Below are 72,089 nucleotides of genomic sequence, written 5' to 3'. Positions count from 1 at the left end.
GGTTGTATTTTTCTAGGAATTTATCCATTTCTTCTAGGTTGTTGAATTTAGTGGCATAAAGTTTTTCATAGTATTCTACAATAATTCTTTGTATATCTATGATGTCCGTGGTGATTTCTCCTCTTTCATTTTGGATTTTGTTTATATGAGTTCTTTCTCTTTTTTCCTTGGTAAGTCTTGCCAAGGGTTTGTCAATTTTGTTGATCTTTTCAAAGAACCAGCTCCTTGTTCTATTAATTTTTTCTATAGTTTTTCTGTTCTCTAATTCATTTATTTCTGCTCTGATTTTTATTATCTCCTTTCTTCGGCTGGTTTTGGGTTGTCTTTGTTCTTCTTTTTCTAGTTCCTTAAGGTGGGAAGTTAAGTGGTTCACTTGGGCTCTCTCTTGTTTGTTCATATATGCCTGAAGCGATATGAACTTCCCCCTTATCACTGCTTTTGCTGCATCCCATAGATTTTGATATGTCGTATTGTCATTTTCATTAGTCTGTATATATCTTTTGATCTCTGCACTTATTTCTTCTTTGAACCATTCATTTTTTAAAAGTATGTTGTTTAGTTTCCACATTTTTGTGGGATTTTTTTCCTCTTTTTTGCAGTTGAATTCTAGTTTCAAGGCTTTATGATCAGAAAATATGCTTGGTACAACTTCAATTTTTCTGAATTTGCTGATGTTGTTTTTGTGGCCCAACATATGGTCAATTCTTAAGAATGATCCATGTACACTAGAGAAAAATGTATACTCAGTCACTTTGGGATGAAATGTCCTGTAGATGTATATCATATCCAGGTGCTCTAGTGTTTTGTTTAAGGCCACTATGTCTTTGTTGATTCTCTGTTTGGATGACCGATGTAGAGCCGTCAGCGGTGTATTGAGGTCTCCAAGTATGATTGTGTTTTTGTCAGTTTTTGTTTTAAGATCAATAAGTAGCTGTCTTATATATTTTGGTGCTCCTTGGTTTGGTGCATATATATTAAGAATTGTTATGTCTTCTTGATTCAGTGTCCCCTTAGCCATTATGAAATGGCCATTTTTGTCTCTGAGTACTTTTCCTGTCTTGTAGTCAGTATTATCCGATATGAGTATTGCTACACCTGCTTTTTTTTTGATGTTATTTGCTTGGAGTATTGTTTTCCAGCCTTTCACTTTGAATTTGTTTTTATCCTTGTTACTTAGATGAGTTTCCTGTAGGCAGCATACAGTTGGATTTTCTTTTTTAATCCATTCTCTACTCTGTGCCTTTTTATTGGTGAGTTTAATCCGTTTACATTTAGTGTAATTATTGATAGTTGTGAGTTCCCTATTGCCATTTTATATCTTGCTTTCTGTTAGTTTTGTGTCTTGTTTGATCCTTCTCTTTTGTTTTTCTATCTTTTGTTTTTATTTGGTTGTATTCCATACATCTTTCCTCTGTTGCTATCTTTTTTATCTCATGTGCTTCTGTGGTGGTTTTTTCAATGGTGGTTACCTTTGAGTAATGAAAAGGGTCCCTACCCTGTTCATTGTAGTGAACTATTTTGTGAGTAATTTTGCACTCCATCGTCCTTTGCTACTGTTAATCTCCATCTTCTCCCCCTCTTTCTTTTTGTTGTTGTCACAGTTTAAATTTGGTTTTATTGTGTTCTTCTTGGAGCTTTTACTTGTGGCTCTGTTTTTTTTTGTTCTTTGTATCTGATTGGAGAACCCCCTTTAGTAATTCCTGGAGTGGTGTTTTCTGATGATAAATTCCCTCATCTTTTCTGTATCTGTGAATGTTTTTATTTCTCCTTCGTATTTGAAGGATAGCTTTGATGGGTATAGTATTCGTGGCTGAAAGTTCCTCTCTTTCAGGACTTTAAATATTGGGGTCCACTCTCTTCTAGCTTGTAGAGTTTCTGCTGAGAAATCTGATGATAATGGGCCTTCCTTTATATGTTGTATTCTTCTTTTCCCTGGCTGCCTTGAGAATTTTTTCTTTGCTGTTGGTTTGTGTCAATTTTATTACGATATGCCTTGGAGTAGGTTTGTTGGGGTTAAGAAAACTTGGAGTTCTGTTTGCTTCTTGAACTTGAGGCTTTAGTTCTTTCCACAGGCTTGGGAAGTTCTCACCTATTATTTGTTTGAGTATGTTCTCCATTCCATTTTCTCTCTCTTCTCCCTCTGATATACCTATTATTCTTATGTTATTCTTTTTGATGGAGTCAGATAATTCTTGTAGGGCTATCTAATTTTTTTAAATTTTTGAGTCTCTTTCTTCTTCTCTCTGTTGTGCCTCAAGTTGCTTGTCTTCTATTTCACTAATCCTCTATTCTATCTGACCTGTTCTATTAACTAAGCTTGTTACTTCGTTTTTCAGCTCGTGAATTGAGTTTTTCATCTCTGTTTGATTTGTTTTTATAGTTTCAATTTCCTTGGACATATATTCTTTGTGTTCATTGAGTTGTTTTCTGAGCTCCCTAAATTGCCTTTCTGTGTTTTCTTGTATATCTCGGAGGATTTTTAGGATTTCTATCTTGAATTCTCTGTCATTTAGCTCCAAGGTTTCCAATATATTAAATTTTTTCTCCATAGATTTTTCCTCATCTAGCTGTGTTACCTCTCTTTCTTTTGTATCCATGATATTCGATTTTCTCTTCCTTAATGGCATCGGAGGGTGGTTTTGTTAATAGTATTAATGAGATTTAATAAAGAATAAAAAGGTAAAAAAAAATAAAAAATAAAAAATCGAAAAGAGTTGTTTTTTTTTAAAAAAAAAATTAATAATGAAATAAAGAAAAATAAAATAAAATAAAAATTTTTAAAAAAAGGAAATTATTCCCCCCCTCCTTTTATCCTCTCCTCTCCTCTCCCCTCTTTCTTGAGAAAATCTTGTGGTGGACTGTGAATTATAACAAACAATGCCTGTGATGGAGGGCCTGAATTGGGGAAAAGTAATAAAGGGGCAAAAAAAAAAAAAAAAAAAAAAAAAGAAAAAAAAAAAGGAAAAAAAAAGAAAAAAGAAAAAAAAAGAGCGTATGGACCCACAAAAAGCAAATAAGGAAAAAATTTGGGTCAAGAATAAAATGATTTGCTTTTAGGTGTTGGTTGTCTAAGAGTTATGATGAGAGGAATAAGAGGAAAATGAAAAAATGGGGGGACAAATTAAGAAATTACTATTGTATTTAGTGGAACAAGAACTAGATAATATGGAGAGCCAGGGATGGGAGCACTGCTAGTGAGTTAAAAAGGTGAAGTAAAAACCCTCCAAAATGCCACAAACATAGGTTTGAGTCCCAGATAAGATAATTTGTTTGTTATTGAGGTTTGAATGAGAGGAGATGTAAAGGAGAAAGGAAGAAACTAATATAGAGGGAGAAAAGAAAGAGAGAGAGAGAAAAAAAGAGGGAACCACTAAAAGAAGAAAAAAGAAAGGAGAGAGAGAGAGAGAGAGAGAGAGAGAGAGAGTTAAGGGTTTTGGAGTGCAACCCTCATAGAGAGAAAGGAAGAGAAGAGAAAAGATAATGGGAGATGTAACACTTATCGGTAGTGTAGTTCAAGGAGAGGAGAGAGTAAGACCGGTAGAGAGTTAATTGGCCAAATTGGAGGAGGAAAAAAAAGTATCAAGAATGAAGATAAGAGAAACAAATGAACAAATATAATAAAATGGGATAGGTTATAAAGTCTGCAGATTATTCTTGATTTTGAGAGGTTATCTTCTTGCTTTTTCTTTTCTCTTCCTCTTCCTGGTCGGTGACTCTGTACCCCGGGTTCTGCCCCTTTGTCACGCTCAGGTAGAGGTTTGCAGTTGATAAGTCTCTATGGCAATGTCATGTATTGTGCTTTAGTCTCGATGGCAGTCGAAGCTCATTAGCATTTATAGGCTCCGACAGTGAGAGAGTCTGTGTTCCTGGAGCCTTTCTCCTAGTCTTTCCTTCCTCAATTAGTAGCCTGATAATCCAGCTATGGGGTTGCTGCTGCCTCTGCCTGGATAGTAAGAGGCTCAAAGAGCTGGCAACTCCCCACTCTATTTCCACTCAGCACAGGGCTCTGGGTAAGGCTCAGTCAGTCAGAGCTGATAGCATAATCAGGCGGGCTTTCCACCCACTCAAAGACCTCTGGCTCTGCCACTCTGTCCGGTAACACAAGCGGGCACCCACTTCCGGGGCGCTTGGAGGAAACTCTCACTCACTGTCTGCGACCAGGATATCCGGCCAGCAGTCTCACGCTCTGAGTGAAACCCCCAACCGCAGGGAAAATTTGCAGCGTTGGAATTGAGTCTCTCTCCGTCCCCGTGCGTGGCTTTTGCAAGGCGCTGGGGCAGCTCGAGATTCCGCTTTGGCCCACACAAAGGCCCCTGACTCTGCCCCTCTGTGCGATAACACGGGCGCGCACTGCCGAGGCACTTGGAGGAATCGCTCACTCCTTATCTGCGCTCGCAAACCAGGATATGAGGCCGGCCGCGTTTCCCTCTGAGTGAAACACCCTCCAGCATGGAAAATCTCCACCGTTGGAATTAGTTCTCACTCCCTCCCGTGCGTGGCTTTCCCAGGGCGCTGGGGCTGCCCAGAGACTCTGCCCTTGGCCCACAGAAAGGCCTCTGACCCTGCCTCTCCATGGGGCAACACCCACTCTCGGGGCCTAGGAAGAAATTCTCGCCCACTAACTGCGCACCGACCAGGAGACCGGGTAAAATGGCCGCTCCGCTTGTCTTTCTTTGTTTGGGTTTGGCGCGAGTGTTAGCTTGTATTGCCCGGGTTGCCACAGGATCAGATTTTCCTCAGCTTGGATCTCCGTGCCACAGCCTGGTTCGGCCGTTTGTGCCGCGGCGGCCTGGATCTATTCACCCCCTTTGCCCGCCTCAGTTTCTATATTCACAGTTACCAGAGAAAGCCGCCCTGTTTAGGTTAGTGAGGAAGGCGGAGCATTTCTTACTCCCTATTTCCTTCGGGGTTTGGTTATATATTTAGCCAATTTTTCACTCAATCATACCTTTGGGTGTATTGCGAAGCATCTGGAAGCTCCAAGTATAGGTTTTTCTGTTTCTGGTTGAAGATCTTGTTGAGTTTTGGGGGAGATTTATCGGTATCGCTTCCTACCCCGCCATTACTCTGACGTCCTCAATGTTTTCTGTTTTGCACATTCATGTCTTAAATATCTTTCACATATCTAAATCATAAATAGTCTGCTGGTTTACTCTCAAAGCTTCATGATTTAAATCTTGAATGCATTTCAAATTGACTTTTATAAAATGTAAAGTAGAAATACGATATTATTATTTCATTTATATAGACATTTGTAGAACCACAGTTTAATGGGCCATAACCCATTGATGTGCATCGACTGTTTACATGCATTAAGCTTCCATAATCTTGTGGGCCTGTTTATAATTTATATCTCTCAGTTGTATTGATCTGTTTGTCTGCCTTTACACTAGTCCCACACTGTTATTGGTATTACCTCTTTATGATAAGTTGTGATAGCTGGTAAGACATGTTCTCACCTTGTTTTCCTTTAAAATTCTCTTAGTTGTTTTTATCTCTTTTCTCCTCTGTATAAACTTTGTAAGTTTGTGAAGGTGCACATAAAATTCTTTCAAGCACTTGATTGAAATGACAATGTATGTGTGAATTAATATTAGGAAAAAATGTCAGGGTTCTACAACTTGGTCTTGACTGCAGGGGAAATACATTTTCCTCTGCTTCTGTGTTTCTTTCTTGCAAAAGTACCTCACTTTGTGTAATTTGGGGCTCCATCTCCACATTTTATTGCCTTGGTTTCCAGAAAGATGGAGGAACATAGCTGACTGGCAGATCTGAAAACAACCTGGCACGCTCTGCCCTGCCCTTAGCCTCGGGATTAGCCAGCCTGCGGGAGCCCATGCTCCCCCGCATTCCAGACAGCCCCACACACACATTGTGCAAGAGGCCTGCCGCAGTCACTGCCACCAAAACTGGGTGAAGTAGCCTGTCTAGTCATAGAGCGTGCTGCTCAAGGTGTGGTCCACAGACCAACGTGTGGTCCACGGACTCTGTTTCCGCTGTATCATGAAATAACTATAGAAAATTAGGTTGAATTTTAAAACTACCATAGAAACTGGACAATGTTGAGACCCTTTTGTAGCTTTTTAGAAAATATTGGTCCAAAATAGATAGGAAATGTTAAAAAGAGAATGATCCTATACTGTAATGTTTTGATAAACACTTCCATAAAGGACTCCACATATCCATGAATTACTATTGCAGAAAAGAGTTACTTATTGATAGAAGGGGAAAAAGATAAAATGAGAATACAGAAATAAGTTGGGAAAAGATTATATAGATCTCAATAAGTGTGTCAAGATTTCAGATGTAATAATTAGTGTTTGGGCACATCAAAGTTTCTCATTAAATCTTAAGAGCATAAAAAAACACACAATTAAATACAAGTGTGTTTTATGCATTCCCTCATTGATATATTTATGAAATGCCTATCGAGTTGCACCCTTAGAATAAAGCTACTGATTCATGGCAATTTTTCTCAACTGTAGTTGAGATTATCTAAATTGCTGTCAAGGTTCAGCCTTTAAAATATATGTCAATTATGTCATAGAAAATATTCCCTGACCCCACTGTGGAACCAAATATTATGCTACTTCCAACTCCAGAATTAGTGAAATGATCACAATCTTAACTTTCTGTTTTTTTATGTACCTTTTCAGCTGATGCTTAGTCTAGGTTGGTCATGGAACAAATCAATGGCTCTCTGGTAACTGAATTTTTTTCTCCTGGGATTTGCTGGTCAACACAAATTTCAGCATATCCTCCTCATAGTATTTCTAGTGATCTATGTGACCACCATTGTGGGTAATACGGTGTGCCTATAAAGTCATGGTGCACTTTTGACCCGTCACAGGAAAGCAACAAAAGATGATAGAAATGTGAAATCTGCACCAAATAAAAGGAAAAGTTTCCCAGTTTCATACCTATTCAGTGCAGTTCGATGTGGGCTCACACACAGATTTTTTTAGGGCTCCTTAGGTAGCTATCCCGTATGGCCTCTACAGACTCGTCACTGACTGATGGCCTTCCAGAACGGGGTTTCTCCACCAAACTGCCAGTTTCCTTCAACTGCTTATCCTACCGAGTAATGTTATTCCTATGTGGTGGCGCTTCATTATAAACGCGCCGATATTCATGTTGCACTTTGGTCACGGATTCGAATTTAGCGAGCCACAGAGCACACTGAACTTTCCTCTGTACCGTCCACATCTCTACCTGCATGGCTGTGGGCTGCTCCGCTGTATACACGGTGTTACATCATTATCTGCGCATGCACACATGCTGCCACATCATCCTACAGAAACTGGGAGGGTTTTCCTTTCATTTGGTGCAGATTCACATTTCTATTGTCTTTTGTTGCTTTCCCGTGACCGGTCAAATGTGCACCATGACTTTACGGACACACTGTATTGGGATGATCTTACTCATCAGGATTGAATTTGGCCTTGACTCCCCTATGTACTTTTTTCTCCAACACTTGTCATTTGTTGTTCTCTGCTATTCCTCTGCTATCACTTCCAAGGATGCTGCAAAATTTTGTAGAAACAGAAAAATCCATCTCATTCATAGGATGTATGGTGCTATTACTAGTCTATGGTGCTTTTGAAACTACTGACTGCTATATTCTTGCTGGAATGGCAGCGGACAATTACATGACCATCTGTAACCCACTCCACTATCCAACAGTCATGACCCAGGCAGTATGCATTCAGTTCTTAGCTGGTTCCTATGTCTCAGGTTTCCTCAATGCCTCTGTAAATACAAGCTTTACTTTCTCACTGAACCTTTGCAAGTCTAATAAAATTATCTACTTTTTCTGTGATGCAACCCCAACTCTTGCCCTCTTGTGGTCCAACATTGATTTAAATGTCATGGTCCTAACGGTTTTTGTGGGGTTTAACTTGACATTCACTGGGTTGGTCGTCATCTTCTCCTACCTATATATTCTGGCTGCCATCCTGAAGTGATCTTCTGGTGCAGGGAGAAGAAAAGCCTTCTCTACGTGTGCCTCCCACCTGACAGCAATCACCATTGTCTATGGGACTCTCTCTTACATGTATCTGCACCACAGGACCAATGAGTCTCAAGAACAAGAAAAGATGGCTTCTGTGTTTTATGGCATTATGATCCCCATGACAAACCCTCTCATCTGCAGCCTGAGAAACCGAGAGGTGAAAGAAGCCCTGAAAGAGATTGGGAAGAGGGGCTTCTAGTTCAACCCTCAATTTCTAATTCTCTATGCGTGTAAACAACCAGACTGACAGTGCTAGTGTTTAAGAAATCAAAACAGAAAAGTTAAACAGCATGAGAAAGCCGCTCATTTTTAGTAATGTTGAGCTGCAAATTAAAGTTACAGTGAGATAAACCACTTTCTACCAATATATTTGGCAAAAACTTCAAAAGAATGCTAACACTTATTAATTGCTGTGATGGAAGGAAAATGATGCTCTCACATATTGTTAATGGGAAATTGTCAAAGGAGTTAGAATTGGTCATAGGTCTACTTAAACTAGAAAATCTTGATAGGGTAATGATATTTGCCATCTCAGTTTAATCATTTTGAGTTAAAATAAAATGAATGACACACTGAGGGACCTTTTTCAAGAGCTATGGAAAACCAGTATTAGGAACAAGACACGTGCACACTTGCACGCACACAGAAACTTGCATGCCAAGTGCCCAAGTATTTTGACCATGTTTAACTTAGACTGAAGCCCTCTCTTCTGAAGCTTTATTTATATGAAACACTTTACAGTGGGAAGGAAACAGAATGACCTGGGTTTGAATTCCCATCCCACCACTTCATGGAGATAAAGGATGTACTTTCTTTTGACTTCAGTTTTATCCTCCATAAAATGGGATCACAGAATTACTTAGAAGGTAATAATGGTTGTTGTAATTCTTTTGCAGCAGCAAAACTTTGTAAATAGAGTGAAATAAATCAGAGTAGATTCTTATTATGGATCAATACATACCAAAAAGAATGAGATATCTACTTGTACAGAAAGGTACTCATATCATACTGTCAAATGAGCAAAGCAAGCTGCTGACTGATATGAAAAATGTGGACTCTTTTAAAAATAAAACTTTCTTTCACTCCCTTACTTTCGTTCTCATTTCTTTATTTCACTAAACTTTTAAAAATTATCCTTGGACATAGGAGTGGGGAGAGGATGCCTTAAACTTATACAGTTCTTTATCTTTTATTTTAAAATAGCTTAATTGTTCTAAAAAGGAAGAGGAAGAAGTAAAGTTTGCTTTGTAATGATATGACAAATTGAGGCGATTTATATAAATTTCCCGGCGCAGGGCCAGGTGTTGAAAGGCACTCAGAATTGGTCATAATAACACATGCAAGCAATACATAAAGGCACATAACATGCATTCGTCTACCCATCCATCCTTCAGTCTGTCGAATGTCCGTCCATCCATCCATCCATCCATCCATCCATCCATCCATCCATCCATCCATCCATCCATGCATCCAATCTGTTTCAGTCATATGTTCGTTCATCTTTCCCAAGGCAATGCTCAGCCAATCTAGTTCCCTCACTCCATTTCCCTTGCATCACCAGGGGAAGCAGTGATGATTCCTGGTTGTGGGGTGGAACTCACTAGAACTCTGGCTCTGACCCTGATTGTTGCTCCCGCATTTCCTGTCTATATTGAAATGACTGTGTTTAAAAACTAGGACTGGCTTTGTTTTACTTACACCAGCGTTGGCTTCAGATTCTCTTTCTGCAACTGGTGCAGGCTGACTGCCCCCGAGTTCTCTGTGTGTGACTCTTTCTAATTGGGGAGTTTATCGCTGGGGCCTAAGGGATCAATACTTGCTCCTTTGAGAAGCTGAAGTTCCTAGGGATGATACAGAGTTGGAATAAACACTGTTCAGTCATTATTTTCTTCTGAAGAACATTTAAGCTTTATAGAGAGGATACATTTAATTTATGTTACTCTCATTAGGAACTGCGTGTGTGTGTGTTGCCGTCTTAAAGAACAACTCCTTTAAACTTCTTGTTTGTTTTGAATCAGGTTGAACATTGTTTTATAGGTCTAAGAATCTGTATTTAGGTCTAGGAAATTGACCTTGTCACCATAATCAGCAAAAAACATGACTCTCCAAAAAAGCAAAAAAGAAATATAAAACTAATCTAAATTTAAGGGCATATGGTCCTCATATGACATATAGAGTTACTACTAAGTAAGCATATTATATATTATCACTTTAACCATTGTTTATTTATTTAAAAAAATGTACTCTTGATTCTTTCTCTTTTTTCCATATATATATATATATATATATATATATATATATATATATAATCAGCCCTGAATAAGGACAGTTTGCTTACAGTAGCATCTTACACTTTCAGAATACTTCCAAAACACTCAGTGGACTTGATTTTTTAAGTTACTTGGCTATAAAGCTTTTATGGTTAAAGCTTTTATTTCAGCAGTGAAAGAAGAATTTAGATTGAGTCCATAGCTTTTAGATTAACCATCATACTTACAAAAGAACGTTATTGTTAAAAGGCTTATGAATTGACATTCAGTGTTACTTGCTGTCTGACCAGTATCTCAGGGGGGAATGTGTCCCACTGCTAGTGGAAGAAATCCCAGCTTACTCTGTCTTCAGAAGAGCCTCTTATTTTTCATTCACAACAATACTGGGGAAGTCAAGACTCTCACTTCTGTGATTTTCTTCGTCTTTCCCATATGCTGGTTGGTTTACAGTCTAACATGTGTACTATACTGGTAGACATCATGATCTCTGTCTAGGCAGGGAAAGGGATTCAGGAGGGTAGGGTGACAGTCACCTAGGTCCCCTTGATCAGGAAATCAAAAGCTCTCTTAAACCAGCGACTGCTACTCACTTCTCTTTGGCTAGCCCTATGTTATGTAGAGCAGCTGAAACGAGAGGGTGTGGCCGCACACTCCTCAGCTGCTTGGTTTCTGTGCATCTGCAGTAGAGAGCTTTGTCTGGACTATGAGTGGCAGGTATCTGATGTTATCTCTCTGCTTCTCTGACTCAGGAACATCTCAGAGGCTGTGGAAGATCTTGGCAACCCCAAACAATCTGAAAGGGGACTTGAATAACTGGCATAATGTCTTGTTCTTCAGAGGGACAATTCTATGAAACAGTCTACATAGTTTTTCAAGGTCCCCTGTTAGATAGAGTTCCTGGTTCCAGAGAATAAGTCAGCTAAGTTATTCTACTTGCCTTTCCTTTGCTTTTCTATATCTCTCCTTTCCAGCTCTCTGCTGCTTGGGACAGTCCCCTTTAGGAAGTTTAGCATACTGTATTATCTGAGGATGCAGTTTCCTCAAGACTGCTGTCACTTAAGTCACTAGTTTAAAGTTCACGGTTCCAGAGCCATTCTTCTCTGTATTAAGCTACAAATTAGAGCTCTCCACAATCACTCTCAGGTTTGATAATGTGCTGGAATGACTCAATGTTATGAAAAATGTTTGTGTCCCTCAAAATCCATCAGTTGGAATCTTAACTTCCAATGTGAAGGTATTAGGGTGGGGATTTGTGACGTAATTAAGTCATGATGGCGCAGTCTTAGAGAAGAGGCCCCGAGAGCTCTCTAGCCCCTTTCCTACCACGTGAGTGCACAATAAAGGCCAGCAGTCTGCAACATTGAAAAGGGCTCTCTCAGACCCAGCCATGCTGGCATCCTGATCTTAGACTTCTAACTTCCAGAAGTGTATGAAATAAATTTCTGCTGTTAATAAGCCAATCAGTCTATAGAAATTTGTAACAGAGCCTGAACTAACACATCAGAAAAGCACTATACCTTTGATTACAATTTTATTATAGCAAAATAAACAAACAGATAAACAAATAAATAAATCGGAGCCAGCCCGAAGAGCTCTACAGGGCAAAGTCTGTGAGGGTTTCCCTCATGAGCCACCCATTGTCCTCAGGATGCCGTACCCTCCGGTGTCAGTGTGTGATGACATGCACGGAGTAGTGCTACCCTGGGAAGCTCACTGGAACCTTTGGTATCCATGGTTTCTTCTATTTTAATTTTTTCTTTTTATTTATTGATTTTAGAAAGAAAGGAAAAGAGAGAGAAACAGTGAGAGGAGACACACACATTGATCTTCTATTCCACTTATTTATGCACTCATTGGTTGCTTTTTGTATGTACTCTGACTGGGGGTCAGGTTGGCATGTTGAAATGACGCTCTAATCACCTCAGCTACCCTGTCTGGGCCTTTTTTGAAACAATTTTTTCGATGTACAGTTTACATTTAATATTACTTTTCATTAGTTTCAATTGTATAGCATAGTGTTTAGACAATCATATACTTTACAAGGTGCTCCATCTTGATATTTCCAGTACCCACCTGGCACCATACATAGTTATTACTACATGTTAACTATATTCTCTATGCTGTACTTTATATCCCTGTGATGATTTTATAAAGACCATCTCCACAGTTTCCTTTGGAGCTCTGTGACACATTGCTCATGTTGCTGAACTTTAGTTCTCAACCTTCCTGGAGGTTTAGGTAATACCTTCAGTGTGCCGTTTTTTTCGGAGTTTGGAACTAACATGGCAGTGTTCTAAAGCCCCATCATAAACCACATTGTAAGAACACCCAATGGCCAGAGCTTCCAGGCAAACAGCCTTCTTATTAAGAAGGCTTTCCAGGAACTTGTAGGTCATGTCCCAGTAGTTGAAGACAAAGAGATAAATTCAGAATAAAGACGATAACTAATGTCAAAAATAAGTCATAAAATCCCATAAGAAATGAGAGTCTTTGCCTGACCAGTGATGGCACAATGGATAGAGTGTCGACCCAGAACCCTGAGGTCCCTAGTTGAAAACCCTGAGGTTGCTGGCTTAAGCATGTGGACTCTGGCTTGATTGTGGGATCATTGACATGATCCAAGGTTGCTGTCCTGAGCCCAATGTCTCTGGCTTAAGCAAGGGGTAACTGACTTTGCTTGAGTCCATTTGAGTCAGTCCAGGAACATACGAGAAGCAATCAATGACTAACTTCAGTGAAACAACGATGAGTTGATGCTAATCACTCTTCTCCTTTTCTCTTTTCCCCTTCCTGCTTCCCCTCTCTCTCCCAAAAATCACTTAAAAAATAAATGTCTTTAAGTTCTAGAGAATGTAACTAATAAGGGACTATTAAGTAAAAAGCATAATGGCCTGAGTCATAAAGTGCTTTTCAAATCAGTTTATTTTTTAAATATGGGTTTATGCAATAATGGGAAAAGAACATGTATGTAGTCTCTTTGTAAACAATTTAGGGAACTTGTGCCTGACCAGGCGGTGATGCAGTAGATAGAGCGTTGGACTGGGATGCAGAGGGCCCAGTTTCTAGACCCCAAAGTCGCCAGCTTGAGTATGGGGTCATTTGGTTTGAGCAAAAGCTCACCAGCTTGGACCCAAGGTTGCTTGTTCGAGCAAAGGGTTATTCGGTCTGCTGAAGGCCCACAGTCAAGGCACATATGAGAAGGCAATCAATAAACAACTAAGGTGTCGCAACGAAAAACTATTGATTGATCCTTCTCATCTCTCTTCATTCATGTCTGTCTGTCCCTATCTATCCCTCTCTCTGATGCTTTCTCTGTTTCTGTAAAAAACAAAAACAAATAAAAAACCCCCCAAAAAACAAAAAAACAATCGATGGAACTTGTTAACCTGAAATGATGAACTTCAGTTTTAAAATTAATTATATACAAAATTGGAGTTTTCTGGTTTTTAAGAATATAACTGAAATATTTGAAACAACTAAGTACTTTGTAAAATCCACACATACTTATTAATATTTAAAATAATTTCAATAAAGCTTTTCTTCCTGGGTAGGATAAGATAAATTTCTCAAACTATACTCAAAAGATAATTAGTCCCATTCAATGTTTCTATTTTCCTATATACTAAGAATTTTTCTGTTGAAAGAGGAAGCATTGCTTTAAGATGTGAATGTATTTCTAATTTTTGAAACACTGTACAATACTCAAACATCTCTCCTGGATGCCTTGTGCTGAATTTGAACAATTTGGGTCTAATCTAGAGGAACTTTTTCCCCATCACTTTTAGAGCTTCCTTTACTTCCTTATTCCTCAAGCTATAGATTAGGGGGTTCAACATGGGAATCACAATGCCATAACATATGGAAGCCCCTTTCATACTCTCCTGGAAATTATTAGAACGAGGCTGTAAGTACATGTATGATAAAGTTCCATAGAAAATAGTGACTGCTGTCAGGTGGGAGGCACATGTGGAGAAGGTTTTTTTCCTGCCTGTGGTAGAAGACATCTTTAGGATGGTGGACATGATATAGATGTAGGAAAAGATGACCACCAATACAGTGAACATCAAGTTAAATCCCACAAAGACAACAAGGAGCATAATATTGATGTCAGTGTTGGAGCATGAAAGAGCAAGAATTGGTGGAACGTCACAAAAGAAGTGGTTGATGGTATTGGACTTACAGAAGGACAGTGAAAATGTAAAACCTGTGTGCACAGAAGCATTTATGGAGCCCATGGCGTATGAACCAGCTACCAAGTAGATGCAGACTCTTCGGGACATGACAATAGGGTAGTGAAGTGGGTTACAAATGGCCACGTAACGGTCCACTGCCATAGCAGCCAGGAGGTAACAGTCACTGGTCGCAAACGTTGCATAAACCAATAATTGCATAACACAGCCCCTGAATGATATGGACATATTTTTTGTTATGAAGTTTTGCAGCATTTTGGGAGTGATAGCAGAGGTAGAGCAGATGTCAACGAAAGCCAGATGTTGTAGGAAGAAGTACATGGGTACTTGAAGTCTAGAATCCATCTTGATGAGCAGAATCATTCCGATGTTTCCCACCACAGAGGTCACATAGATGACTAGAAATACAGTGAAGAGGACATACCGAAACTTGTGTTGGACACCAAATCCTAGAAGAAAGAATTCAGTCACTTCAGTGCCATTTCCTTGTGTCATGGCTACCAAAAATCTAGAAAGGTCTTAGAAGACAAAGAAAAAAAAAAAAAAAGGAAATATTTATGACTCTTTCAAAGAAAAAAGCCTCTTATATTTTATGACACTTTTTTCAATTAGATTTTCAGGCCAAGAATTACAACAGGGTTCACTGATTTGCAAATAGTCCTTCTATTTTCTTGATAAGAAACCACTAAGTTAAAAATGATGTTATTCATTTTCTACATGAGGAAGATTTCATAGTGGACTGACTCTAATAAGGATCATTCTTAGAAACAGATTAAAACATGTTATCACCATATTAAACATGTATCCAGTTTTGTAAACCAGTATTAAAATATTACTTTGAATCCTTTTAACAACCTATAGTTTTTCTCAGTCATTTATCAGTTTAATCCTGGTCCAAACTTCTCAAATTTGTCCATGTGAAGATAAAGTAAAAGGAAAAGAAATAGAATTGGTTTATCTAGGTGAAGTATACATCAGTGTGTTATAATTTTAATTATTATGAAGGTTTTATATTTACAAATAAGAATCTAATGAAAACATAGGCTATACAGATGTTTTATACAAAAACAATGGAGAGAGTTTACCGTCAAGTGTTGTTCACTAAAGATGCTTCTAAAGACCGTTATTCAGAAAAGAGGAATATGCTCTTCGAAGAAAGTCTCAGAAGCAAAAAGAAATGATGAGTTTAGGAACTGGTAAACATATAGGATAATTGGAATAGATAAAGGTGGTATAAAATAATATTATCTATAGAGAAGGGATAAATTAAAAGTATCAGCTAATGTTAATGTTAATATATTAAATTGGGGGTTCATTAAGTTTATGGTTCTCTAAAATTCTTGTATTTTAGACTTGTACTTATATACATATATTTTCAATAATTACAAGAGATAAAAATTATTTTTTTAAGTTTAGCGGAGTAAATGATATTTTAAAGTTAATCAATCTAAATAAACACAGTAAGTGAGATGAAAGTAATAGAAAACATCAAGACAAATAGAAATCACCTGAGAAGGCACAAAGAAATTCACATAAATTAGTAAGAAAAATAAATATAAGTGGTGTAAACTTATCATTAAAATTCAAAGATTGTCAAATGGTATTGAATATATGTAAATCAAGCTATGTGATTATATAATAGACAAAAATGGAAAAGAAATTAAACAACTAACGATTAAATAAATGATGGTATAGAGAAGAATAGGATATTATAATTTAGCGAAAATAAATGTCAAGAGCTTCATTTCTTAACCCAAAACTTAGAAATGTAATGTTAAGGAAAAGAGCTTATTGACTAATTGATCACATTACATATAATACCAGAACTTCAATGGTATTGGTGATATTTTATATTCATAGCTATTTGTTGGTTGCACGTTTTCATTGTATATTTTGTATGGGTTTTTTTTGTCATTATTAATCGTTTTTGTAAATATTTTAGACTCCTTAGGTTGCTGTTAAGCAAAGATAGGTTACAGACATACCATCTCTCAGCAAGTCACATGCTGCCAGTTTTATTAAAACAAAGCCACGCCACCTTTATAAGACATTAAAGAAACAAAGATATTACTATTTTAGGGGTTAAAAGAAGTCAATTAAGTCCAAAGAAAAAAATTGAGCATCTCCGTTGTTGAAAACAATGTTCAGAGACTTAGGGTCTAAAATGATGAATTAGTTATACTCACTGTACTCAGGTTCAATTGTTATGGTAATTCTCTGTGACAAATGTCAGAATTAATAGTGTCCAAAAGGAGATACGAACCAAATGCTGTTTGACTTTACTTTGGAGAATAATCTCATGTTGTTAGAAGAACCTTGTTAGAGAAACCTTCTTTGAAACAAGTAACTTCAGAATTGGTTCTAGAAATGTGTTTAGGATTGCATAAAGTGAACATCTGAATGGCCAAGGAAGGCAGCTGCAAGCAGAGAAAGAACTTTAAGCAAGCTAATGGCAAGTGGCCATTGGGACTCACATTATATCCAATTAAGGAGTATTGCTCTAATCAGTAGAATTTTCTGTATTAAATCACCACAGACTTTTCTTGTACCTCTTTCAGAGATATTCTGTTCTTCCTCAGCTTTACTGAGATATAACATTATGTAAGTATAAGGTATGCAATGTGATAATTTGATACACAGATATATTGCAAAATATTTACCATAGTAAGGTTAGTTATACCATTCTTCACCTAAAAACGGTTACCATGTTGTTATGATGAGAACTTTTAAACTCTACTCTTGCAGTAACTTTGAAGTGTATACAGTACAGTACTGTTAACTGCAGTCATCATGCTGTACATTAGACCCCAGAATCTATCTATCTTATAACTGAAAGTTTGTACCCTTTGCCCAACATCTCCATTTCCTTCGCTGTCTGGCCCTTGGCCACCACTGTTCTACTCAAATTTGTTCTTTAATAAAGTAAATCTTGAGTCTGGACCTGACTTATCCTTTTCCCAGAATCTTAGCAGGTAAGTAGGATGAATAATTTCAGTCCCCAAACTTGTCCAGAGCATTGGCAATATCCGAGGCATTGTTACAGGTACTGATTGTCCCAAATGTTCCCACTCACCCTTCATAAGCTTCTGCTGCTCTTTCTGCCTTTGAGATTCTGGAGGGGGATTTTCTGGAGCCTGTAAAGAACCAAAGATAAAATTCCTGGTGTGTTTCTTCAACTTCCAGGCTTGGATTATCTTTCCAGATACTACAGCGAGTGTCTGCTTAGAAAATAATATACAAAGAGATACTCTTTAACAAATCCCTATTTGTGTTAAAATGTCCCTTTCTACTCTTCCTGCAAGGTGATATTTTGCTTTGGCTTACGAATGGGGGATTTATTTTTGAGGGCTGTGGGATTAAGATTTACTCCTGTGAGAATCTCAGACATTGGGGACTGGGTGGAGTGTATATAGTATTGAGTGTCCCATTTGAGACCATTAAAAAAATTTTTTTTTTCAAGTTTCTGTCCACTAGAGACTTTTTGTCTTGTTTACTTCCATGAACTTAGGGACCATATGTGCCAACCTGGGGCTGATCTTGGAGTTTGTAAACCTGGTTTTGCATACTGGATCTTCTACTTATTCTAAACCTCAGTTTTTTTTAATCTATAAAACAGGGCTAATGAACCAGATGTGGCTGCCTCAGTGGCGTTGGAAGAGCATATGTGCATGCATGTACTTGTCCTCTGACTCTTGGTTCAGGGAAGTGGGCATTGCTCCCTCTCCACCCTATGACTTAGATACTTTTCTCCTTCTTCCCATAGCCTATGGGCATATATCTCTCCTTTGTCCCTGTGTGCTAATTACTAATTTGAATCACTTGTTTGCTTTGGACAGTAAGCTCCTCGAAGGCAAGCACACTTATGTGTATTTGTATAGATCATGCCTAGCACATGTATCCAAATCTTTATGGAATAGATACATGATTATCTGTGAGTGAAAGGCATGAGCTCTGATAGAGAAGTCTACCCCTTCCATGTTATAGTGATGACTACTCAGAGCACAAAACCAACCTCAGTAATAGTAATAATATTTACTGAAGGTTTGCCATTTCAAGGCATTGGGCTAATAGGATTTACATGTATTGTCTTGTTTAATCCACACACAACCCTGTGACATAAGTACCATATGTACTCGTATTTTATAGATAAAGGCGCTGAGGCTCAGAGATGTGAAATGAGTCAGCCATGATGACGTGGGCAGAATAAGATGAACATGAAATTCAAATAAGTCCATTTAAATCCAGAATTTAAGATCTCAGTTATCAGGCTGAGCCAAACCCAAAGTTTGAAGAGAACCAAAATCTTCTGAGAAAACATATAAATTCAGTGAATCTACGTATGGCCAGCAGTAGCCACCGTCATGGCTATTCACATGCAGGTTTCCCATTGAATTTGGGCAGATGGTAAAGAAACAGTGGAGCCAAAAAATGGTGGGCCATTCCTTTTATTAAAGTCTCTCACTGGCCGAAGAGCAGACACACGGGGAAAACACTTCCCTCTGGTTCCACAACCAGGAAAATCTTCTCCGGTTCCTCCTAGAACCAAGGCCTCACCAGCCTCAGTGGAGCTCGCAAAAGCCCCTTAGCTCTGGTTCCCCATCTGCACACCTTCTCTCTCCCTGCCAACGTAGCTTCTCTTCAGCACTGCCTTCTCTCTGCTCTCCCTGCAAACGTGGCTTCTTTCTTCCTCTTCTGTGGTTGGAGCACAGAGCGCATTCCTAGCAGGTGTGGCTGATGCAATGCTGTGAGAATACTACAGCTCCCAGAAGCCTCCTGGGCATACCCAGGAAGGAAGCTCGCCTGCTATAAGGAAGTGACTTAGCACTAACCAAGCAGTTCCCTGATCTTTTCAACCATTGGCTATGAAGGACACGCTGTAACATCCTATTGGCTGAACCCATGTATATAAGCTTGTGTACTTCCTGAATAAAGTGGATCTGCATCACTGAACCTGGTCCCCGGAGTTGGGTCTTTGTGTCCCCGGCAGGGCTTGTCCACACTCTTCTCCTTCTCTCTTTTCAAAACTTTCTGGCATAAAAACCTCTCCTCCATCAAACATTAGAAAAACAATAGCCCTTCCCAAGCAGGAAGGTAATTTGTAATTTCACAGACCTACAGATACTTGGCGCTACCCAGCCCCCGTGCAAACTATAAGAAGAGCAAACATATAGATTATATTTTACCAACTTATTTGACCAACAATCTATGTTAAATGTTCTATGTGAAGGCAATATATAATCAATACCCATTATGTGATAGGCACTGTTCTAGACACTTGAGACACATGTAGGACATAGGGACATATGTATATGACCAGTGGAATTTACATCCTAGTGTGTGTGGAGAACAGACTGTAAACAAGAAAGTTACTAATAAGCAAGACAATTTCTGCTATAAGGAAAATAAAATACTACGACGTGAAGGTGCCTGAGAGGAGGCCACCTCAGTCAGGAGAATCTTCCTTGTACAGATGGTATAGTGAGGGGAAGGGTGGCAACTGGGGTGAGCTTGGCTTGTGTGTGTGTTCCCAGGACGAGAAAGCAGCCTGGAGCGACTGAGAGGAACGTGTTACACACTGGATCAGAGACCCAGCAAGGATCTTAATATATAGAGCCTTGGATTGTAGTAAGGAGTCATTTTAGCAGAAGTGGGGAAAATGACATTAGATCATTGCACTGGGCAGGTTGTTCTTGCTGCTGGTTGGAGTATAGATTACAAGAACAAGACTGGAAATCAGAAGCTCACATATGAGACTCTGTGGTTTCTTGATTGAGAGGTAATAGTGGCTTGAGGAGGGTAGTATAAGGGAAGTGGAGACAATGGAACTTTAATTGTACTATTTTAAGAAGGTAACCTTTAAGGAAATTGCTTTTGGCTCGAATGTAGGAAGTTAGAGAAAGAGAGAAATGAAGTTTGACTCCTAGATTTCTGTTCTGACCCATTGTGTGAATGGTGGTGTCATTTAACAGTGATAGAGCAGACTGAGGAGATTAAAATGAAGTGCAGATAAATCAGATAAGACATTACCAAAAAACATACAGAAGCAGTCCTCGATGTAATTGAAACATAAAATGGGTTTCAAAGGCTTTGTAAAGGACTTTGTCAAAACTGAAAAGGGCTGCAAACAGGGGTCTAAGGAGACAAAGGCTGGATTCCCGGGACCTCTTTAGAGAACTTCTCAATAGCTGAGTCGCGCAGTGAGCAACCCCACGGAGCCACCCCCCCCCCCCAGCAGCATGGGGCAGGTGGCGATGCAGGGAGCTTGCTGCAAAAGCCAACAGAAGCCAAGCCTCCAGAACTCCCATCCTTGCTGACCCCTTCCCTGCTCAAACTACCTGAAGGGGAGGCCAGCTGGAGTCCAACAGGTGGAGGTCAGCTGAGTCCCTGACATGCGGACATGAGCAGGTACCTCATAAGGAGACGAACAGCTTTGAGTCCCTGGTCTCCACATCCCTCCCTTTCAGATAGTCTGTAGTCTGTTACGGAGGCGGCATAAATGAGGTGAACTGATCCTTTTCATCTGAAACACCTACCTGTGTGTTACCACTCCATCCTGCCCCCCAAGGATGTGACGCTTACCTGGACACCTGACTCTGATTCCTTTCATTACCCCCTTCATGTCAGTTGACACTATGTTTGACCCTCAATTCCTAAAATATTTTTTGATAGGGGATCCAAATTGCTCTTGGGCAACCTTTTCAGTTGCTTGAGCAAAGGATTTCAAATTATAGGCCTTAACCATTGCATCCACTTAGACATTCCTTTTTTTTTGGTCCCCATGCTGAACAGAGGGCATCAGAGTGACCTCTGGCTTCTGGGCAGCAATTAGCAATAATTTTTGGAATGCTTGTCATGAGAAGAAAGATTATTTACTGTTTTTGTTGCTAGGTAGTGACATTTTGTGGCTTTGGTTGTTGCTCTTAATTGGGAGATTTTGTAGGCCACATTGAAATGGTAAAGCTCAAATCAGCCAAGGCCTTCGTGTGTAATTTTATTTTGGACAAGGTATTTGTCTTTTGTAAAGAAGCTGCTTTCTCAGTACATGGAACAGGACTTAAAAATGTATGGAAAAATGCCACCCAGGTCCCCCCATTTTGAGGCAGTGGGGAAGTGTGTCTGGGCGGAGGGGCTGGGTGTCAGGGGAATAGCCTTGTGGAGCTTAGAGAAGAAGGGAGCAGCTACTTACCAACTGACATGGTGGTGTCTTCATCTTTTAATAAGCAATACAGCTGAAATGGCTGTGTCTTATCTCTGCCTATAGGACTAGCAGTGAAATCTAGACATGTCCCTTGAGGTGAGGTAGACCAGAGTTTCCCAGCCATGTTCTGGGACATCCTGACATATTGGATATTGATTCCCTCATTTCTCAGTTCAGCTGCATGGAGCTTGGGCAGCCACAGTTCTGGGTGGGGCCTCTTGTGGAACGAGCATCTTGTTCCAGTTGCCCTTGCCTTTATGTTTCATACAAACGTTCTCATGTTATGTTTACGTCATTACAAAATAATTATTGATGGTAAGGAAGTATGAAATCCTTTCCTCTGTTTTTATAAAATGACAAACTTTCAAATATTAGCAATATTATGCTTTTAGAATATGGTGGCGACATGTTCAGCGCATATTTGTTAGCCTGGGTGTTGAGTTCCTTCTTGAGGTGAACCCGGCTCAACTTTGCAAATTGAACAAAGTCAAGTGAAATTAAATGGGTTTTGCTCTATAATGTCTTCTCTCTGTATCTGACTTGATTAGCCACTTTTCTAACCCTTCTCTCCCATTTTCTGCCTTATACATTCTCTTGTATTTTCTGCTAGAATTCAGTTAATCTTTTTTTTTTTTTTTTTCTGGCTCAATTTCTCCCCCCTGCCCCAACTCTACAGTGAAAACGCTTTTAAAATTCTCTGTCAAATCAAGTCCCTCCCTCTACTCTCTTTCTTGGTTAGCTCTCTGGAGAGAATGTCCAAGCTGGTATCCTTTTTCTTTATTTCCTTCCAAGGTCCAGAAGGGCATGTCCTCTAGTTACCTGTTTGGCATCTCCGCTTAAGTTTCCTTTCAATGCGATCAACTCAAGGTGTTTGAAAGCGATTCTTTGCTTTTTGCTCTACCTTCTACTCTCCTCCTTTGGTTCATGTCTCCACCGACACGACACACACCTTGGTTCCTTAGGTCTCTCCAGTGTTGAGTCACTTACCATGTTGCATGGATCCAGCCTTTACAATGTGTCTCTGTCTATTCCTCTCTATTTCATGTTTGTACCACCAGCTGAACTCAGGACCTTATGACCTCTCAGCCAGGTCATTGCAATAGTCACCTTGCTGGTCTCCTACGTCCGTGCCACTCACTTCTCCAAGCTTTCTTTTTTATGATTTCAAGAAGGTTCTTTCCAGATCCCGATTCCAAATTCCATCACGCTCCAGCTGAAAATTCTCTGTGGACTCACCTAGTTTATTAAACCCAATTTAACTTTCCAGGCTTGTCTCTACCATTGTTTTAGCTACTACTTAATTGTTCAGTAAAAGCATTTATTGAACATGCATTTCATGACAAGCAGCAGATTGGGGCTTGGTGATAAAATGGTGAGTGACAGCATCAGGGTCCTTGCCCTCATGGTGTTTGCAGTCTAGCGGTGGTGCAGGCAGAGATAAAGTGAATCAGTGAGCTTATAAAGGAGAGAGAATGAACCTGGTCGGTGAAATCTGGGAGGACTTCCCAGAGAAAACTGTGCTCCCCCCAATTATAGAAAATTGTTTTTGAATGCTGCTGAAAAGCCAAGGCAAAACACTCTCATGAAGAGATAAAGCTCAGCGAATGGGGAAAAGACTTGCTGCTTACTGTCACTTACACTCCCCGCTCTGCTCTTTGAGCAGAACCTTGTTTCTGCCTCGGGCCTTGCTTAGAAGAGCCTGCTTATCCGGATCCCAGGGCCGGCCCCTTCGCATTCTTCTCCTGTCACCTTTCCCTAACCCCATATCCAAGCCAGTCCCCTGCTTATTATTCTCTCTCACAACACCCTTTTATTTTCCTTATATGTAATCATCTTTTTTCCCCCCTATTTACTTGTTTATTGACTGTCTTCTCTAGTAGAATGTAAGCTCTTGTCTCTCTTATTCACAACACCAATGTTTGGCACATGGTAAGTGTTCAGTAAATGTTACCAAATGAAAGAGAGTAATGAGGATAAATATATTTGCAGCAATAAAAGATAATGAAAGATAAATATGTGCATGAGAAGGTTTATTCTGTTCTTTAATTTTGATGTAGTTTTTCTTTCTTCTTTAGGGATTGATTTTAGAGAGACAGAGAGATGAAGAGAGAGAAAAGAGAGAGTGAGAAGCATTCATTTGCGGTTCCACTTAGTTGTGTGTTCATTGGAGACTTTCTATATGTGCCTTGACCGGGGATGGAACCCACAGCCTTGGTGTTTTGGGATGATGCTACTAACTGAGCTAAACAGCTAGGGCTGGTTTATTCTGTTTTGAGTTAATAATTGATTTTGCAGAGAGTTAACTATGTTATAGTAATTTAACATAACAAAATTCCTTAAAGACACTGCTATACAACTTTCACTAATTTTTTTTATTGAGGATAACTATATTTTATTTTATAATATAAATATAAAACTATATTGCATTATTTGTATAATCTCAGATTTATTTTTAAAAGTAAGCCTCTAGAAATTTATTTTAAAATGTATAAAAGGTGAGGGGATTAATAAATAGAGAGTTTGGTAAGTAGGTCGATATTAAGTGAAAAAAAAGTTTACTAAGATGTTCAAGTTGAAATTTAGGTGATGGCTATTACTGTTGTTCATTGTAGAATTCTTTGAGCATTGCTCTCTGTTTGCAAACTTTCATAAATGATGTTGAGAAAAGAAATACCCGAGTATATTTCTGTCCTCAATAGAGTCTAAATTTGATCTTATATTTTCTGATCCTTGGGTTGATGATTCATGATTGGCAGGGAAATAGTAAAAAATACTTATTGCTTAATTTGTATACTTATATTTGGTGTGATTTCCAACCATGAGAATTGTACACTCGCAGGCTTGACCAGGAGTTTGGATAACTGGGACCCCTGGTCTGGCTCTCTACCATTCCTCCAGCCTGAGCTCTAGAGCTGGTTCCAGAGGACTGTATTAATACAGTCAGACATGGACGGGAGCTCCTGGGTGTTACTTGTTGCAACAAAAGAAATCATTTACTAGCTTGTGACTCATAAGCTTCTCCTTTGGGGAAAGCCTTTTTATACTGTCACTTAAAATGATTCACTGCCTTTCCATCCTTTGGGTCTTTGTGACTCTATAGCCTCTCTTGCTTTTGGTGGGTCTATGATGGGAGGAACCCTCATAATAATAATAATAATAATCAGCATTGGGTGGGTGTTGCCAGCTTGTGAAACTATGCTGTTTGCCTTCCTTCATTTGATTGCCCTGACCATGTTATGATGCATGTAGGCCAAGTAATATTAGGCACCACACCTGTTTTACAGACTGAGGTACAAAGTATATAAATGATCTGGCCAATTTTATTGTAGAGTATCTATCACTTTAAGGAGCTGAAATTAGAATCTAGGTCCTGACTTCTAATCCAGTCACCCTTACGTAATGCCTAACTGAAAACACACGTAACATCTCGCAGGCAAGTTTTTCCAAGAGGAGTACAGAAATAGGGTTCAGGTATAGCCACATAGAGACAGTCATTTTCTTTGGTGAATTTGCCTTGGGTTGAAATCATGCTAAGTCATCAGAAAAATCTCAAATCCATGTCTTCATCCTTTTTAGAGCAGTTAAAAGGTTAAATCTCAGCTTGATTACTAGGAAGGGAAATTTATCTGAGCTGTATCTCTTTTGGGATTGGTGAGTAAAAGTTAGTCAATAGGGACCTTTTCCAAGTCGCCTCCGTGCCTGTCACGTGCTCTTCCCGCCTTCCCCTCCCTAGGGCACTTGCTCTTGCTGAGGTAGAGTGCTAATTCCATCAGCTTCTGGGAAGTTATTAGAGATATCCCAGAAATGTCAACTACCATGTCTTCTAATGCCAATAATTCCCCTTCACTTTGAATTTTCTGGCATGGAAATTAATGAGCGTTGACTATGGAGTCAGACATCCTTGGGTCTGACACTCCACTCCATCAATTCCTACCTGTGACATCAGGCAAGTTGCTTGGCCTCCTTAAATCTTAAGTTTTTCTTTTATAAAATGAGATTGATTATAGGACTTGCACCAAGGGATTGCTAGGAGGATTAAATAAAATAATGTCCATGTAGGGTGTACTTCAGCACTAATTGCTTGGTAGATAGATACTTTTAGTGTTAGCAACAATTTTAATAATTCAGAATTAGACTATAGAAGTGCCTTTCTCATATTAGATAAAATTTACCTTTTTATTTCCTCTCTCCCCTCCCTCCCTCCCTCTCTCCCTCCCTCCCTTCCTCCTTTCCTCCCTCCCTCCCCTCCCTGCCTTCCTCTCCCTCCCTCCTTCCCTTTCTCTCTCTCTCTCTCTCTTTCTTTCTTTATTTCTCCCTCCCTCCCTCCCTCCCTCCCTCCCTCCCTCCCTTTATTCCTTTCTTCTTTTCTTTCTTTCTTTCTTCCGTACATATTGATTGAGTGTCTTCAGCATGTTAGGCAGTCCCTACTTTCATGGACATTGCACGCTAGGTTGGGAGACAAGTTAATTAAGGAATCACACAAATGAATATAAAATTGCACTTGTAATAATTGCTGTAGAGCATATCACAGGAGGCCGTGACTCAGTGCAGAAGCTTCCTGGGATCTGCAGGTGAGTGAGAGCTAAACAGGTGAGAAGGAGTGAGAGCAGGGAGAGTGACAGACAGGTTCAGACACTGGGTTTAGCAGCAAAGACCCTGTGGCAGAAGGGACTTTGATGATAAAAAAAGGCTTTGGGGCTGCAGCAGAGGGGGCATGGGGCAGAGTGGTACAAGGTGTGGCAGGGTGCACAGGGATGGGCCCGTGCTGGCCAAGTCTGCTGGGACTTTTACAGGGTTGGTTTTTATTCCAGAAGCAATGGGAATCCACCGAAATGTTTCAGGTAGGGCTGTAATATAACATTCAAGAGTCATTAGAGCCCTACAGTACCAGTATGAGGAAAGAAACAGAATGACCTGCAGGCTGAATCATCTGAATTCTAATTTAGTACTTAGAGATCTGGGAAAGTGTCAAAGTAGCAGGCACTAGCTCTCCTCCTCTGGGAAGCTTATTGAACGAATAATAGAAATATAGTCACGTGTCTCACCGGGTTCAAACATGTCACTGTGGGGTGCGAAAGAGAAATCGATTGAGTGATTGAAGTCAGGAAAAGGACTATTTTATTGACTAGCACTAACCAAGTTAGAACTTACTCTCTTATGAACTTTTATTCTTGCCTAGCACCTTTTTGAACTGATTTCACATGTTTCCCTTATGTAGTCTGTCTAAATCTCCCAGATTTGTTCAGTCTCCCAGTAGCCAGCTCTGTTTAGGGGAACTGCCATGTGGGCTAGTTTAGACGTTGAGGGACGAATGCCCTTGAGGTGGTAAATGTGTCTGGGGAGAGGTCTGGTTGTTATTTCTAGTCACCAGGAGAACAAAGGATGCTTGAGCATCTCTGGGAGTTGGACCAGAGGAGAGAGAGAAAGCCTACCACTGTGCTCCGCTCCCATTTGCTACCCTGATTTCAGGCAGGAGAAGTCATCTCTCGCTCCACCAGCAGGAGGAATCTCAGCTCTTGTCGATCCATCCAGGGCTGACATGATGACGAACCGTGAGGTCGAAAAACCTTATCTTCCTTTCATTCCCTGCCCAACTTTCTCTTGAACGTCACTACTATTTCAATGTCCGATCCTCCCAGACACCCCGTTCTTGTTTCCTTAGCTTTGGACGCACAGCCTACACCTAGGACACGTGAATGAGTTCAGGGATTTTCCTTCACTGCCCCACGTTGTACCTCTCTGGCCCCCACGCGCCCTCAGCTTCAGCCCCGGTGGCTTCTTTCAAGTCACCACACTTATTTCTGCCACAGGATCTTTGCTCCAGAACCCAGCGATTAAATTAATAAACAAACAAACAAACAAACAAAAAACCAAATAAAAATCAAATATTTTGCAAAGTTTGGAAGAAGAGAATGAAATACTTCTTGGTGTAATTTCAGACAAGAGATAAACCCCTGACGTTGACTTGCTTGGAGCTGGGAGTGAAAGTCGTGCGGTTTGCTTTCCCTCCCTGCAGCCAAGGTTATCTGTAAGCTGCTGAACAAAAAGCACACGCACATTAAACATCAGTGTGCTAGCTCCTGAGAGTGCCAACTCATTCTTCTAACGTGAAAATTCTATTGGCCTAAGACATATTTAATTTGGTGCCAAGCTTGAAAATGCCTTGACACAACCCAGGGTCTACCTTACAGAAAACAAATCCCTTTCTGGCATTAAGGTCACCTAATAATGAAGTTTGGCAGTTCTGTTTTGGTGGGTAGGGTTTAGTTAAACAAACCTTATGCTGAAGGACTGTCAATTCTTAAACAGAGAGCACAAGTCACCTTTAATATAGAGCCTTAGCTTGCTTGAGCAGTTGCTGATGGGACTGAACGTAGGAAATGCCTTTCAGAAATTGCATAACTTGGAAACAAATATATAAATATATAAATATATATACACACCAATTACACATATGCAATACAAAAATGAAACTCTGAAATGAATATTGAAATATTTAAAGAGATTTTTAATGTTAATTAAAGAAAAAGAAGTTTAAACGTTTAAAAAAGGGATATAAAAACTGCGCTTTGACAAGAACTTCTAAATACAGAATTTTTCAGAAAGCACTCTGTTTGGGGTCTCTACTCGGCCCACATTTTCCGTGTCTACGTCATCAGTGAAAGTTTTACATAGCTCCTATTCTTATGCCCAGCGACTGAGATGATTTGACTAAGGTCTGTTGGTAAGACCAAGTTCAAGATCCTTTTGAAAAAAAATAAAAGCATTGGGCTCCCATTTTCCATTTGTCACCTTGGCCAGAGCCATCTTGTGTTCCCCCTGCTTCTTAATTGCAGAAGAAACCTTCAGGAGAGAGGTTATCATGTGTCCTTGGAGCTCAGACTCCTGGCACACTTGGGTATGCCAATAGCACTGACAGCTAGGCGGGAAGAGTTCTTGCACATTCACCAACCCCCTTGATAGATGCAATTCCATGCACGTCGAGGCTGGCGTTCTGCATCATGTTTCGTAGTATGCCTCTACCCAGAGGGATGAGGATCTCTTCAAGGCTCTGTGGGAGGAGTGAACAAGAGCTTCAGGAGGTGAGACTCTAAGGTAAGGGTTGCTATTCATGAAACACTGACTCTTGCATTTGGTTCAGGACCATGGGATCATTTTCAGCTCTATGGGAAAATGTCTTTCTCTGTTGCTCAGTGGAGATAGTCAAATACACAATTTTTTTTTTAAAGCAAGTGAGGTCATCTTCCTTTATGGAGGAGATTGAATTTTTCTTTCATTTATTCTCTTCTGAACTATCACCCACTCTTTTCTCTAGAATTAAAACCCCCCCAACTTTTCTGAGCTTTTATAAGATAAAGCATGAAGCTGCATATTAACCTATCCAATATCCACCTACCCATCCTATTTTATAACATGAAGGATACTTTTTTAGGTTCTGGGGATACAGCAATAAATAGGAGAGAGGTAAGTCCAGTTCACATGGAGTTCCTGGTCTAGTGGGAGACACATATGAAAGAATTTATTACCCAATATGTTATTTAGTTGTGATTGTGACAAAGGTCAGGTATGAAGAAAGTCAGGTGTTGCAAAATAATGTGATGTAGTCATGTGGGTCAGGGAAAACTGAGGGGGAAAAGACAGTTGAGATGAGCCTTAGAGAGTGAATGGAAATTGACAAGGTGTAAGGGCAGGTGGCAGGTTGGAGAAACATTCTAGGCAGAAGAAAAGGTGACAAAAGAAAATGAAAAGGCAAGAGGAAAAGTGTGACACAGCAAATGAAGGGAGGCCAGGAATCCGGAGGGCAGCGAAGGGGGAGGAGAGTGGGAGAAGCTGAAACTGGAGCATTAGTCGGGGATCAGATCAGAATGGGCCTCACCTTGTTGACGTCATTCAAAATATTGCTGTGTTACTGTTTGTTTGGATTTCCCCAATCCTCAAAGGGAAAGAAAGTTATTAAACACAGACCACTGGCTGCTAGTTTGACCAATACCATGCTCTCTAGAATTGTGAATGCTTCAGGATGAACATGAATTTTCAGTTCCCTCAGACCTCGCCATTCTTGGTCAGTTACCCCTGGGGACAGTCTACTGGGGATCAGTGATCCTTGACTTATTCATACATTTATGTCCCGCTGGGCCCTGCAAGCATCTTAGACCAGATGATGCCAGAGTCCTCTTGAAACTTAGTAAGGGTAGCAAGGCATTTTCACTAAAGAGTGCTTAGAAGGTAGAACTGTTATTAGCATTGCTGTTGTCGATGTCCATGATGGGCATACTGGTGCCCCTTAAATGGTTTTTGTGTGAATGAGTCACAAGCCAGTGAACAGTCTGGGGACGGGCAGTGAAGGGAAATGAGGGCTGTGAGTCAAGGAGACTCTGTTATTACCTGACAATGTCTCCAAACGCCTCCAACATGGGCTTATTCACATACTGCAGTCCGTGCTTGGCACACAAGGACCTCACCAGAGGTGCTACCTTGTGATAATTATGACGTGGCATAGTGGGGAACAGACTGGGGAAACAGAAGTGGGAGATAGAAAACTCAGACGTACAGAGAAACCTGAGTTTGCTTTCCTCATTACTAAATAAAATCGTATCAGCAATGTAGATCCCTCCTCGACTTTGCACAATACTTCTGCTGTGGGATGTTGAACAACTCTTGACAAACACTCTTATCTCTTAACCCTCTGTGAACCCTGTGGGTGGCAAAGTTTAGGAAGAGCTAAGAAAATAAATTTTAGTGCCATCAAAAATGTCAATATTGGGCCAGCTCGCATAAAAGTATAGGGTTTTCTACCATTCTGAATTACTTAGAGAGCTGGAGATATCTACCCTCCATCAGTGTCTCTGTGTCTATCACAGAAGTGGCTTAGACAAGAGGACTGGCAAGTCTCTGCCCTGAATACTCTGGAGAGATTAACTCTCAAAGGATTGATTATCCTTTACTCTTTCCTTAGGGTATGTCCGTCTAACTGACTCATTGTTAAAGTATTTCCAGATATTGCAGCAGAAACTGGATTTTGGTGTTGATTATTTTGTAACCTCAGTTTAAAGATATAGATACATATAGGCATTTAGACTCTAATGAGCAAAATAAACTGATAAGCAAAATAGTAACAGAAGCATGGACACATGGAACAGACTAATAGCCATCAGAGGGGAGCAGGGTGCGGGGACTGGATAAAAAAAGGTGAAGGGATTAAGCAAAACACTCGTGCATACACACACACACACACACACACACACACACACACAGACACAGACAACAGAATGCTGTTAGCCAGAGGGAAAGGGGGGTGGCTGTATGTGGAGGTGGGCGAAGGGGGATGGGGACCGAAAGAGACTTTGCTTGGGGCAGAGGGAGCACAATGTCGTGTGCAGACGATGTTTTGTTGAGTTGTACTCTTGAATCACAACTTGTCTGCTGTTCTGAATCAATGGCACCCCAATAAATTCAATTAAAAATAAATAAATTAATCAAATTACAATGAAATCTCAACACAACTTGGCCACCCAAGTGAGGTGATTTTCTTGCATTTTGCCAACAAACCAAATGCAAATCAACGATTTCTAAATCCATAGGGATCCAGAAACTAAATCACTGGTATTTTTCCAAGGTTTCATTCTATTTGCTCAAAATTGTTATACCTCCTGCTTTTCTTTCTTTCCTTTCTTACCATTGATGTTACTAGAAAGATAGCAGCTTTTAGAGAATTCTGGTCCATTTTTTCCCTGTGAGATCCCCAGCCTATGGCTCTGCTCTGGACTGTGTGGGGGCTATTATAAGTCAGGGCCCAGGCCCCTGTCATGGACTGTTTCTGTCACTCACTGGTGCTCAATCTGGAAGTTCAGGTGCCCAGTGAACCAGTCATTGAAAAAGGACTGTTCAACATTACAGGTGGCCAAGACCTGCAAAGAAAAAGTTTACATTAGACGTAAATAAGCTCAAGTGTTAAAGGAAATATTTCTTTTCTTTTCTTTTTTTTCTTCAGTCAGTCATTCAACAGGTGCTTATGAAGTTCCTCTTTTGTGTAAGAAACTGTGAGGAATAAAAAATGGAGACTGTCCCAGGTAAATAGTTTGCAATTCAAAACAGCAATAAGACATTTTATAAAGAAGCATATATAAAGCAGTAGATATGAAAAAGTGTATGGGATTTGAGGGGGTGAAGTCACCATCAGCCCTTTGATAAAGAAGACTAAGTTGTCACAAATGAGGGTCTTGGCAGATAAAAATGGGAGTATGCAAAGTCTTCCAAAAAATTGAAGAAGAAGCAATACTTCCAAACACATTTTATGAGGCCAACATAACCCTCATACCAAAACCTGGCAAGGATGGCACAAAGAAAGAAAACTACAGACCAGTATCTCTAATGAATACAGATGCTAAAATACTAAACAAAATACTGGCAAACCGAATACAACAACATATTAAAAAAATAATACATCATGATCAAGTGGGATTCATCCCAGAATCTCAAGGATGGTTCAACATACGCAAAACGGTTAACGTAATATACCATATCAACAAAACAAAGAACAAAAACCACATGATCTTATCAATAGATGCAGAAAAGGCTTTTGATAAAATACAACACAATTTTATGTTTAAGACTCTCAACAAAATGGGTATAGAAGGAAAATATCTCAACATGATAAAGGCCATATATGATAAACCATCAGCCAACATCCTATTAAACGGCATAAAACTGAGGACTTTCTACCTTAAATCAGGAACAAGACAGGGTTGTCCACTCTCTCCACTCTTATTTAACGTGGTGCTAGAAGTTCTGGCCAGAGCAATCAGACAAGACAAAGAAATAAAAGGCATCCATATCGGAAAAGAAGAAGTAAAGGTATCACTTTTTGCTGATGATATGATCCTATACATCGAAAACCCGAAGGACTCCACAAAAAGATTATTAGAAACAATAAACCAATACAGTAAGGTCGCAGGATACAAAATTAACATACAAAAGTCCATAGCCTTTCTATATGCCAACAATGAAATATTAGAAAACGAACTCAAAAAAATAATCCCCTTCACGATTGCAACAAAAAAAATAAAATACCTAGGAATAAACATAACAAAGAATGTAAAGGACCTATATAATGAAAATTACAAAGCATTGTTAAGGGAAATCGAAAAAGATACAATGAGATGGAAAAATATTCCTTGTTCTTGGATAGGAAGAATAAATATAATCAAAATGGCCATATTACCCAAAGCAATATACAAATTTAATGCAATTCCCATCAAAATCCCTATGAGATTCTTTAAAGAAATGGAACAAAAAATCATCAGATTTATATGGAACTATAAAAAACCCCGAATAGCCAAAACAATCCTAAGGAAAAAGAATGAAGCTGGGGGCATTACAATACCTGACTTTAAACTATATTATAGGGCCACGATAATCAAAACAGTATGGTATTGGCAGAAAAATAGACACTCAGACCAATGGAACAGAATAGAAAGCCCAGAAATAAAACCACATATATATGGTCAAATAATCTTTGATAAAGGGGCCAACAACATACAATGGAGAAAAGAAAGCCTCTTCAACAAATGGTGTTGGGAAAACTGGAAAGCCACATGCAAAAGAATGAAACTCGACTACAGCCTGTCCCCGTGTACTAAAATTAATTCAAAATGGATCAAAGACCTAAATATAAGACCTGAAACAATAAAGTACATAGAAGAAGACATAGGTACTAAAATCATGGACCTGGGTTTTAAAGAACATTTTATGAACTTGACTCCAATGGCAAGAGAAGTGAAGGCAAAGATAAATGAATGGGACTACATCAGAATAAAAAGTTTTTGCACAGCAAGAGAAACTGATATCAAAATAAACAGACAGCCAACTAAATGGGAAATGATATTTTCAAACAACAGCTCAGATAAGGGCCTAATATCCAAAATTTACAAAGAACTCATAAAACTCAACAACAAACAAACAAACAATCCCATAAAAAAATGGGAAGAGGACATGAACAGACAATTCTCCCAGGAAGAGATACAAATGGCCAACAGATATATGAAAAGATGCTCAGCTTCATTAGTTATTAGAGAAATGCAAATCAAAACTACAATGAGATACCACCTCACCCCTGTTAGATTAGCTATTATCAACAAGACGGGTAATAGCAAATGTTGGAGAGGCTGTGGAGAAAAAGGAACCCTCATTCACTGTTGGTGGGACTGTAAAGTAGTACAACCATTATGGAGGAAAGTATGGTGGTTCCTCAAAAAACTGCAAATAGAACTACCTTATGACCCAGCAATCCCTCTACTGGGTATATACCCCAAAACCTCAGAAACATTGATACGTGAAGACACATGTAGCCCCATGTTCATTGCAGCACTGTTCACAGTGGCCAAGACATGGAAACAACCAAAAAGCCCTTCAATAGAAGACTGGATAAAGAAGATGTGGCACATATACACTATGGAATACTACTCAGCCATAAGAAATGATGACATCAGATCATTTACAGCAAAATGGTGGGATCTTGATAACATTATAAGGAGTGAAATAAGCAAATCAGAAAAAAAACAAGAACTACATGATTCCATACATTGGTGGAACATAAAAATGAGACTAAGAGACATGGACAAGAGTGTGGTGGTTACCAGGGGTGGGGGGAGGGAGGACATGGGAGGGAGGGAGGGAGGGAGAGAGTTAGGGGGAGGGGGAGGGGCACAGAGAACTAGATAGAGGGTGGCGGAGGACAATCTGACTTTGGGCGAGGGGTACGCAACATAATTTAATGACAAAATAACCTAGACATGTTTTCTTTGAATATATGTACCCTGATTTATTAATGTCATCCCATTACCATTAATAAAAATTTATTTAAAAAAAAAACAAAACAAAAAAACAAAACAGCTGAACCAACAAAAAAAAAAATGGGAGTATGAGATTTTGGTAGAGATCATGGGGATCAGAATACCATTTCCATAGAGTAGACTTGAAGGGTGTCTAAATGGGGAATAAAAACATTCAAGGGTTTTAACCAAGGGTTCTGTGCATAGAAGTGATTCAATGTAAAAACTTTCCTTTGTAATTTAATGTATTTTATTTTATGAATTGAAAAAGTATTATCCCGAGGAGTCGGTGGGCTTCTCCAGAATGCGAAGATCCTTTCTGAATGTTATTTTACTCAATGCTTTTCTAAGATTGAAGTCTAGTTGGGGTTGTTGCCATTTTAAATGTTATTTCTGGGGTTGTTCTATGTCAGTGTTTCTCAAGGCATTCTTCAGAGAACCTTGGGGTTCCCTAGGACTTTTGTCAGGGGGTCTGCTAGGTCAAAACTATTTCTGCAATACTTCTAAGATATTTTTTGCCTTTTCCTTCTCATTCTCTCATGCTTGGACAGTGCCTTTTCCCAGAGGCTACTATCACGGATGGCACCATCATGCTGATGTTAACATGCGCCGGTTTGAGTTTTAATTAATGATATATTAATAATAAACTCAAATATTTTAAAGTGCCTCAGTTTTAATTTCAAATATAGTAAATATCCCATACAAACACAAACTCTTTGAGATTCTCAATAACTTTTAAGAGTATAGAGTGGTTTCGTGACCAAAAAATATAAAAACTATTGCTCTATGTCCTATGGAAGGCCCTCTGAATTTGGAAATGAACTTGGAGAAGGACACAGCCCAGTTGGTGGAAGGCTGAGGAGGCAGGAGTGCTCTGCACTGGTCACAACACTGTGAATCATTCACAGCAGGCTCGGACAGCTGTCATATCTCCTTACTGAGCCTCTGGACCTATACAAAGAGACGAGGTGCATTCCAGTGTCCTTCAGGGTGTCAAATTCATTCTGAATTCTAGGAGTCTCAAGATTCACTTGAAAGGCCATGTCATGTGGGAGAAGAAGTCAGCAAATCTTTTCTATAAAGTGACAGACAGCAAATATTATAATTCTCTGTCACAGATACATAATTCTGGGGTTGTAGCATGAAAGCATTCATACCTAATATAAAAATGTATGAAATGTGTTTCCAGAAAACTTGATGCACAGAAACAGGCAGCAGGCTGGATTTGGCCCTTTAACAATAGTTTACTGACCCTTGGACTTAGAGCAAAGGCTCGGAAATCAAACTGCCTGGGCTTAAAACCTGCCTTGTGCCACTGATTAGTTGTGTGATTTTATGCAAGTTACTCAATTTCTTCTTGCCTCAATGTAATCATTTGTAAAGTGGGAATAATTATAGTACCTATCTCAGGTAGTGACGTGCAAAGCAGCTGATAGTGCCTGGTCTCTGGCAAGCATTTGGGTAAGTAGGAATTCTTCCTATTGGAAGTAACCAGACTCTCAATCAGTATGCTTTGAAGGATCCTCTCCCAGGAACTTCGCTATTACCTGAGTACTGAGCCAGTCTCTGTTCTCCTCTTTGCTCATTTTCATTGGTATGTGGCTCATCTGCGTAACACATGCAATCCAAGGACTTTCAAGAAACCTTTTGGAGAATAAAAGGAGGAAGTGATGACTCCTTGGGGTGTTACAGTGCCAGTCACTGGGCTTGTGTAATTGCTGGCAGAGCTAGGCAAGTATTGGAAGAAGTGAAAGGGACTCCAAGGTTCCAATACAATACTAGTCATTTATTTTTTTCTTTGGAGGCCCTTTATATCTGGAAATGACACACTAGACATCATTTGGTTACGTGACCTACTTTGCTGCCTTATGTGCAAAAGCAATGCCCCTAATGTAGCATTGGTGCAAGAGTCAAAAGAGACCTTGGTAACTTCTGCGCATATACCAAGTGGTTAATGGCCTGGGTTTTGTCATTAGATAGAGCTGGGTTTGAGTTCAAATTTGGCATTGCCACTGGACCTTACTAGTTCTATGGCCTTGGGGAAGTGATTTAATCTCTCTGAGCTTCCTTAGCAGAAAATGAAGATGATACTATCTACATTACTGGATTATACGAAGCTTACATCAAATACGGTAATGCTCCTTAAACCATTAGCAAAGTGCCTAATGCATATTAGCTATCATTATCTTTATTATTAGGTGGGATTTAGAATAATAAAGTAAAACAATAAGAAGGGAATAAATTAGGAAGCTGGAAAGGGTTATTCAGTGGGAAGTCATTTTGGCTTTGGGAAAATCTTTAGTCTTCAAATAAGTTTAAAAAGTTACTTCCCTTCCATTATCTTGGATCAGGTGAAATACTGCAATTGGGAATTAAGCAAGTGGGAATAAAAGAGAAGATCTGGCAAATATTTTTGTTTTTGTTTTTGTTTTTCCCCTAAAGAACTCTTTTTACTCAACTATTTTTTTCTTTTTACATTTTCTTGGAAATATCCCATTTTCTTGGAATTATAGAGAATTTGGTATGGTGTCATAATGTTATGCCAATCACAAACAGATTAAATAAGGAAGGTAAGAAGACTATTTAGGTAATGGGAATATGAAGATATTTTTGCTTCCTTACTTGACCAAATATATGAGCAACATGGTTCCAAAGATTCCATAGGAAGGGCCAAATGTGATGAAATAGCGGATGTAGAAACTGCTGACCCAGGCAATTTCCTGCAGAGAGAAGTGTTTAAAATTTAGATGCTCTGAACACAATTTCATGTCCCCTTCATGTACTAGCAAAATCTTACAACTTGTCATTCAAGGAAGTTAAATCTGGAAGGGACCAGACATCTTCATTTCCCATTTTCTACTTGATTTAGCTTTAGATTTTGAGTCAAGTTACTCACCCCCCAGTACCTTCGGAGGTACATCACTTGCATGGATTGCAGGTTGAAATATATAGGCATGAGGAGGGGAAGCCCAACTGAAAAAAAATAAACAACAAAAAGAGATGGTGAATAAATGAGTAGACTGTGATCTCAGTGAAAGTCAACAAGAGTCTATCTCCTTAACAGGCCACCTTGCAACGTTGAAGAAGAGCAGCAACTTTGAAATCCAATATTGGGATTTTTGAGTCTCTGAGGGAGTCAAAAATTTGGTTCAAGCTCTCTCAAAGAGACTAGGGAAGTTATCAAGATTTAAGTTAATCTTAATGGGGGAGTCCAGGAAGAGCTTGTGCTGGGGGCTTTCAAGTTATTCAAAGGTCTATGGAATCCTTCCATCTTCCACCATATTTAGGATTGGACCCTATTATAATATGTCAAGGAGGCAGAAATAAAGAAGATATACTCCTTTCCTGGACAGAGAATTCTTTTCCTGGTACTTCCCCCAGATCAGTGAAGCTAGAGCACAAATGAGTCTTCTGGAGACTCTAGGTTTTGACATTCTCTCCTTGACCACACTCTAGTCAGGTCTTCTGAGTCCTCTTCTAGACTAGCTTCATGCTGGCTTGCAACTTCTCCAACTCTTCAAACTCTCAGCACAAATGATTTCACTCATCTCGCATACTAAGAGACTTGAAAAAACACTAGCATAGTTTCCAACAGTTCAGGGCCACATCCCTGGGATGACCTTTTTTTTCTTAGAGAATTTATGTTAGAAATATTACAATTGTAAATGTTTTCTCTGTCCCTTTGAGATATATCTTCCATGACCCAGAAATGTCTTCCTCATAAACCTGGGAATCATCCCTTTGAAATATGATCATAAAGAAGGTTAGGGACTGTATTCCAGTCTCTGTGGGAAGATAGGATCCTCACTTCTATATGCAATGCTTAGTAGATACAGATAGCTTAATTACATTGACCAATTTCCCCTCCCTTCAGTGTCTTTTGATAATTTCTTTTAGCATACCCCTATGTTTAAAAAGCTCCCCACTTTTTATTTTAGCAAAGTCTAAAATATTTTCATTCAGTTTATACTGAAGTCCTTCTCCCTACTGCAATAACCTGAATGAAATCTGTCTGGCCATCTTTAACAACTGTCCAGTTCAGTTTCTCTTTGACAGTTTGAGTATAACACATTTGTACCTGAGATACTAAGTTGGCATTTAAAGGGAGAGGACACAATGAAACAGCCCCTGAAGGCAGTGTGGTGTGTGAGGGACAATTCTGCAGAAAGTCCACACCATTCATTCATTCTTCATGAACTAAGGGCCTATTGCTGTGTAAAAGATGGAAAGAGAGTTTAGGAAAGAAACTCCAACAGCTTTTTCTTAGGTGAACACACATCTAGCTAAGTTGGGGATCAGCTACCTTTCAAAATGGAGTACCAGTGTCCTCATTCCTCTTTTTTTGGTTGTGCAAAAGAAGGAGTGGGTGACTATCATAGGATGGGCTGCAGAATTCCAGCAGTGGACGGGGCAGCAGTGGAATTAATCCCCATGTCTCCAAAAATTGGCCTCCAGTCTGTCTGGTCAGGCATGGTATAGATGACTCCTGGCAGCCAACATTTGGGCAAAGCATGTAATCTGCAATAGAGTTTCTCAGCCTTTGCACTGTTGGCATTTTGGGCCAGATAATTCTTTGTTGTTAGAGGCTATCTTGTGTATTGTAGCATGTTTAACAGCATCCCTAGATTATACCTCCTGGATCCAGTGCCATCTCTTCTGTTCTGCTGTAATAACCAAAAACATCTCTAGACATTGCCAACTGTCCCATTGGGAACAACACTGCTCCTGGTTGAGAACCACTGATCTACAGGAAATGTTTGGAACCTTCTCTGATTTTGGTTTATTTCCCAAATGTTTTAGATGAACATATTTTGGGGTTCCTTAAAAACTATTTTTGTGAGCAATTATGGGTTTGATTTTGGTTAAGAGCAAAGCATTTTGCTTCTGATGTTTTTTTTTTTTTAAATTAGTATCAGTATTATTTAGCTACCCTATTTTTTTAAAGCCTGGACCCACACCCCACATTTAGATAATCTATCTATCGTCATTATCATCTATCTATCATCATCTTTCTGTCTCATTTACCAAAGTATCTTCTATAACTGTATGTAAGCCATGGAAACAGCTAGGTTTCTTCCACACAGAAACTCTATAGGTGCCTTTTATTCCTAGGTCTCTACTTTTCCTTGCATTTTACTGTCAATGCTTTGGCATTCTTTTCCTATGTCTTTTTCTCCCCCACTCAAATGCTACTATTCTTTCCTTCTTGACAGGTATTTAGTCTTTCCACAATTACAGTCCAACATGCAAGACCCTTCAACCGGCATCCTGTCTTCCATCCTTCATGGAGCATCTTCTTCCTTGACCAGTAACCAGATCAATGAGCTGCCTATCAGAATTCCTCTTTGCTCCTCCATTTTCTATTTCAGGTTTCTACCCCAGTAAATCTGAAATAAGACATGCTGCTCTTCTGAGTAACAAGATGGCATGAGTTGGCTTCTCTGAGAGGATTCCAGTCATGCCTTCTGACTTGACTATTGCTTGTTGCAAGGAAATGGAATGATAAAGAATGTGGTTCCAAAGAGACTCACCCATGTAGAAGTACAGGTGCTGCTTTTCATAGTCAATGTATTTGATTTTCTTCTTGCCATACTAAATGGAGAGACAATAAAACTTAAATAAGAGACAATACTTCTGGCTATTACACTCAAGGACATCTATGTGTTTTTGTGTGTCTAAAATCTCTGTGGAAAGAGCCATCTGATCAGAGTTCTTCGGCTATTGAACTTGAGGCTCTAGAAGAAGCAGAACTGGAATGGGGAGAAAATATTGTGACAGCTTTATGCTTTAATTAAATGTGGCCAATTCTTGCTCTGGCCAGGTAGCTCAGTTAGTTAAAATGTCCCAATGCATCAGGGTTGCTGGTTTGAACCCCAATCAGGGCACATACAAGAATCTACCAGTGAATGCATGAATGAGTGAAACAACCAGTCAATGTTTTTCTCTCTCTTTCTCTCAAAAAATGTGGGCATTTCTTGAATGGATGATTATTCCATCTGACTATGGAGATTGTGACCATTTTTAAAATTCTCATTTTGATATTATTTATCATTTTGTGGAGTAGTGATTGAAAAGCAGCATTTCTAAGAAGTTTTTCTAGCTCTTCTTTAACTATGATATTTACAATTCTGCTTGAAACTCAGTCTCTATCTATATTCATTAATTTGATAAATATTTATTGAATGCTCATGTAATAAAAGAGATAGGCATGGCCCCTCTAATCTATCCCATCTTTTTTCATTTGTGTTCTGCTCATGGATCTCATGCTGTCAATCACTATTTATAAAGCACAGTGATATTTATGTTTTCAGTACCAGAAATTTGATTCATTTTCTAGGGGTCTCCTTCATTAATTTAATCTAGTCTTAATGCATGAAGACAGCCGATACCTTGAGAAGAGGCATAGAAGTAATGACTATATTTTCAGTAACTAGCAGACACTTAATAAATATTTAATTGAGTGAATGAATGAATGAATGATGGGCAATTCACATCCTTGATTTATAATTTTCAGTGTTACATTATGGTCAGTGTTTGACTTTTGCTTTCCCCAATCTTTTAATACATTCCCACTTACATATATACAGATTTCTTCCCTTATTTAGAGAGTAAGGTTGATCCTTTTTGCATTGTCATAAATAAAAAGAAATATCATGGTGATGAGGGAATAATAGCTATTTGCAATTACTCTCAAACTTCCAAGTATTTAAGTGGTGTGAAAATGGGAAAGGGAGTCCATGTAAAATGCTTGGCAGTTAACAAACCTAGGAGAAAGGCTGGTTTTGAATGTTACTCCCAAGAAGCACTCCAAGACTTCCAGGTACACAGGACCTGACACATAGAAGATTTAATTAACACTTGGTGAAAGAGTGGATGTTTGAAAAAAGTGACAGATATTTGGACAATAAAATGCGAGACAAAAAATAGCCAGGAGTTGTCAGAACTATTTTTGATGTGAAACAACTGAATTTTAGAGTTGAAATAATTTTAAGCAATGTTTTGTGCTGTAGCTTTGAAATTATGTTATTTAGATCCCTAAAGTCCTAGGGATAGGTCCCAAGAGGAGCTGTAAAGCTTGGAGAGGTGGCTTCCATCATTTGTGAAGCCCTAAAGAAGGCACTTAGGGAGGTGCTTTGAGAACTTCAGGGGGGATAGTTAGAGAAGTCAAATGTCACAATTTTAGTGATGAGCATGGAGTTCACAAACATCAGAGAGGTGAGGTCTAATTTGTTTGTGGAGCCATGATCAAAAGCAACTAATTCATGATCACAGACAAGAGTGTTGTTTTTCAAAATCTAGGCAAGAGAATTTGTTTCCTAATTCAGCTGGGGAAGAGGGTAAGTCTCCCAAAGTTAGGAAAACCCATTTTCAAAAAGTTGAACAATTTTTGATTTATGTACCACAAGGCCTAGGCAGTGAATGGCAAAACTACATTCTTATTTTTATAAAACTCCTAAACACTTCTGGAAAAGTTAATGGCTTCTTCCTAAGTACTCAACTCTCAAGATCCACGTCCTTAGACCTCCTCTGTTGAAAGAAGACTTCTTCATAAGAAACTTGGTAATAGTCCTTTACATAATGACTTTAAGTTGAGGTTAAAAAAAAACCAACAGGTGAGAAATTCTGGAGTTGACTTTTCCCTTCCTTTTTCTAGCATTTAAGGAGTGTAACTCAGAGGCAGGATCTCTAAGTGTCTTAAGAAGCATTTGGGCTGTGGTTCATGTAGAAATGAACCAATGTGAATCTGAACTAAAAATAGCAGCATAGTCTCTTCTAACTGAGCTAGAATTAGTGGAAATAACTAGATTCAGATGTTTGTGCTCTATTGTTTATTGAATGTACTAACCACCTGTCCTCCCTGAGTGGATGTCTTCATATCTTGGGAGAGTGGTTGACAACCTCAGTCATCTAGTTTTACTATCTAACAGTAGCATCTGTTTGTTGGCTCAGCAGTAGGGACAGGAACTGGGAGGGGATCTGTTTGTCACCAGGATGGCTTAAGCAAAATGATATGAGTTATATTTCTTACATTGGGAGATTGTACTGAGTAACCTTTAAGGACACAGAGGCATGCACTTCGCATCTCCTTCTAAGTTTATAACCCCAAGTTTGGTTATTTCAGTGCTGTATTCTGGACTTAAGAAAGAGAGATGTGCTCAGGGCATGTGTGAAGCTGGAAGCGCCTGCTTGATCCTTCCAAGATGAGGCTTTTCTGAGAATCACTTCTAGGAACTTCTAGGAACTACTCTTAGGAGCTTCTGGTGGTCAGGGTTTCTAAACGTACCTTGACAGGCTGCAAATCTCCAACCAGGAAAAGTGGGCCCACATCAATATCTGGGTCTTTTGGGTAAATGTTTGGTTTTGCATGGTGTTGGAAGTGTCGGTGATTCCACCAGTTTGCTGACATGCCCTGAGGAAAAGAGAAGGTTTATTAGTGGCAGGAAGATTTCTCTTTTAAAATATCCTTCACAATCAGAGTTTTTGGCATGCATCTCTAAGTGAAAATAAGACATTTGAGCTTCTCAAGTTTGTCTCCACTGCAGGGTCACAGAATAATTCATTGGACAGGGGATCTCAAACCTATAAACAAATAATGATCTGATTCATGAACATAAATTCAGGCTCAAACAACTCCTGATAATGACAAATCATAAGAACTTGTTGAAAGGGGATATTTTTCAATCTTTCTTTTTTGATTGTTATTTTAAAAAGAACTGAAGAGGTATGTGGGGCAGAGTGTTTTTCCTACTTTTTCACAAAAAAAAAGAAAAAAGAAAAGAAATAAAGAAACCTCAGCTCTAAGACTTTAATTACTTTGAAAAAAAAATGGCCCCAGGGATCTTACTTCAGTGAATATTTCAAAGAATCACGGATCTGAAGGGATCTCCCAGGGGAGCTGGGCTTAGATCATTGCATGTCCAGGCTTCAGTGCTCTCAGATAAAAATAAATGAGAATAAAAATATTGTAGCTAATGCCATGCTCGAATCATTCCTGATTAGGTTGTTTGTGATTTTACTTGTGAAGGTCTTAACAGAGCAAAGGATTTAGAGGCACATCAACCGAGTTTCTTGGGTCATCTGAAGGAGACATGTGATGTTGTATGCACAAGGTTGGCACTTGAGATATTCACTTTCCTCTCTTTCCCTTATTGTGTTAATCATGGAAGAATAAGGAACAGTAGGTATTTATTGTGTATCTGACATCTCTCAATAACTGATCTATACATGTTATAGATCTTCACTGTCCATCCAATACAGTAGCCATAGCCCCATGTGGCTATTGAATATTTGAAATGTGACCAAATTAAGACAGCCTGTAAGTATATAAAAAGGCATAAAAATATCTTTAGTAGAGGAAGAGGTGGGGTCACAGGGAACAGAGGAACAGCTGTCAGAGGGAAGGGGGATGAGGGGATGGGATCAGAGAAGGTGAAGTGATTAGTGATATTATACAATATATACATAACACATAGATACAGATAACAGGACAGCAAATCCCAAAGGGAAGGGGGGAGGGGGCTAAGGGGTTATAATAAGGCACATGGGGGTAGGGGGTGGGAAGGGGGTGAAGGTGTTATATTGAGTGGGACACTTGAATCCACGTTAACACAATAAATTAAAATTAATAAAAATTAAAACAAGCAAATAAAATATCTTTTGAAATAATATTTGAATATATTGAGTAGTATAGTTACCTTTTAAAATGTGGCTATTAGAAAAATTTAAACGACATAACTTTTTTTTTTGTGGCAGAGACAGAGAGAGGAACAGACAGACAGGAAGAGAGAGAGATTGAGAAACATCAATTTTTCATTGTGGTTCCTTAGTTGTCCATTGATTGATTTCTCATATGTGCCTTGACTGGGGGGCTACAACAGACTGAGTGACCCCTTGCTTGAGCCAGTGACCTTGGGCTCAAGCTGGTGAGCCTTGCTCAATTCCAATGAGCCCGCACTCAAGCTGGCGACCTCAGGGTCTCGAACCTGGGTCCTCCTCATCCCAGTCCGATGCTCTATCCACTGTGCCACTGCCTGGTCAGGTGACTTATGACATTTTAATGTGACTTTAATTTTATTTCTGTTGCGCTATGCCAGTCTACATGCTACACGTCTTTGGTACAAGAGATGGATTTGTTTGAAAAATCTGATTAGCACTGTTTTCCCGTACTCTTCATTGCTGTTTTCTCTTAGCAACTTCCCCCCGAGCCCTCGTCCATTAGGCACAGCATTCTTTTCCCACTTCCAGCATTCCCTAATGTCCTTGCAGTGGAATCTCTCTCCAGTCCTGCTCTTGTGCTTGAATGTGAGGTCACTTTCCAAATATTTTCTTTTGGATGGTTCATGATATCTCAAACTCAGCATGGACTCATCAATTTCTATTCCCCTTTCTGGGGCTCCAACAGACTGCATTTCTCCTGTCAAATTGCATACCACCCACTCACTCCTCCAATTGTGTATGCACTCATTTATTAACCCATTCATTATATACTTTTAAGTGTGTCTTGTGTATTAGATACTGATCTAGGCAGTATTTGGATATAAAGACAGACATAATAAAATGGAATTCCTACACTTATGAGACATAATCTAATGGGAGCAGCAGACAACTAAACAAGGACACTATGATAAGCAATAGTTCTATTAATCCTTTCAGAGCCAACATCTTGGCCTCTTCTACTCATTAACTATACCTTTAAGCCAATGACTATCTATGGAAATTGGTAATATAATAAGAGACAGCTTCAGAATTCACAAAGGTCAGGAAGAATCTGCTCAAGGCCGTGGAGCTTAGGACAGTGGTCAGAGTGGTTATGGGTGTGATCTAAAGCTGCTAACTCCTCCCTGGCTGCTATGTCTGAAAACCACAATTACTGGAGACAAGAGAGAGAGAGTGATCCATGGGGAATGAGGGTTATCAACTAACTACCCGCCAAACAGGGTGCCCTGTGCCGAGTTCCACGGGACTACCCTAAGTCATTCCTCATTTCCATGTCCGGTCTTTTCCTGGGGCAATATCGAGGCTTTGGTCCGAGACCATCCTGAATCTAAAGCCCTGCTATTAGGTGTGAAGCCTTGGGAAATTTCCTCATCTGTGTAATAGATAAGACTACTGGAAAGATTACTGGAATTAACAGGCTTGATTCGCTTTCTCCAAAAATGTTTTAGGATGTAGTCATTAGAACAATACAAGCCATATTTTCAAGGAAGTTCTTAATTTTAACTACTCTGTTTCTTTATCCCTATAATAACACTTGATTCTTATGGTTTAAAAACTGTGCATACTGGAGGGGGTAAAATATGCTACAGAGTGTCCATTTTGATTTCAGCATTGCACGGAAATCCAAAATGTATGCAGACGTTTTGGGGTTTATTCTCAAAAGGGCTCTTTTCTTATACAGACACTGCAAAGACCAGACGCACACACTTTTGCACAGCTAGTGAATGAAAATCCCAGAGAATCTCAGTATCTGTGCCTTTTCCAGGTGAAGGGGAGGGTAAATTAATGTGAAATCAAGTTTTGAGCTTTAAAGTCAACACGCATGTACAAGGTGGGGTTGTTTGCAGAGTAATTTTCTTTGCTGCCTCCCTCCTGCCTACTTTTCCTCCTCACAGGTAACTCTCTCTCCTCCACATAGTTGGAGCTTATAGTAATTTTGCTCATGAAACCCAGCTTTGTCTGCAAAAAGAAACATTGCACTTGAGATGTTTTTAGAGCCATTTCCCATTTATTTACTCCAGTTATGAGTCATCAAGATTATATTAAAAATTGTTTCTGGAGACACAAGTGATAGCAACAGAGCTGTGTACAAACTTGGACCAATGGAAAAGCAGTGTTTTTTTTTTTTAAGTACCAACAAGGGCAGGGCTGATTTGAAATATCCCACATGCTGGCACCAAATCAATTGTTAATTGTCTCCAGAGCAGACGAGTCTCACTTTTCCTGACTTCCTCAGAGGAGGGGAGGAAGGGTGAGAGAGTCCATTACTGGAATCTCACAGCAACAGAAGAAAACCACCTCTGCTTTATTTCTGTGCTAAAGATTTCTGAGTGAATCCCAAAACACTTCATCTAACGCTAGTGGATAAAGGGAAGAATACTGTGCTTATAGGAATCTTCCCATTAAACTGGTCACATAAAATGACAATATATTATTCATTCTAACCATGTGGGGGAGAGATATTTCTAATGTCAATCCTGATCCAGCTCTCTGTTATTTTAATATATTTTAGCCTCAATTTGCTCAATTGGAAAAAAAAACCAGGGTAGAATTACAGGGTGATACTAACCAAGTATCTTCCAATTCAATATAAAGTCACTTCAGTAAGAAAAAACAAATAGGCTCTGAGCCAGTGCTTATGAGGTTTTCCTAAGACGGCCTAGTTTGAATGCAAGGAGGCTTAGAGGCATTTCCTATCCTCCTGGGCCTAGAGTACATGGTCACCAAATCCTAGAATGTCATAGAAAAGCAGAGAGCCAGTTTAACTCCTAGTATTACGGATGACAACACTTGAGGGCCAGAGATAGAATGTGACTTTCTGAATGTCACACAATGAACATTATTGCAGTCAGAACCAGAAGCTGTTTTTAGCAGTCCTTGGGGGCTCAGTCATTCATTCACACATTCATTCACGCATTCATTCATTCACTCATTCATTCATTCAACAAATACTTATTGAAGGCCAACTATGTGCTGGACATTCTGTTGAGTGCTGTACTGCAGTGGTGCATAGGACACTGTACCAGCCCTTCTGGAGCTTATGTTAGTGAAGATAAGACCAACTGCCATCATGGCCACCTGCTCTGGCCAGCAGTCTGGGTTTTGCAACCCTCAGCTCATGCACAGAGCCATCTGAGCTTCCTTGCCCACTCTTCCATTTTTTTCTTTACTTTTATCTATCCTCCTGCACCTTTTCTTTTATTTCTTCACAGCTTTGCCCTTCTAGGACTATCAGGCTTGCTGGATTCTTCTAGCTTCTAGCAGTAAATATTCAGAGTCCTCCTAAGAATACCCCCTTTCATGATTTCACAGGGCATATCTTCATTTTAAAGGCACAATCCTTCTTCTGCGAGATAGTACCTTAATGGGGTGACAAGGATTGGGTCAAATACTTTACTGGGATGAGAAAAAAATGTTATAACTTCTTAAATAAAAATAAATCCTTCCTTCATAAAAATTGAAAATTCAAATTTTAGCATATACTGGAATATTATAATGTAATATTACATATTAGCATATATATACATAGTATCTGCATTGTTAGTATATTTACATGTCTCTGTGGGGTGTGCACAAATATTTTTTTACTGATATGAGTACCCAAGCGAATGTGGAAATCACTGCCTTAGGAAATGACCTTGGAGAATCCCCTCATACCCCCTGAACATCTGTACCTTGAGATGACACATCACAAATTTGTGCATCAGGTGGTTCCATTTGGACTTCTTAAAAATGGAAAGATGGCCAGTGTCATGCTGCAAAAATGAACTCTGGGCCTAGAAGAAACAAAATTATGAGAGGAGCTAGGAAGCTAAGAAGAAATGAACAAATGAGTCCATGGGTTGATTGAGGAGCCCCTTTGAGAAGATCAGTGGGAGATTTTATCGGACCTCAAGTCAAGTGCACATTCTCTTTCCCACACATGCGCATTCTTTCTCAACTCTGTGCCTTTGTGCAGCTGGCTCTCTCAGCAGAGAAGGCTTTCTTGGCCACTATCAAAATCTTCCAGTGTGGAGTGGAAAGAGCATGGCTTTTGTAGGTGAAAAGATTTGAGTTCTAAACTTTTCTTCAGCACTCTTGAGCTGCATGACTTTTGGCAAATTATCAGCAGCTCTGAACCTCAGTTCTTCCTCTGATAAGCAGGGATAATGGCACTGTACTCATCGGGCTATTATGCAATGTGAATGCATGTATGTGCCTGGCTTATGCTAAGCACCAAACAGTGTTTGCTTCCTTTCTTGCTTCCAAGGAATAGTGCAAGTTGGCTTTCAAGAAAAAAGTTAACAAAAAGTTCTGGAATTAAAATTGTTGCTTCATCCTCCATGAAACCTTCTCCAATTGTGTCAATCATAATCAAATGTTCCTTTCTGCTCCAACAACACATGTTTGTTTCTCCCTTTGGCATTAACATCATTCTGTCATGTAATATGTTCAGATATTTGAATGACAATCTCCCCAACTGGGTGACTCATTTCCCAAGAGCAAGGACCAGGTGCATTTCCCTTTGTGACCACAACACAGTGCCATGCTCATAGAAGTCTGTGTTTATAAATTCATACTTTAGCCTGATCAAGTGGTGGCACAGTGAACTGAGCATCAGTCTGGGATGCTGAGGATCCAGGTTCAAAACCCTGAGGTCACCAGATTGAGCATGGGCTCACCAGTTTGAGTGTGGTTTGAGCCGGTTTGAGCCCAAAGGTTGCTCGCTTAAAGGCCAAAGTCGCTGGTTTGAGCAAGGGGTCATTGACTTGGCTGTTGCCCCTTTAGTCAAGGCATATGAGAAAGAATCAGTGAACAATGAAGGTGTTGGCAATGGAGAATTGATGCTCCTCATCTCCCTCTCTACTTGTCTGTCTCTCTCTTGCAAAAAAAAAATCATACTTCATTCAAAAAAAATTTATCAAATCTAGGAGCCAGGTGCTGATTGTCATTTGTGGCAGAATTCATATGTTCCTATTCTCATATAAGATGTGCTCATTGCTCTTGAAGAATTCAGAGTCAAATGCTGGTTGGTTAATGAATGAAAGATAAAGATGAGTGTTACATGGCTGAAAAAATAAGTTCAGTTACTCAACTTTTGTGGACAACATTGGGCAAAGAGTAGTTGCTGTCATAAATTAAACATTACATTATACCAGGCATAATGTTTTGCACATTAACTTGTTTAGTCCTCTTCATAACAGTCTCATTAAAAAATTACCCCTATTTTGCAGACCACAGAAGTTGGACCCAGCAAGGTTTGATAATCTGCCTGTGTTAGACACTGATGAGTACCTTGCCAAGAAATGTCAGGCAGCAACTGACACTGGTCTAAAGAGAGAAGAAGACACTCTGAGCCTTTCCCCAAAGCCATTACTTGTACTTAGCATACCTGCTTACCTGAGAAATTGTGAGAATAAAGGAAATACATATTGTAATTGGCCAGCTATTGCCAAAGCACCACAGCATTAGCCAAGCCATGGCTTCCAAAGTCAAGATCTGGACGAGGTGAATAAAAAAGAAGCCTAGGTTGGCACTGAACATGTTCATAGCCTCTAATGTCTTCCGCAATTCTTGGAAATCTTCCACCAGCTGGGACTGAAATATTCAAGGAAAAAATTAGTTCTTTCAGGGAAAAGGGAACACAAATTGTTGATAATTAAGAATGTTTTATTAATGCATTAACACCTTAACTTTATGAATAAAAATTTATTAGAGTAATACATTTAATAGGGAAGAATTAAAAATAAAAAATAATAAATTCATGGTAAAATATTATGATAATTCTTTTTCTTCAGAGAAGAGAAGGATGGATAGCAATTTTCAACGGTCCTCAAACTGCATGGCACTTAGAATTTGTGTCTTTTTTTTTTTTTCCCGGAGAGGTGGTAGTCAGTAAAGACATGCTGAAGTCTAACAGTGAGTTGCCTTTCACACCATCAGTGTTATTTCAGATGTGACTGATTTCTGGTTATGCTTTGAGGAACATTGTTGTCTATGTGGATCTATGTTACCATAGATACTGGTACAGTTTACAAACTTATTTCTACTATGTCAATTGTTTCTACACGCAAAATTCTGGTTTATGTTAATGAACATAAATATAGGTCACTTACATTAGCTCAATGGATAAATTTCCTATGAGATGCTCAATCAATCCCCAGAAACATGACAAGGTCTCTGTTGCTATTAGCATGTCTGTGGCTTGGAGGGGTCCTGGTTCCATGCACATGTGCTGGGTATATGTGCATGTGTGTGTATGTACAATGCTAGTATTGATTTACAAGCTCATCACATTATACTGGCAAAGTGCAAAGGCTTTCTGTCCAGTGCAAAGGCTGGGCAGAATTATCTCTTAGCTCAATATAATGGAGTTGAAATCAGGACCATTGAGAAAGTGACCAGAGGATAAAAGAGAGAACAGGATTGTTCAGATGTAAGACAGGAAAGAAATTTAAAATAAAAAAGAGTTATGAACATTAACTTTAGAAGATATAAATTTTATTTAAAAATTCACTGAAGAGACTTTTAAAAGATTCACTGCCTGGGAAATGTCTACATAGGCTCATCTATCAAACTCTCATCAACCTTGGAATTCTGGAGGTCGTAGACACTTTTAATAGGTCACCTCTAGAGTGCCTCAGAGCCTGGTCATGTTTTCCAACCCATTTATTGTACAGAGATGAGGTCACCAGAGTTCATAAGAGTGACTGAGCTGAAATCATCAGCAAGTCAGCAACACATGCTTGACTTAACCTTATGCTTCCTGACACCCCCTTTTGTGCTTGAACACTAAGGGTCTACATGTATATCTGGGTAAATATAAGATAATAATTCATTATCTAAAAGAGTGTTGCTCTCTGAGGGTAACCATAAATTTTCTTTATATACACACTCATACACACACATATATCTTCACATAGCTGTATTAAAGAAAATTTTTGGTAGGTCATTACCCCCAGAGACTAACACTTTTAGAGAATACATGATTATATTATAGCTCTTAGCCATTAGTGAGATTTCCTTTTCCTTAGAGAATGTTTTTAAGAAAAACAAACTTTGCATCATCTTGCTAGGGCCTCCTGCCCTAAGTGATATGGACATAGCTAGAGGTTTGTCAATGGCTGGTGCCAACATTGAGTTCATGATAATAATAGCATCTATAATTTATTGAGCATTTACTGTGTTCCAGACACTGGTCTTGGCATTTAAATGCCTTTAACACTATTAATAATTTCCCAATAACTCTAATGACATTGGCACTATTGTTGCTATTTTACAGAGAGAGCGGCTAAGCTCTCTCTGGTAGTAGGTTTGGTAACTGGCCTAAACCCATATAACATTCAGGAGGGCTGGGTTGGGAGTCCCAACTGTCCATCCGCAGATCCCACCCTTCTGAATGCAGAGTCATGTTTCCTGACACATGTGTGACCTTGCGGGATGCACATGGGCAGAAGGGGTAAGCTTAAGTGTTTGTCTCAGGTCCTCACAAAACAAGTTCTGTATCCTCAGATTCCCCCGTTCCTCTATGAGTTTGCTTCCTCATTTCTTAAAGCAGAAATATAATCCTTATTCCATCTGCCTGGCAGTGATGGATGACTCAGCACTTTGTACAAATTATTTCCAAAGAATGATACAAGTGTAAGCTGTTTCAGAAAAGTGAATCGCAAAAAAATGAAATGTATAGTATGAGCTAAAGTCCCTTTCAGTTTTTGTAAAACCATCCTAGTGAGTTTTTAATTTTATGGAGACCCTGTCCTTTGGAAGACACTGTTCAGTTAGCCAAAGTATTAGAGAAAGAAGGAGTGATGTTTCTCTTTAAGGATACTGAAAGGATGGGGGCCAGAGAAGTGATTTGTAATCCCAGTTCTCCAACACACCAACTGTGAGACTCCCAGGAAGTAATTTATTCTCCCTGGACTATAATTTACCCAAGTGTCAAAAGGGCTGTATTTAGAATATAGTCCCATCTTTCATCCGGCAGCTATTTATGGAGTGTCTACTGCAGGTCCAATCCTGTGCAGATGAGTCCTGAGGGATAAGCCAAGTAGACATAATCTCTGCTGTCATGGAACTTAGTTTATCACAAATTGTAAACATAGACATTAAACAAATAATTACAAGCAGTCACTGAAAAAATTATACGTGTAAGTTGGCGGGCATGGAATAAGTATGTAGAGACATGGAAGTATGGTTTGGTGCAGGGCCCCAAATTCCATTCCTTTGTTTTCATGGAGATTTGAGAGTTCTGAGTGGGAGGAATGACATTGTTTGAAAATATGTGGAATCCACTCATTCATTCTATTGTAGGCAAACCCGGGCAGGATGGCTGGTTTCTTGCAGAAAATGATAAGTAGAACCTGAAATACACTTTGGCCCGATCCCTCCACATATTCTCAAGTCCTGAGACTTCACTCACTTTTTTGTTTCTCTCCTGACTGGGTTCTCCTGGAGCAAGCTCTCCGATGAGCAGTGGCTTCAGGTATAGTCGTACAATGTCAAGCTCCAGGTGCATGGCTCTGAAGACATCCTGCAAACCAGAGAGAATTGTGAGACACTTAGAAGAAACATGCTTACCCACAGATTAGTTTCCTTCCTGACCTTGCCCTGTGACCACCTTGGGAACCAGCACCAACTTTGTTGTGGAGAATTTGCTTCCAAGTCCTGGTGATGCTTTAAGTTGAGTGTGCAAAATTACCCTTGGAAATCCTCTCTGAAAGCTGAAGATCTACCTACTGAAAGCAGCGACTTACTAGGCAAGTCCAATGCAGCCAGGTTATCTCCAAGCATTGAAGAGAGCTCTATATACTTAATTGATAAACCAGAAGAAAGAGTGGCTTGAGTTTATGGGCTATGATAAATCTTTCAAGTCCAGCCTGATGGTTGGTGTGGAAGTTGCTTACTCTATCTAAGGCATACGGAGACCAAGACTGGCTATGCAGATCATGTCTCCCATCAAAGTCTGCCTCTGGGTTCTTAGCCAAGGACCTGGAAAACAAGGTCCTTGAAATAAGCTATTTCTAAAAAAGACAGGATTAAGCCGATGATGGTTGCTTAAGATAAATGTGGAAGAGAGTGTGGGAGTGCAGCCCTTGAGCTCTAGGTTGTCTGGAATAGCACACTCTTGGCTAAGTTTGTCACTCCTCTTAAAAAACACTAAGGCAGTGTCTGCAAGGGCTTGTGACAACCAGGCACAGAACTGAGTTGACTCAGGTCCCATGCTAAGTAGAAATTCCAAGTGACTCTAAGAAGAGACAGTGATTCCTATATCTTGTTTAGATTTGGAAGTGAAAGATATTCTCTTGACCTTTGGGATTTAAACAGTTTTGGGGGGTGAGGAGTCTCCAAGAGGAAGATGCTGGACTTTCTGCTATTATGGATTTGAGAATGGAAGTGATTAAAAATGAAGAAATATAACCAGTGTTGTAGCTTGAATGCATGGAAATCATATACAGTACCCTGAGTTCTGGCGTTGCATAGACTGAGTCTGTAGACCCTGGAGCAGCCTTTCTACATGTAAATCCTGGCTTAGCCACTTAGTAGCTGTGTGATTGTGAACAAGTCTCTCAATCTGGTTGAGCTTCCCTTTCTCTTCTTTAACATGGAGGTGATAACAACAGCTGCTCAACTTATACAATTCTTATAAGGATTAAGTGAATTAATTAGAATCTAATTGACAGATAGTAAATTCTCAATACATGTTAGCTATCTTTTTTATATGTACACCTCTATTGATAAGAACTTACTACTTACCTTTTCTGCAAGGCAGCAGTTTAAAGGTTTTATTCTTTTTTTTATTATTATTTTTATTTTTCTGAAGTTGGAAATGGGGAGGCAGTCAGATAGACTCCCGCATGCGCCCGACCGGGATCCACCTGGCATGCTCACCAAGGGGCAATGCTCTGCCCATCTGGGGCATTGCTCTGTTGCAACCAGAGCCATTCTAGCACCTAGGCAGAGGCCATAGAGCCATCCTCAGCGCTCAGGCCAACTTTGCTCCAATGGAGCCTTGGCTGTGGGAGGGAAGAGAGAGACAGAGAGGAAGGAGAGGGGGAGGAGTGGAGAAGCAAATGGGCACTTCTCCTGTGTGCCCTGGCCAGGAATCGAACCTGGGACTCCTGCACGCCAGGCCGACGTTCTACCACTGAGCCAACCAGCCAGGGCCTAGAGGTTTTATTCTTATACTCTAATGCCTAATGTGGTCCACACTCTGAATTATTTTAATAAATATAATAAATTCTTCATCTTTAAATCATAAAGCAACTTAGATATAGCCAAGAACTGCATATGAGCTCACTCAAAAAAAAGTGCTTATATAATGAATGAAGTTCATTGGAAAGAAGCAATATCAACTTATTGGACTTGCTTCACCTAGATTCAATGCTGCTAGAACCAGCCCAGGCTCAACTGTCTATTCTGCTTCTGCATACCTTCTCTGACTCCCTTTGGAAAACACCAAACTGTATGATTTCAAAGGTTTCTTAATTGCCACATTTGACATTTCTGAAGCTTAGTTCCCCTATCCAGGAAGAGAGTCATTCAGTGATTAAGAAGGTGATTAACGTATTTTAGAATGATCCACACTGAAAAATCATGTTCTGCTTGTTGTTTGGGAGCAAAATAGAATGGAAAGTATTCTGACTGATCAAGACTAGAGTGTAAAGGAAAGGCAAGCAATTGCAATTTCATCTTAGTCTGAGCGGTCACCCAGAGTCCCAGAGACAGTGTAATGTACTGACAATAACATCGCTCCAGGTTCATTGTTTTTTTTGATCCCCAGCAAGGTTCACCAGTCAGTCCTGGGGTAACAGATATGGAAGACCTACTCAGTGTTCCAGAAAAGTAGGCATTGCTCTGCTCTGTGGAACTCTTTTCATTGTGTTGATGGGCAGTACAACAAAAAAGTTTAGCTAGTCATAGAATATTTGATTTAGAAGAATTTCCTAATAGAGCCTGGATACTGAGTTGTGAAATCCCCTCTTGAAAAACCTGCAAAAACGAGTTCTGTTATCAACATTCTTAGGCAAGTATTTTCCTGCCGAAGCAAGGAGAGGGGATCAAATGAAGGGGAGAAGGGATACTGCCAACATTTATTGAGTGTATCCTATGTACAAGGTGCTCTATGGGCCAATTCTTAAGCTTAGTTCTGTGAAGTTCCATTGCTTCTGGTGCATAGGTAAAGGCACCATGTTTCAGAGGGGAGAAACGTCTTGCCTCAAATGCCACAGTAAATAGTAGTCAGGATTTGAACTCAAGGCTGTGTGACTTTGAAACCAGGAAGCTGTAACAGTTCGTTCGAGCCTTAACATGTATATACATATTTTTGGAAAGGCCTCTCAAGAGAGGAGGCACACTAGATTGTTTATGGATAGTGCTAAAATCAGTATGTATCTGCCAAGCAGATAGTAATGATGTCTCCCCATCCTAGGTTGCAATCATGTGAATCACTTTGCCTCTGGTTCCAACCTACTGCCCTAGGCTTAGTTTTCATTACAGCCTTCATGGACCATGTTATTCACTGGGTCTCTCCCCATTCAATAAACATTTCATGCCTCTTGATATGTAGTTCTGAAGCTTTACACATCTTTTTCCCATTGCCTTGATTACCTTCTTCCATTTTCTTTGCTCAAAGCTCTTCTTCACCCTTCAAGATCCAGATGAAATATTGCCTCCCCTAACACACCCAGGAATGTTATCCATTGTTTTTCCTCTGGGCTCTCATGACACTTTGTTCCTAAAACTTTTAAAATTATGTTGTAGGAAATCTGTGTCTTCACCCTTCCCTAGTGGTCTTTGAGTTTTTTGAAGACTGGGACCATGTACTGTTGATCACATTATGCACATTACGTTGATCACCATCTATCAGTATGCTTGGAGTATGGCATGTGATCATGGGTGCCTAATGAATGAGGAAAAAGGAGAGAGAATAAACAAATATAGGGGTTTTTCTAACAAGGAGAAAGTTGGGGTCACTGAGGTGTAGAACTCTGGGGATACAGATCATAAGCACCACCATCTCCTCCTTACCCTCACCATCTCTCATAGTCTGACCTTTCTGCTGCTTTAGCCTCTCTCATTTCCACCTGTCAGCCTTTTGATTTTCTTCTCAACCATCACCTCTACTCTTTAACCTAGTCAAACATTTAAATCATAGCTTAGCTCCAAATTGATTTTGAGTTGAACACAGGAAAATGTGATTTTTCACAACCAGCTTGGAAACCCTGCTGCTTTCTAATGGGGACTGGAGAGACGTGCTTTGCTGTAAAAGCAGTATGAGTCCTGGTGGAAGAGAAAAGCAGGTAAGGCCTGAGCCAAACTCCTGCCTTTACAACTTAAGTAGTGTATCCAGGTTGTGCCCTGCATGAAGGCAGCCGGCCAGGAGGGCATGTATGGGCTGAGAGCCAATGGGCACTCTGCTTGCCAACTCCTCGCTTGCAACCACCCAAAGAGTGTGCCTTTCTTATTCACACTGAGGGTACAGTGTTGGGGAGCAGGGAAGCAAGCTGTTTTATATTGTGAAAATTATGTAACCTCTCAAGCCTTGGTCTTCTTTCTAAACAAGGATAATAATACTACCCAGTCTGCCTTTACTTTCTTTATTCAGTCATCATAACACCTATTATGCATCTAGCTTAGTGGTTAAAAGCTTAGGATTTGGAATCAGACATGAATAAACAACTGCATTTTTATATTATTTAGTTCATCTGAGATGGGTTGACATTCCCCAAAATTAAGAAAAGAAAAAAAATAACCAGTGGCAAATATATGTATAAGTCACAAAACATTTACAGACCTCAGAAAAGCTCACCAGAATACTCAATACCCAACCACAGACACCCAGTCCCACTGCTTCGGGTAATTTCCCCTCTGCGCATCCTTCTCAGATCTCATCTGCTCCAAAACAACAGCTAGAACAAGTCACCTCATATCTCAGGTGGAGCCTGAGTTCTGAGTAGGCTGATCTGCAGGGAGATGCAGTTTTTGCCCTTTTCCCGAGAGAGAGCCACTTTGGAGTAGGGAATGTCAGACGAAGTCACCTGGATTCCTTCCCACCCTCTGAGATAAGCAGAGGGTTATTCTTTCACCATAACTCATTCTATTGTTCAAGAAATTATTTGAGAGCTCTTCCTTATACTGAGATTTTTTTCCTCTATGATACTTTCAGCTGAGCTCCAGCCCAAACTCTCTCTTTTTTCACAATCCTTACCATACCTGCTCATCCTCCTGGCTCCCCTATCCCATAATGGACATCACCGCCTACTTATCTAAACCAGATATCCATAGGTCAGTTTAGACTCCTTCATGCTGTTTACTTATCCAGTCCCTTATTAAATATTATAAATTATGTCCCCTGGAGATCCTTGGCACCCATCTTTACTCCTATTGTCAATGCATTGTTCAGGTCTCCAAGATGTTACCTGGACTCCTTCCTTCATTCTGACCAACATTTCTCAGTTTCATCCTTCACTGAATGCTGGGCTGGCAGTTTTCACCCATTTCACCTATTACCACTTTGTTACTCCTCTCTCCACTCCTCTGCCCATTTTTCAATGTGAATCACTGTTTCAATGAAAATTGGGTTATTTTAAGACATTTTGACAAGCCAGAGGAGATGCAATTATGTCTGGTTATTGCTTTCCTTTCACCAACAGCTTACGATCCTGGGTGATTTTTGTTGTCATGGCTGCAGGCAAGGAAGGGTGCTGTGCTAGGGAAGGGTCATTCTACATGGCAGTAGGAGAGGGAGACTCCTTAGCTCAGCATCAAGACCCCTTCTCCATCTCTGCCTTCTCTTTCGTCTTATCCCTCCTCTCCATTCATCTTTTCCTCCTCCTTCTCCTCATCTCATCCTCATTACATGACAATCACTGATATTATTTGAACACAATACTATTTGTTAATATTGTGCTAAGGCAAAGGAAGTGGGGAATGCCCAGTCTGGTTAGGCACTTAATTATGGCATGAGTTATATCTGTACTCCATCTCCATGCGTGTCCTCTTCCCCACGCCCCAGGTGCGTCTCTGTCGGCTCTGCTTATCCCAAGCCACTGGGGGTGCTTGCCTTTGGAGTGACACACAACACTATCCTCTTCCACACTACAGTCTTCCATATAGTTGAAATGGACTTAGCTGTATTTCTTTTAAGTTTTTGTTATCCCTTCCCTGTCTTACTGGCTTTTGGCTCTCAGGAGAAAGAACTTGAGTTTCTTAGTGTCCTTCTTAGAGTGAGGTGTCCAGAGAGATGGAGTGGGATGACCGGCACACGGAATGACGCACCTGCATTCTTTGTTCTGGACACGTCATACACGTGCACGCATCACAAGACTGCGCTTATTTCTTTTGTGAAGCCAGGAACCCATTGTTGCCGTAGGACTTGTGGCTCACTGCTTATTCATAGACACTTCCTGTTATCACATGCTTTGTAATCCTCATCTTAATGATGGCAAAATAGCCCAGCAGATTGTAATCTATGTAATTAATTCTTCTTGGATTTATAGGTTATTTCTGGCTTTTCCCAGATGAGCTTTTCCAGGAGACGTGGGCCTGGATTCTAGTTATTAGCCCTGTGCTATTAGTTTTAAATTGCACAGTATGAAAACAATCAGGTAACTCACTATGTGCAACAATGGGAGGTGATGTTCTAACTTTGTTTTATGGACTTATTTTTCTTAGTGAAGGTTTTTGAAGACAATTATAACCCATCTCAGAAGAACTAAGTTAAAAAAAACCCTACAGAAGCTGCCATTTTAAAATATTTAATCTGTGCCATGCATCATGTTTTTTACTTTATCTCCACTGACTTTCACAAAAATCCTAATATCAAAGTATTATTATCCCTGTTGTCCAGATAAGGGAGCCTGGCTGCGAGAGCTTCAGCAACCTCATCAGGACATTCCTCATAAGCGGTGGAACCCAAATGCAAACCAGACTTGTTTTGTCCCCCAACCTATTATTTTAATCACTAAGTTAGGCCCCTAAGAAGGGTTTTAGAAAGACTGACTACATAAATGATAGAGTGAGTGAATGAGTGAATGAATGAATGATTGTAGGGGACAGACTACGTAGGCGTCTTTATTCCCCTTTTATGAGGAGGATGGAGGCTTGGACAAGAGTCACTGTGTAAATAAGGAAAGGGTGCCTCCTCTAGACAGGTGCAGCCATGGGCCCAGGGCCAGCACAAAGACACCATAATTGGGTCCATATTTGCCTTTCAGGGTGTAACCTACAAAGACTTCTTAAGTTGTAGAGTGAGTGTTGGACAATCAAATCTTCTGACTTTACGTTCTGCCTTCCTCTCCAAGAAAGCATGGTGCCCTCCACCATGTGCTCTCTGTTCCCAATCAGATGGCACCAAATATAATCAAGATTTCTAAGCTGGTGGTAAACAGGAAGTGATCATCACACCTCTGAGGCTATGGATGTAGGCCGGGGATATGAACAGTAATAGCTACAATGAAATGAAACTTTATTGAAGTGTCTGGCATTACCCAGAACACCTTACAAGCGTCAGTCCCATTTGCCATGAGCCAGTGAGATGCCATTCTCATTTTGCAGATGGTGAAACTGAGGTTCAGAGATTCCAATAACTTTCCCAGGTTCACGTAACAGATCCCGAAGCCCAGGCTCTTCTGACTTTGAGTAGCCACGGAGTGTCGTGGTTGTCAGAAACCTCCTCACACCTTCCCAGTCTTCTTGAACCATCTTCCTTTGGAGAATCATTTCTCTGGACATTTTTGGATTTACTTTCCTAATATCTAAGGCACATGACAGACCATGCTCAGGATTTTTTTTTCTGAGGATGTGAATTGTAAGGTGGCATGGATGATTTTCCCCTAGGGTTTTGATGGTTTCTATTTTTATTAATCAATTCCTCCTTGTTGGTTACAATTGGATGCAGAATTATGATCTGTTCTTAAAAATTACCAGCAAATTACTGATTTGTCACCTGAGCTGCCTCAAGCTTGCAGTCTATCTGTGATTTTCCATGAGGCTTAGATCCACGTCTTTGCCAACACATCCTCTAAGCTAATTCTATGACTTGTGTTGGAATGGCATCATCCATATTTTCTGATGTGTGAGAATGAAGAAATGTACTGGATAGGGATCTGTAGTATTTTTTCATTTTATTTCTGTTACTCTTTCTACTGTTATGTTTGCACACATGTGTTCTACCTCGCATCTTCTACCCTCAACCCGCTTAACACCCACCCAGCATCTATCTTTCTGACACACAGGATAACCCTAACCCTTGCTACAAGTGCATGTTCATTTTCTGAAGAAAAGGTTAAAATTTGTTTAAAAAAATATCAGGTCTGATGAAAGTGCTGGGAAATTAGCAAGGTATGTTCAGAAATGCATTCACCTGACTGCAGAATCAAGAGAGGAAGATGGTAGAAAGAGAAGGCCCTGGAGATGAGAAATTGGTGAAAAAATGAGAATTGGGGAAAAAGGATGTTGATAGCATCAAAAGACAAAATCTCACTTTGCAAATTTGTCAAGCGCTTGCATATTTTGTTATTATTCACATCATATATAGAGTGCTTTTTTAGTGAAATATTTTCATTCGAATTAAACACTACAAAGTCATCTTGAGTATTTTAAATCGATTTGTGTAGTTAGATTTTCCAACACCCGTGGTTACCTCATGTTTAATGTTAATAGAACTGCCCTCAAAAAGTTTGTCGATTTTCAAGGCTAGAAGGAAAAACAAAAGGATTCTTTTAATTCTGTGTTTATCATTTGCTTTTCATATGTATAGCCTAATAACCTGTTTGGGTGGAATTTGTCACGCTTAAATTCATTAATGCACTTGCAAAAATTCTAAACTGTTTAGAACTTAAGGCTACAGAAGCATTGTTAGGAATTGCTTGGACACTGAATTTTAAACTTTTTGACTTTGTCAGCGAGCATGTTCATCTTTTCTTGCCACTGGTCCAAGAAAAATACGCTCAATGTACATTATGAAGGCTATGTATGTGTTAACCTGTTTTAATGCCAAAAGTTTGCTATTTGTCCACAACTTCTTTAAGACCTCTTCAGAAAAAGATTTGTTTGCCTTAGTGGATACTCTTGGGTAAAAACGCAGAATAATGAGTGAAATGAGCAGAGGCAAGCATTCCGTGATCTTTTTTTTTTTTTTTTTTTTTTAGATTTTATTTATTCATTATAGAGAGGAGAGAGAGAGAGAGAGAAGGGGGGAGGAGCAGGAAGCATCAACTCCCATATGCGCCTTGACCAGGCAAGCCCAGGGTTTTGAACCGGCAACCTCAGTGTTTCCAGGTTAATGCTTTATCCACTGTGCCACCACAGGTCAGGCGCATTCCGTGTTCTTAAGCGACTCCAGGAAGAATGAAAGTCCACATTTAGGTGGCATATTATGTGGATAATTTTTCCTTAAACACAATAATTTTTCTTTACTTTTATTTATACAACTTCTAAGTATATTTTTCCACATAGGACAGTTTTCCAACCTTGATGTACAGTGAATGTGTGAAATTTTTTGTTCAATAGGAACCTATAATCTTTAAAATATGGTAAACATCTTCTCTGTTTTGAAAGTGAGATGACCATAAGTCTCCCAGAGGGGAGAGCCTGTTAAAACGTAGAAATGTTTTGTAATTTACTCAGTGTAGTGCTTTTATCTTCCCTCCCTTCTCCTTCTTTGGTCTGTAATAAAAGTGTTATAGCAGTGCAAAATAAAATATTATGCATAATAATATATACTTTGAAATCAGTTGGAGGATGTATACACTAAACTGTGAAAACAATAAGGCAACAAAGTAAGAAAAAGAAAAAAAACAACTGGGTTTTAATTTCTGCTCCACATGTTAATTTTTTTGGGGGGGTTAATTAGCCCTTTTTACTTTTATTTCTTTATCTGTATAATATGGACAATAAAAGTCCTAACTGGCATAAAACAAACGTTCTTATAGAATATTTTCAAAGGACTTGATAAAATACATTCAAGGGTTTGAAAAACTTCCCTAGGAAATTTTATTTGTGAGGACTCAGCTATACAGGGCTTTATGGTAAAAAAAAAAATCTACCTGATTTCAAAATTTGGTAATAGTATTGCTGGCTGTGTGTATTATTAGCCTCTTTGAAAATTAGCTTTCTCATCTGTAATATGGGGATGTTATCCAACTTCCTCACGGGAAGGTTTAAGTGAGGTTATGCATTTGAATGTGTCTAAGGTATTCAAGGCAGCCAATGAATGTTACAGAATTTTTTTTTTCTTTTGCTGTGTCGGTGGCGGAAGGTGATGAGGAGAAGCAGTAAAGAAAAATGGAAAGACAGGAAGTTAAGAAGGATGAATTTTGACTCTGAGCTCTGCTGTTGGGTGACCTGGGGCCAGTCAGTTATCCTCTGTGATTTTAATTTCTTCTTGCATAGAAGTGGGTTGCATTACTTGTATGACAGTGCATGAGCCACAGGACACAGAAGAGCTCTGCAATGTCGGAGAGCCTATTAATTGTAGGTTTTCATCATTGTGATTAATCACATTTTGATGCCTAACAGATGAATCACTGGCTTTCTTTTAAACACTCCAAGTGGAAGAGTCTGAGAAATTTATACTCAGGTTCATTTTTTTCCCTCCAGATTTTATTCACCTATTTGTAACTTTCTTCTTACAAAACAGCGACTCCACTTCAAAACAAGACACCAAGAACAAAACGAAGCCCAGCATACACAAACCTAGCACCCACTGTCAAACCTGCTTCAGCTAATAAGCTGGACTTGGAGGCTTGAGTTGCTTCCAAATCCTAGCTGGATAGGAATCCTGAAAAATTGGTTTGGGAGGAGATAAAGTAACCGTGGAGCTTGAACACGTACTTGACACGCTTTTGGGAAGAGGGCCAAGGCCCCAGCCACCCAGCAGCAGGGAGAGAGAGAGAGGGCAGAGCTTCGCACTGCTTACCGTGGCGTCTTCCCCCGCATAGTGGTTGAGGACCCGGCGGCCGCCTGGATGCCGGTCTGCCCAGCCAGAAACATCATAGACCTTGCGATTGATCACCAGCCACTGGTCGCCCTCCTGATTGTGTTTCTGGATCTCCTGCCAGCTGTACAAGCGGAGGCTCTTTCGGGGCAAGCCACCCTTCCCGTAAGCCTCCTGCTTTACGGGGATCTCTCCTTTCCCATTTGCTGCTGGTTTGTCGTTGGCCTGGTGCTTCTCCCCTCCATACACCTGACTCTTTCCTGCAAGGCTCCCATTGCCCGCGTGCTTCTCTTCGATCTTCATCGTCACTGAATTCCTGAGATTTCTCGGTTAACCCCTGAAACTTCTAATCCTCACCTCTGATTGGACCATAAAAAACTGACTTTTCTTCCCCTTTTAGTCCGTTGTAGTCCGATGTCTGCATAGAACACTTCTTTGCAGCCTATTTATCTCTTCCCATATCTGAGGGTGAGCACACTCCGAGCCTCTCTCACTTCTGTCTGTCCTGAATCTTTTATGCCCTGATGGAGGCTGGACCACCTTTCTCTCTTTACTTCTCTCCCTGCTGGCTGGTCTCCTAGCAGCATCCTTCATCATTAAGTCCCTAAGTAAAGAGCTGTGGCCCGCCCCCGGGGAGGAGGGGCAGGCTCTGGTCCGGTAACTTTCCTGTTGTGCATCAACGGTGGGTTGGGTTCCTAGCTCTCTGACGTGCCGGTGAGTAGAGACAGGCAGATTTGTTCACGCAACAGGAGAGTAGAAGCTTTCAAAACCTCCAGGATGACACGAATGCTTGTTGGACTTGGGAAATGTTTTTTTTTTAAGCATCTGTTATTGCTCCCTAGGACTTTTAAATTAAAAAAAAAAGTGTTAAACGAACAAAAAAGGTTTATAATTACCCAAAGAGCACATCAGTGGTAAACCAGTTTTTCTTTTTTATTTCTCTTTGAAAGCTCTCTAAACCTGTTAACGCACCTGAAGGTAATACTGACGGATGTTTGTAGAACTCACGATGATTTACAAAGCCCAGGTCACATGCTTTATCTGGTTTAATCCTAACATTAACCTTTTGAGGGAGGTACTGTCAGTGTCCCATTTTCCAGATAAGAAAACACTGGCCTCGTCACCCTCTCAGGGAGAGGGAAACCCAGGTTTTCTGATTCCAGGTCCCCAACTCTTTCCACTCACTTCTCTGAACCTAAGGTCTAGATGTACATAATAATAACTTGACTCTGCCTTAAACATGAGGCAGAATAGAGGATTACGGGATAGTGTTGGTGTTGTTGGTGGTGTTGGTGTGTGTGGGGTCTTAATGTTAAAAAAAGGTGGTATGACGGTCCTGGCCGGTTGGATCAATGGTAGAGCGCCCGCCTGGTGTGCGGATGTCCTGGGTTTGATTCCCGGCCAGGGCCCATCTGCTTCTCCACCCTTCCCCCTCTCCTTTCTCTCTATCTCTCTCTTCCTCTCCCACAGCCAAGGCTCCACTGGAGCAAAGTTGGCCCAGGTGCTGAGGATGGCTCTATGGCCTCTGCCTTAGGAGCTAGAATGGCTCGGGTTGCAAAGAAGCAATGCCCCAGATGGGCAGAGCATCGCCCCCTAGTGGGCTTGCCAGGTGGATCCTGGTCAGGCTCATGTGGGAGTCTGTCTCTGTCTCCCTGCTTCTCACTTCAGAAAAATACAAATGTTAAAAAAAAAAAGTGGCATGAAACAATAGAAAAAACTTCTTTTTGAAGAAGTAAAGCTATCACTTTTTGCTGATGATATGATCCTATACATCGAAAACCCGAAGGACTCCACAAAAAGATTATTAGAAACAATAAACCAATACAGTAAGGTCGCAGGATACAAAATTAACATACAAAAGTCCATAGCCTTTCTATATGCCAACAATGAAATATTAGAAAACGATCTCAAAAAAATAATCCCCTTCACGATTGCAACAAAAAAAATAAAATACCTAGGAATAAACATAAGAAAGAACGTAAAGGACCTATATAATGAAAATTACAAAGCATTGTTAAGGGAAATCGAAAAAGATACAATGAGATGGAAAAATATTCCTTGTTCTTGGATAGGAAGAATAAATATAATCAAAATGGCCATATTACCCAAAGCAATATACAAATTTAATGCAATTCCCATCAAAATCCCTATGAGATTTCTTAAAGAAATGGAACAAAAAATCATCAGATTTATATGGAACTATAAAAAACCCCGAATAGCCAAAACAATCCTAAGGAAAAAGAATGAAGCTGGGGGCATTACAATACCTGACTTTAAACTATATTATAGGGCCACGATAATCAAAACAGCATGGTATTGGCAAAAAAATAGACACTCAGACCAATGGAACAGAATAGAAAGCCCAGAAATAAAACCACATATATATGGTCAAATAATCTTTGATAAAGGGGCCAACAACACACAATGGAGAAAAGAAAGCCTCTTCAACAAATGGTGTTGGGAAAACTGGAAAGCCACATGCAAAAGAATGAAACTCGACTACAGCCTGTCCCCGTGTACTAAAATTAATTCAAAATGGATCAAAGACCTAAATATAAGACCTGAAACAATAAAGTACATAGAAGAAGACATAGGTACTAAAATCATGGACCTGGGTTTTAAAGAACATTTTATGAACTTGACTCCAATGGCAAGAGAAGTGAAGGCAAAGATAAATGAATGGGACTACATCAGAATTAAAAGTTTTTGCTCAGCAAGAGAAACTGATATCAAAATAAACAGACAGCCAACTATATGGGAACTGATATTTTCAAACGACAGCTCAGATAAGGGCCTAATATCCAAAATTTACAAAGAACTCATAAAACTCAACAACAAACAAACAAACAATCCAATAAAAAAATGGGAAGAGGACATGAACAGACACTTCTCCCAGGAAGAGATACAAATGGCCAACAGATATATGAAAAGATGCTCAGCTTCATTAGTTATTAGAGAAATGCAAATCAAAACTACAATGAGATACCACCTCACTCCTGTTAGATTAGCTATTATCAACAAGACGGGTAATAGCAAATGTTGGAGAGGCTGTGGAGAAAAAGGAACCCTCATTCACTGTTGGTGGGACTGTAAAGTAGTACAACCATTATGGAGGAAAGTATGGTGGTTCCTCAAAAAACTGCAAATAGAACTACCTTATGACCCAGCAATCCCTCTACTGGGTATATACCCCAAAACCTCAGAAACATTGATACGTGAAGACACATGTAGCCCCATGTTCATTGCAGCACTGTTCACAGTGGCCAAGACATGGAAACAACCAAAAAGCCCTTCAATAGAAGACTGGATAAAGAAGATGTGGCACATATACACTATGGAATACTACTCAGCCATAAGAAATGATGACATCAGATCATTTACAGCAAAATGGTGGGATCTTGATAACATTATAAGGAGTGAAATAAGCAAATCAGAAAAAAACAAGAACTACATGATTCCATACATTGGTGGAACATAAAAATGAGACTAAGAGACATGGACAAGAGTGTGGTGGTTACCATGGGTGGGGGGGGAGGGAGGACATGGGAGGGAGGGAGGGAGAGAGTTAGGGGGAGGGGGAGGGGCACAGAGAACTAGATAGAGGGTGACGGAGGACAATCTGACTTTGGGCGAGGGGTTTGCAACATAATTTGATGACAAAATAACCTAGACATGTTTTCTTTGAATATATGTACCCTGATTTATTAATGTCATCCCATTACCATTAATAAAAATTTATTAAAAAACAACAACAACAAAAAAAACTTCTTTTCATATTTAAAAGTCACTCCTAAGTAATTTAGCTAGAGATTTATGTACTCAGGGTTTTATTTCAGTATGATTTATAAATGTTAAAAAGTCAGAAATGACCTAAATGTCCAAGAAAGCTGATTTCTTATGTATATATTGAATATTATACAGATATGAAAAAGTAAGTTTTTCATAGAAATTTTAATGGCATAGACTGGTACTTGCAATATAACAAATGGAAAAATTAGTTGATAATATTCTGTTTAGTAAATGATTAGAAGGAGGAAAGTGCTAAAAGACTGGCCTGAGTTCTTGTTACTAAAGTTGTTTTTCTTCTTTATTCAGTGTGACCTTTCTCAAATTCTCTACAAACAAATATATGTTACCTTTATAATTTAGAAAAAGTAGGCTTTTGTTTTTTAAATAAGGAACCAAAGAAAGAAAATGTATGGATTTTGGGGGTTGGTGAATCTGGGACATTGTTTGAGTTCTTCCGTTTATTAGCTACACAACATAATGTGAACTACCTTACTTTCTCGGGCTTTCGTTTCCCATCTGTAAAATAAAAGAAATAAACACAGTTCTCGGAAAACATTAAATTAACATAAGTGTTATAGTATTTACAGAAACCCTCTGTAGTTTCGATAATTTCTGTATGGAAATTCTACAAATCCACCATGTGTACATTTAGTATTTAGAGATTATACATGTAAAATCAGGATAGCACTGGAATTTTAGTATAAATGAGGTTTAAAGACAACAATCTGGTTGGAAGCTTAAATACCAAGTAGACTTATAAAAAATCCTTTAAAATATTTGTACTTATTTTGTTTTGGAGGCCAACAGGCTGTTTACAATCCTGGAAACAACATAAACTTTGGAGCCAGGAGTATCTAAACTCAGTATACTTGCACAAGATCCTTATTACCTCTATCCTGCAGTTTTCTTATTCTAGAAAGTGTGGCAAACAGAAACCACACTTAGAAGTTTTGAAAAGGAGATTAAATTCTATTCTATATGGGAAGAAGGCTAGCACAGTACCTAGTACCTGGAGGTCTGCAGCAGATGGAGCAGCCGTTATTATTGTTATGGTAGGTATTTTTGCTTTGGAATGTAGTCATCTGTCAGTTATTCTCTTAGGTCCGGGGGCTTCACTTCATTTTATTTGTTTTAAAATAAATGCTCTTATTAAAAACACCTTCATTATCAGAGCCCAGGAGGAGAGACCAGAGTGGTTTGATTGTGGAAGGTACGACTTTTTTTTTTTTTTTTTTACAGAGACAGAGAGAGAATCAGAGAGAGGGACAGACAGACAGGAAGGGAGAGAGATGAGAAGCATCAATCATCAGTTTTTTGTTGCGACACCTTAGTTGTTCATTAATTGCTTTCTCATATGTGCCTTGACCGTGGGCCTTCAGCAGACTGAGTGACCCCTTGCTCGAGCCAGCGACCTTGGGTCCAAGCTGGTGAGCTTTGCTCAAACCAGATGAACCTGCGCTCAAGCTGGCGACCTCGGGGTCTCGAACTTGGGTCCTCTGCATCCCAGTCCGACGCTCTATCCACTGCGCCACCACCTGGTCAGGCAGAAGGTATGACTTTTTTTTTTTATAAATAATTTTTTATTAATTTTAATGGGGTGACAGCAATAAATCAGGGTACATATATTCAAAGAAAACATGTCCAGATTATCTTGTCATTCAATTCTGTTGCATACCCATCACCCAAAGTCAGATTGTCCTCCGTCACCTTCTATCTAGTTTTCTTTGTGCCCCTCCCCCTCTCCCTCCTTCCCTCCCCCCCTCCCATTACCACCACACTCTTTTCCGTGTCTCTTAGTCTCGTTTTTATGTCCCACCAATGTATGGAATCCTGCAGTTCTTGTTTTTTTCTGATTTACTTATTTCACTCTGTATAATGTTATCAAGATCCCACCATTTTGTTGTAAGTGATTTGATGTGATCATTTCTTATGGCTGAATAGTATACCATGGTGTATATGTGCCACGTCTTCTTTATCTAGTCTTCTTTTTTTTTTTTTTTTTTTTTTTTTACAGTGATTAAAGCCTTTAAGCAAACTCTTGGCCAATACAGCAAGAATCCATAAAAGAGTAGTGTCCTTAACATGTTCACCAAGTCCAAGTTGGCCCCAACATCATGCCAAATCCCTGAAAAATTCATCCCAACCCCAGTTCAGTCTGTTAGGAGCTGTCACAAGGAGCAGGAGTCCAGGAAAAGTCCACATCCAGGAAAAGTCCACATGGCACTGGAATTGGTACGACTTTTTTTATTTCACTTTCTGTCCACCTCCAAAACAAAGTGAACATCTGGGACTTTCTAGGCTAGGAGTTCTGTTCTATCTTCTGTCAGGAGGAACTGACTTCCCACAATGTCATTCTTATTTTACTCAACTCTGTGGCAGAAGGAGAGAGAGAGGGCGGGGGGAGAAAAAATGATAGAAGAAGGAAACAAATGTGAATAAATGAAACTATAACCTCCTCAGGTTACAGAAGGGTTAAGAACTAAGAGAAAGCCTACGCAATTATCTAAACATTTGCTAAGCTTGTTTGATTGAGTGATTCCTAAGGATGCTTGTCTGAGATGTCTTCTTCCTGGACAAGGAGGTAAAGATAAGAAAAGCTGCTATAAAACCTCTGGAGATTGGTTGAAATGGACCACGGGACGCTTCCGTGACCTCAGCATGAACTTTCCTCATTACACCTTCATTATACTAATAAAAATTCTGCCCAGGTGGGGCTTACCCACTGTTTTACGTATTTGTGATGTATGACTACCCATGTCCACTTACTGCACATGTTTACCCCAAACATACCCCAACAGGCTATGATGTAAGCAACAGCCTTATAATACCATGTGGTCTTTGGATCTCAGGGAGGCGCTACTCAGGGAATGACCCCCAGTGTACTCCTTAGTTGCTGGCTAGAAATAAAGTTCCTTAGAATGTTCTTTTGGCTGACACCTACCAAATGGCTGGGCCCCATTTGGGTTGTTAACAAAATGAGACAAAAAAAAAAAAAAGAGAGAGAGAGTAGATAAGAAAGAAGGCAGTGGTATGGAGTAGAGAAAGGAAGTACCGCTTACAGTGGTAAGTAGTGACTAGGATGCTGGTTCCAGGGAGGTCTTGAACTAACTGCTTGCTTTTCACCTTCACTGGGACTCGATTTCCTCATATGTGACGTGGGAAGTTGGACATGACAGGATTCTAACAATGCCTTCAGTTTAATAGTTTATGAAAAGATGAGAGAGACCTTCCTGATCTCTTTTCACAGAGCAGTGGAACCATTGGCTTCTGTATAGGTTGTGTAAAAATAGCTCTACAGTGTGGTTGGCCAACAGGCCTAACGTGCCCTCCTCAGAGAGACCTCTTGTCCTAGACAACCTAGAACTAGTTCCTACCCTGGCCTTGTCACAGGTGGAGAGCACATGAGCTTTTGCTTGTTGAGAGCCAGAACCTCTTAAAGTTAGCTGACTGGTTAAGGCTTTGTAGCCCCCTTTTTAGGCAAGGCTCAGAAAGTATGGGCCCTGGACGTTCTGCTGGCAAAGGTCCTCAGCATAATCGGCTCCCAGTAAGCATTCCTTTCCAGAGCGAATGCAGGTCTGTGAGATTCTGGGTCTGTGTTGGCTGTGTGCACGCTCTTCCCAGACTAGGAGAGGCATGTCCCAGCCTCATGGAGAGTGAACCCCTCCTCAGTCACTGGTCTTTCCGATCATGTTCTAACTCTCTCTTGGGGAAATCAGGTGTATGCCTCATCTCAGATGTAATGCTGAAGAGTGTTCTGATTAAAAAAAAAAAAAAAGAAAAAGATTTCCTGAGGATAGGATTCTGGAATGTAAGTCCCACATGGGCTTTTTGAAAAGCTAACATCTTTTACCAGTGAAAGTGAGTCATTCATCGATTCACAGATCAATCGGAGCCTGTGTTGAGTAGCTTCCAGAGGGTAGGCATTGTGCTCCAGGACTTTATTGGCTTTTTAACAAACAAGGTGAGTGTTTAGACCTCATTTTTCCATAGGAGTAGGGGTGACCATGACTTGAATATATGCATTCAATTCCCCGGGTGGCTCGAGGCAGTATCCATGGCCCAGACAGGTTAGAGCAGAGACAAGGCCTTCGGCGTCCCAGCGCCCCTGCTTCTCAGCCTGCAGCGTGTCAGACACTTACAGCAGTTTCTCCTGACACCAAGGACTTTCCTTCCTTTATGTAATTTGTCAAAGTTTTACAAAGGATTTATTTGTTTTTGGTTGCCATGCTAAATAAGCTGGAGATGAGAGACAAATAAAACTTCTTTTTCTCTGCAGAGCTGCTGAAAACAAAACAAATAAATAAAACAGTCTCCTCCCCCTACCCCAAGCATTTAGTTTCCTTTAGAGAGTCAGATAGACTTCCAGAGTTCAAGATCCCGGACTATTGCTTCTAGCCCTGTGAATTTAGACAAGTGCCTTAACCTTAGTTCTTTTTTTTTTTTTTTTTTTTTTCTAAAATAGGGATGATGCTCGTAACACTGAATACTTTATAGATTATCTTTAGTGAAGATTAAATGTATTAATTCATGTAAGAGCTTAAGACAATGCCTAGCATGTCCTGAGTTCTCTGGGGATGCTAGCTGCTGGTATTGTTTTCCTAACTCTACGTCAGCATATTATTTAATGATGGTAAATATCTGAAGAGCCCTCACTATAGCCAGGATATGCCATCTTTACAGTAATTCTGTTTTCTTCTCCTTATTATTTTTTCAATTACAGTTTGCATTCAGTATTATTCTCTACCAGTTTCGAGTGTACAGCAAAGTGGTTAGAAAATCATGAACTTTACAGAGTGGCCCCTCTGCTGTTTCAAGTCCCCACGTGACCCATGTATAACTGTCTCAATATTATTGACTATATTCCCTGTGCTATAATCTACGTCTCCGTGGCTGTTCTGCAACTACCAATTTGCATTGCTTAATGCCTTTGCCAGCCCCCAACCCTCTCCTCTTTGACAGCTGTCAGTCTGTTCTCTGTATTTATGAATGTTTCCATTTTGTTTGTTTATTTTGTTCATTAGATTTCACATATAAGTGAAAGCATATGGTATTTGTCTTCCTCAGGCTGGCTTGGCATAATAGCCTCTGTTTTCTTAAAGGAACTAGGAAGACAGGAACATGGAGAAGAAGAAGAGACAAACATGTATCAGCTCAGTAACTGAAGTAGT

At 39.8% G+C, this 72,089-nt stretch overlaps 2 protein-coding genes and 1 pseudogene across 2 annotated transcripts; 1 reads left to right on the top strand and 2 right to left on the bottom strand.

Annotated features, from left to right (window-relative positions):
* Window positions 1–6,679: 6,679 nt before the first annotated feature.
* On the top strand, window positions 6,680–8,210 carry LOC136320819 (putative olfactory receptor 5AK3; annotated as a pseudogene).
* A 5,826-nt stretch (window positions 8,211–14,036) lies between these two features.
* Window positions 14,037–17,711, bottom strand: LOC136320818 (putative olfactory receptor 5AK3). Its single transcript, XM_066253967.1, has 2 exons — window positions 17,545–17,711; window positions 14,037–14,979 (listed from the first exon to the last, which is right to left on the bottom strand). The coding sequence occupies exon 2, from the start codon at window positions 14,964–14,966 to the stop codon at window positions 14,037–14,039; it is 930 nt and encodes a 309-aa protein (XP_066110064.1). The 5' UTR covers window positions 14,967–14,979; window positions 17,545–17,711.
* A 10,491-nt stretch (window positions 17,712–28,202) lies between these two features.
* LOC136320817 (fatty acid desaturase 2-like protein FADS2B) lies at window positions 28,203–63,695 on the bottom strand. Its single transcript, XM_066253966.1, has 12 exons — window positions 63,115–63,695; window positions 52,615–52,725; window positions 49,596–49,793; window positions 47,891–47,992; window positions 42,784–42,909; window positions 40,031–40,091; window positions 37,396–37,472; window positions 37,122–37,219; window positions 36,047–36,143; window positions 31,498–31,577; window positions 30,055–30,180; window positions 28,203–28,720 (listed from the first exon to the last, which is right to left on the bottom strand). Exons 1-12 carry the CDS (start codon window positions 63,433–63,435, stop codon window positions 28,669–28,671), a joined length of 1,449 nt encoding a protein of 482 aa, XP_066110063.1. The 5' UTR covers window positions 63,436–63,695; the 3' UTR covers window positions 28,203–28,668.
* Window positions 63,696–72,089: the final 8,394 nt, after the last annotated feature.

The sequence above is a fragment of the Saccopteryx bilineata genome, chromosome 1 (assembly GCF_036850765.1).
Source record: "Saccopteryx bilineata isolate mSacBil1 chromosome 1, mSacBil1_pri_phased_curated, whole genome shotgun sequence".
Classification (NCBI taxonomy): domain Eukaryota; kingdom Metazoa; phylum Chordata; class Mammalia; order Chiroptera; family Emballonuridae; genus Saccopteryx; species Saccopteryx bilineata.
This window is presented reverse-complemented; position numbering and strand designations above follow the sequence as displayed.

Coding starts and splice junctions, on each gene's coding strand:
- LOC136320817 (XM_066253966.1), bottom strand. CDS start 63,435: ATGAAGATCGAAGAGAAGCACGCGGGCAATGGGAGCCTTGCAGGAAAG. Junction 37,473..40,030: donor GCACCTGTACTTCTACATGG/GTGAGTCTCTTT, acceptor ATTTTTTTTCAG/TTGGGCTTCCCCTCCTCATG. Junction 31,578..36,046: donor GAGACTGGCTCAGTACTCAG/GTAATAGCGAAG, acceptor TTTTCTTTGCAG/GTCTTGGCCACCTGTAATGT.
- LOC136320818 (XM_066253967.1), bottom strand. CDS start 14,966: ATGACACAAGGAAATGGCACTGAAGTGACTGAATTCTTTCTTCTAGGA.